This window comes from Harpia harpyja, chromosome 4 (genome assembly GCF_026419915.1).
Source record: "Harpia harpyja isolate bHarHar1 chromosome 4, bHarHar1 primary haplotype, whole genome shotgun sequence".
Lineage (NCBI taxonomy): Eukaryota > Metazoa > Chordata > Aves > Accipitriformes > Accipitridae > Harpia > Harpia harpyja.
The window spans coordinates 33,464,647-33,536,735 of NC_068943.1; the positions used below are offsets into that span (position 1 = coordinate 33,464,647).

At 41.4% G+C, this 72,089-nt stretch overlaps 1 protein-coding gene across 2 annotated transcripts; it reads left to right on the forward strand.

Annotated features, from left to right (window-relative positions):
• The first annotated feature begins 5,776 nt into the window (after positions 1-5,776).
• On the forward strand, positions 5,777-44,992 carry RNASEH2B (ribonuclease H2 subunit B). Of its 2 annotated transcripts, none has more exons than XM_052786170.1 (11): positions 5,777-5,912; positions 18,611-18,682; positions 21,598-21,705; positions 23,980-24,056; positions 26,650-26,770; positions 32,017-32,081; positions 33,316-33,421; positions 36,442-36,520; positions 37,471-37,513; positions 42,212-42,292; positions 44,242-44,992. In XM_052786170.1, the coding sequence occupies exons 1-11, from the start codon at positions 5,849-5,851 to the stop codon at positions 44,347-44,349; spliced, it is 924 nt and encodes a 307-aa protein (XP_052642130.1). In that variant the 5' UTR covers positions 5,777-5,848; the 3' UTR covers positions 44,350-44,992. The 2 variants fall into 2 exon arrangements, with proteins under 2 accessions (XP_052642130.1, XP_052642131.1); XM_052786171.1 differs by having other exon boundaries at positions 26,653-26,770.
• Positions 44,993-72,089: the final 27,097 nt, after the last annotated feature.

The window sequence follows — 72,089 nt, forward strand, 5'->3', positions numbered from 1 at the left end:
ATAGACATATTTTATATGGAAAATATCTATATACTTTTTAAATGATTGCATCTGTGTACACAGATATATATGTATATGTATCCATGTATATGAACTGTGGTAGAAAGGTATGGTTTCTGGTTTTTTTACCTTACAGATACTACATTTCTAATTATTGATACTGTGGAAGGAAAGTGCAGCATGAAGACTGCCAAAGTACTGTTGGCTTATAATAATAATACCATCCCATGGCACTTACGAGGTTCACTGTAACAATCAAACTCAAGTATTGTCTTCTTTCTTACCAACCTGGACATTTTGTTTGCGTACAGTTTTTTTCATGCTCTGCTTTTCAAGTGGACACTTGTTTTCTGAGACTGTCCTGATGGGGCTGAGAAATTCATTGAAATCCACAGTACAGGAAGGCAGGGTTAATATGGCCACTGTAACACTTTTGATGCAACAACTTTTAATCTGAAAATGTTCAGAAAAGTCTCTGTATGTTTGGTGTTTTTTTAAAAAATATGTTAGTGTCTTCTTTTTTTTTTCCAGTGTCTGAGTCATAATCCAGAGGATATTTTGCAGTAACTTACTGCTGTGGATGAATGCATCATGCACATTAAACAAGTGGTGCTACTGTTCACTTTAAGCCAGCTCACAATCTGTATACTCATTCAACTTTTTTCTCCAAACAGTATACATCATTCTGAGCAGCTTCTATAAACAGACCAAGTTCTGCTTGCTATAGCAACACACCTCCAATAAGTGAATTTTCTCGTTGATTAGACAGAGGAAAAGTAATATTTCTTAAGTGCTCTGAAAGAAAATTGGGAGATCCAGCATACTTGGGTCAATAAATATCTGCTTGTAGTAACCCCACAGTAAGGTCCTCATCCATCCTTAGGGTGTGATGGATGCACAAAAGATGGGGGAAAAAAGTAAGAGATAATGATAACAACTGTATGTAAACTGGGGCCTGTCCCAGTACAGAAAAAAGGTGATGGAGAATGGTTCTTCCCTGCTCATCTCAGGTATCTGCGATTTGGATGTCTACCTCTAGATAGATGGGCTAACTCTGAGATGAACTTACAAAGCAGGTCAGATGAATGCTACTCTGTTTCTCTATACCTATATTACCTATAAAAAGACACTCAATAATCAGCTTGAAGCTAGATATTTCCAGTATAAAATTAGGCAATATGAATCCCCTGGTTTCTGTGGGTGTGCCTATATTTCCCCATCTAATTCTGATTTCTTTCCTTTTCTCTCTCTTACTCCTATTTGACCTGACATACAGGCAAACTTTGGAAACCAGTAGGTTATTTCTGTTAAGGCAAAAATTAATAATTGTTACCTATATGTGTGACACAACCTTGTTTAGTGCAAAGGACAAAGTGATTTCTGCTCAGAGCTGGTTAGAATCTTTTTCATCATTGCTTGAATGCTTTTAAATTAATACTATTTTCCTTAAAATGGACTATTTTCAATAAGATAAGTACTTGCTTAGATGAACACTGTCATGAAGAACTATTAAAAATAATCTTTTTTCAGCTTGAAAAATTGACGTGGAATTTGAGTTAGAAATTCAAACATTGTTTTGAGAGTTGTTTTACAGATTTGTAATGCCTGTATATGTTCTTTCTGGTCAATGCCATCTCTATGTTAGGCCTCCATATGTCCTGAGTCACAGCAGAACCTTCTAGGGTCACTGGGATTTAAATAGAAGGATTAACCAGCTCTTAAGTATTTTTGGATTTAAAAAACTGAGATTGGGAAACCATTTTGCAAGGCAAGCAAACCTATTCCGGAGGACTAGACGACTGCACACCTGGACCTGTTCCCTCCTAGGAGCCAGCATGTGTGTGTTTCGTGTGACCAACACGGCAATTGTTCCTGCCGCAGAACGAGACTGTGCCAAGGCACGTGTGACGAGAAGATCCCATTACTGGAACTGTGGGAGGTGAATGTCGCGTTTCAGTTGGATCAGGGAGGGGTTTGGTCACACAATGAGGAAGCACTATGATTTGCTTTGGTGGGTCAGAGCACGGATACTTCATCGCCGGTTTATGTTCTGTTAAAGTATGCTAAGAATATACCATTTGTCATTTAAATGAGCCTATTTTAATGTATAATGAAGCATGATTCATATTTCCTTATACAGTTTATTAGGCTTTTCAGTGTTCGTATTTATCTGTTATTTTTCTTCTTTCGTGCATATCCACCATTAGTCGTGAGGATAAAGGGGTGTGATTCTTGTCTAATAGGAAGAAAAATCAGGAAAAAAAAGACTGAATAAAATATTTTCAGTTTGTTCCAATGCCACACATACTTTGTTTTGAATAAAACCAAACAAAACAATAATCTGACCTGGAATGAACAGAGAACAGTATTTCAAACTAGGTGACTTAAAATGAATTCTAATTATCCTGGTACATCAGCTAAAGTTACATGTATCAATAGGCCTTTTACTGGGATGAAATGTAACGCTTGCATACATACAGCTGACCCTTAATGTGCAGATCAATGGATTTAAAGTTATGTATGTAAACGTTTGAATCACTGAAGCATAAAATAGGTAAACTTGGCCCATAAATAGAATTTGTTTGTTGAAACAGTGTAAAATGAAACACAATCATAAGTGGAAACATTTTTGTCTTTTAAGTGACAACCTTGAGTTAAGAATGAATCACACTTTTTTCTAAACATTGTTTTGTTTCTTGCTCCAAGCAAGATTTGAAAGTTGCTTCACTTAGAGCTTGGGGGCCGAGGAGGAAGGGTTAAATTCTGCAGCTGAAGGTGGACAAAGGTAGCGTTTCTTTGGCAGCAGAAAGTAAGTCATTTTTGTTTGGCAAAAAGGGATGCTTGCATTTGCACAGACATTTGGATTATGAGAAGCAGCCCTAGCAGAAATGAATGAGTGGACAGCGTGCAGGTGAAGTCTGAATGCAGATCAAATGGCTCGGAAATGTGGAAAACGATTGTCCTCAGATAGGATGCAGTCCCATATTGCATGCATTTAGCTTTCTGGATGTGATGAGTCATACGGACCCCAATGAGAACACCCATGTGTGTAAAATTAAGATTTGAAGTATTTACAATGATATCACCACAGCAGGTCAGATCAGTCTAGTGTTTTAAACCTCAGCATTTTCTTTCTGGGAGATATCACTAAGGTTTAAAAGTGTTGGCAAGCCTGGATGGAAAGTGTTTAATTCTTAAGCAAATAAGATTTTAGTATCATCAGCTCCTGACAGGAATCCCTAATTAGTATATCTGTTGTTTATAATGATATAGTATATCCTTTGTTTATAAAGACAGACAGTATATCTCAAATGTGTGTAACAACAGAAAGTTTTAAATATTTAATATGTATAAATTACTGCACTATTTTTCTTCCAAAACTGATGTCATTCTAGAGCCTTATTCAGGCCCATTTGAGAATTTCCGTTTGGGGCATTTTGAAGTATCTGAGAAAAACATTTCTATCTGTAAGTTCCTGGAAAAGGACATTATAGATCCCGAGGCCAATATGCATCTAGACATAGTGGGAGATGTTCATAAATCAAAAGAAGTGAACAGCTGGAACATCCATTCAGTTCAATTGATGTTAGGAGTACTCAGCACCTCTGAAAATTAGCTTGCTTACCAGCTGCCTAAATAAGGATGGATCGGTGCTTTGAAAAATGTGAGCTTAATAAGTCAGTTTTGTAAATGCGCAGCAACATTTGCTATAACATTTCCATCACACGCCACAGTCAGAGAGGAAATAGGATGTCTGGAACAACTGCAGGTTATGCCTCTAGACCTGACCCTGACACACACTGCATCTGGAGGCTGGCAGGGTGGGATTCCCAGCTCTTCCAGAGCTCTGTTAAGCTCAGCGGTGTACAACAGCCTGCGAGGCGTCATTTTCAGGACTGGAGGCCAAATTGATGTTGTTATTTATGGAGAACCTTTTCTCCATATGGAAGGCTTTCCTTCTAGGAAGGTTTCAACCACAGCAACCAGCTCTGTTCTGCTTTTCCAGCGCTCTTGTACGGAATACAGCGGAACAGTTGGGAGCCTCTTTCTTTGCTAACACAAGTACTGAGGAGGGTTTTACAAGACCCATCAGGGAAGGTTGCAATCCAGGCGTGTGCTACAGCAAATTGCAGTCACCTTGAAAGCAAGTGATTTCAGTGGGGACTGCTTCAAAACACATGATGCGCTGTGGTCTTTGGCGCTTAGATCTTGTCCTACTTCAAGCAGGGAAAAAAAAATCAGGAAAATTAAAATAAAACAAATTTAGATTAATGTAATCTCAGAGTTATGAATATATATGCTCAAACTTCAGGAATTTTTTTTTTTTCAGCCTTACATCAACTCAGCTGTTTTGCATATGTTAGCCTTGGTTAGTTCTGCTCTGTTTTGGGGCACAGACATTAATATACTTTTAATATTTGTTTCATATCTCTGAGATTTACAACTGATATGTATACTTTAATACTTTTGATAACATGTAATATTTGGCCCCCAGAACTCTGGGATGGTGGCCGTCAACCCATTCTTGTGTTGGTAAAGCTAAGTTTATGTACATATGCATGAAAATATGCATAAGTGTGGATCTTATTTTGTGACTATGGCTCCTTGGTGTGATCTGTAGGTACAGGACCTATTTAACAGGATCATATTATGCACTGGGGAGGATGGTTGTTACAAGGGGACTCTGGCTCTGCCCATGCCCAGCCTCGGAGGACCGAAGTTCCACAGAATGGCGGAGGCTGGCAGGTGCCTCTGGAGAGGACCTAGTCCAGCTCCCTGCTCAGGGCTGGGGCCGCTACAGCAGGTGCTCAGGGCAGTGTCTAGTTGGGATTTTAACATCTCCAAGGATGAAGACTCCACGGTCCTTGAGGACAACCTTCTCCACTGTTCCACCACCCGCACACTAAAGGCATTTTTTCTTACACTTAAATGGAATTTCCTCCGTTTCAGTTTGTGCCTTCGCCTTGAGCCCTGTCAGTTGGCACCACTGAGAAGAGCTTGGCTCCATCGTCTTTACTCCCCCCATGAGGTATTTATTACACGGATTAAGATCCCCCCATCCCGAGCCTTCCCATCTCCAGGCTGAACAGCCCCAGCTTTCGGCCTTTCCTCACGTCAGATGCTCGAATCCGTTAACCACCTCCCTGGCCCTACAGTTCCACCCTTAGATCCAAACTCATCGCGCCTAATCGAAGCTGCGCCCCTCTCAAGACAAAGCCTTGGGCAGAGGTGCTGCCTCCTGCCAGGGGTTGGCGGCGACGGGGCAGTGGCAGGCACTGCTCAGCTACGGCCTCCCCACCGTCTGCCACAGACCCCTCCGTTTGGTCACCTCCCAGCCTGCGATGGGACAGGGTTGAAAGGAAGCCTTTGCCTGCCAGCCCTCAGGGCGTGAGATGGGGGGGGATAGACGTGTGTGGGAAAGCAGCCCTATTGCCTGTCCGCTCCCCAGAGGGGAAAGGGGCTCCGCAGCACTGACCGCCTCCCTCAGGCCCAACCGCCTCCAGCGCGCGGGCGGGCCGAGGTGAAGGGAGAGGAGAGGAGAGACTTCGCCGCTCCCTGTCCCGCCCTCGATGGCCTGTACCATTCCCTCCCCGTGGGAGGGGGGGAGAAGAGGGGCAGCGGCAGCGCCGCTCTAGCTATCTCAGGGCCCTAGCTGCCACCCGCCCCCCCCCTCCCGCCCGCGGGGTGGCGCCGTCCTGCCGCCAGGCGCGGGGCTTGCGGGGGCGCGCGGCGCCTTTTCCCGCCTCTCTTCCCCCCCCCCCACCCTGCGGCGGCTCCGCCCCGGCCGCCATGTTGTGGCGGCGGCGGGAGCGGGAGCGGCGGCGGCGGTGGTCGGGGCCTACGGAGCATGCAGGGAGCGAAGCAGCATCCCGCGGACGGACACCCAGGCCAGTGGGTGCTCATTGCACCAGGTAACCCAGCGGGGCTCCGAGGTGGGACAGGCTCTGCCGCAGCGCCGATCTCTCGTTCTCCACCGCGCCCCGCTGACTGGCCCTGGCCCTGGCGGTGCTCGCCCGCATCGCGGTGGGGCTGGGCCGTCGCTCGGGCAGGAGACACGGGTGCCTTTCTCTGAGGGCTGGGGCAGGTCACTGGGCTGCTGTGTGCGGCTCGCCCCAGCCCTGGTGTGGTAAGGACGTTTTGAGACACAGGTTTACACAAGGCCCTACAGAGTACCCCCCTTTCTCCTCTCCAGGGACCCTGTTTCCCTCACTGCATTTTGTTTTTGTGTGTCATTAGGGTTTTCCAAAGGTCAGCTTCCCCCCTGGTTTGCAGACAGCGTTGTGAGCCCTGGGGAGAGGAGCTGTAGAAGAGAGGTCTTGTCAGCGAGGTCCCTGATGGAGCCTCACCATCGTTTCCCTGCTGCTGGCAGCCCACCTTGCCTCCATCCCCTTAGTCCATTCCTGCATTTTTTGAAGGAAACGGTTTAGTGCCCTAAGCCTCAGCTTTAAAACAAACTCCTTGGAAAGCGTAAGTCCTAAGCCAGAGTGAGATCTCCTCGGCTCTTCCTCCTTAACAGGCTAAAGAAGTAGACCTCCACATGGCAGCTCTGCAGATGCGATATATATACACAAGGCCTTAAACACTGTGTAGGCTTAGTTTCTCTCACTTAGCACTGAATAAATGGGAAGATGCCTTTCCCCCTTTACATTTATTTCTGCCTAGTGTCAGGTTTTAGAATTTTAAATTCATAGATGACAAAAGGTTTTTGTGTTAAAAGAGGATGAGTGAAACAGGATGTGCTCAAACTCCAAGACACTAAGAGGAAGGAGGCATTTTGTAACTGCTTTTTTTTTTTTTTTTTAGTTTGATTTCCTAAGGAAATGCAACTTCCACAATTCTCTGTGGGTCAACTTTGTACTGTGCCTATTTCTTACCCCACCCAAAACTTTTGAGTGTTAATTTCAACCAAACCTGATAAAAAGGAGGAGCTCTTTGGAGTAATTTTATGAGCTTTGTGAAAATGTAGGCAATGATGTGAGAAATGCTATAAATGGCACCACTGAAGGAAAGGTATAGCAAGAGCTTAGTTCAGCAGAGAGTGAAAACAAGGCAGGAGTTCAGTCTTAAGACATGCATCTGTGAGAAACCAGGCTTCTCTAGTTACATGAGAAACAGAACCAATTGTTTTGATCTCACTGATTCCTCTCTTCCTCTGGTTTTGACTTTTCAATCCCACCCTTTGGTATCTGACATGCCTGATGCCTAAGAAAGGAATTTATAAGTGAGGAATTCCTTTTTTTAATATTGACTCTCTGCAGACTAGGATTTAAAGCTGAATCTTGTGTATCGGATGACTGGCTATGCCAACAGATGTCCGTACTGTGCAAATATTTACAAATATGCTTAACTTATGCATGAGTAGTCAGTTCTGTGCAGTAAGTTAAATTTTTCAGTAAGTGTTTGCAGGATTGGAGCCAGAGCTTGTAACTTTCATGAAGCCAGACAGTTTGCATTACCAATTATGCCAGCACAGCTCTGACAAAATTTATATAGTACCCCAGACCTGTAAGAAAGTTTATTAAGCCTTAGTAGAACCTCAAAGCACATAGTGATTTTAAAAAAAGTCTGTGGCTGATAGTGTTGGAACTCCATGGCTAATGAGACTTTCCAATCCTATGAATAGGACTGCTGAAATGAAATAGATTTAATGATTTTAGTTTGGTTTTAACTTTTTTTTTTTTCAGAAAAGAGATTTTTAAAGTTAATGTCTGTCACTTTTCAAAGTTTTGTATTTCTTAACTGTTTTGTTGAATGGATCTCAGAAGTTCTTCATTGGCCATTTAGCAGAATTTGTAGTAGGAAGACCTGATTACTTCTAGGAATGAAGATATATGCAGTTGGATTTATAATAAAAAATGCTTTTTCTTTGAGTATCTTAAATTTTATTCATATGGCAATCCATATCTTCATAATACCCACATGGCATTATGCTGCATACATGCATAAACATGACTCATGTAAATAATTGCAGGATCTAGTTCTGGATATGAATTTAATACCATTTGTTAATAAGTCTACCAACACCTAGGTGTAAATAGCTTATTTATCTTCTTGTATCTGTGGCCATTATCCTGTGCATAGTGGGAGGAAGGAGCAAGGTGTGTTTTAATGCTACCCAAGAAGCTCCAAAACTTTTCTTGTAATAAAGGCACTTTCTAAGGTCCCATTTTCAAGTGCTTAAGTTAGTTTTAACTACTCACCGGGGTAGTCTGACTCCTAGAGTAGCCTGTAAGATTAATAATGTATACCATCCTACGCAACCTTATAACATCTCCACTTGGATATATGCCATTCATCTTGCTTTGATTGTGACATCTTAAAAGTTCCTGTGTGGATGGAGATGGTGACTAGTTCTGCAGAGAGGCAAGATATCTTAGTCTAAAAAAGAATGAAGTCTGTCAGAAGTATAGAAGTAAACCAATGAGAACTGAAACTTTCTTTCTTACCTATCAATAGTTTTCAATCATTCAGACTGTTAGAGGTTCAACAGTAGCTTCCTAGAACAAGGTAAAGATATGGCTGGAGTTCTGAATGATGATTCATGTGTTGCTCTGATTCTTTAGTTACTATGTCATTCTGAGAATCTGTCTGATTTTGCACAAGTCTCTTGACTGGGGTTTTGCTGCTTATGTGACATGTAGAAACACTTAACTGCGTAAAAAGCGCATGTAAGAGAGAGGCGAGATTCTTTCTTATTTGGAGTTCCGCACTGACAGCACCGGGTTGATATCTGGAACACAGCAGCTAAAAAGTAGGCAGATTTCATTTTCTAATTGCTGTAGAAAGTGAGCAGAGTATGCTTGTCTGCTTTAGTATTGAAGGTTATAAAATTATTACTAATTTCCTTGTTTCGGTACACGTTTATACACTATGTTATATTGCATAGACAGTAAATTGCTGCTCTGCTGTTCAAAGCATGTTTGATGACTGAGGAGATAAATTTCAATTTTGCTTCTGATTTCTTAATTTTTATATTGATTTCAGTGTTCTGGAAACAGCTCAGAAACAAGGAATCTCCTCTGTCAGGTAGAACTGCCCATGTTCTTTGTTGAAGTCATGGTTATGGCTAGAGGAGTAATGCAGTTGGAGTGGTGGTTTCACCAATGATGTGTGTTATCCCAGCCCTCTCGAACTGCTCTAGAGGGCCAGACTCTGTCACTTTCTGTTGCAAGTGGTTAACTCTACCATTTTATTTCCAGTACTGTAAAACTTTGATCATTAGTGTCCATCTCGTGCCTACACATCATAGGACAGAGCTACAAACCACACAGCTCAGCAGGTATTTGACGTGGATTGTAGAGGTGGGTGAAGGTAGGAAGGGGGAGCAGAGTTGCCTGAGCTGAGGGGCAGAGCTGATGTTCAGTCAGCAGGCCAGTCACCCTGTGCTTCATTTCAATCAGTCTTTGCTTACCCTCATTCTTTCCTATGGCATTCTTTCCTCATTCACTGATCTTAGCAGCAGCCTGATGACAGTCTTTGCTCTCACCAGCCCTTTGCCACACCAAGACACTGAGGTGGTTTGGCATGGGAGAGTCACACAAGGGAAGTCTGAGTAGGAAGGGGAAAGGAGAGCCCCAGGCAGTCATACCTGGGCTGGCTGGTAAGCAACTTCTAGGTGAGGTAGCACATTTTACCTTTAGAAATGGTAGCCTGCCCTTGTCCTGGTGAGAGCTCTTGTGGTGGTGTTTCTGCTGATACTTATTTTTTCCATGGAGGCAGGATGATTTGATATGCCAATACAATCATCTTTTAGTTTTGTTTCTATAAGCATAATTGTTCCTGTGTTAGGGGTTGAAACACCAAGGGCAGGACAAAGGGGAAGCCAGAAGTCAGGGGGAGACGAGTTAGGAAGTGTTGGTCTGGTGGAGAAGGTAGGATGAGGAGAAGGTGGTAACCATATTAATCACTCCTGAAAGGCTGGAAGCCGCTGGTGTACATTGTGCAGCCTTGTCATGGACATTTAGAGGAAGGTTGAGAAATGGATGTGAATAGTCAAGAGAGAAAATGATGAACAAACAGGAAGAGGGTAGATGGAGGGATTGGTCGTATGGAGGGAGGTGATGAGGACAGAAAACTTGGGCATGTGGATAGGGGTAGAGCTGTGCATGCTGGGCTCGAAAATAGAGTCAGTTCTTTGGGTGGTTTCTCCAGTTGCAGATTAACTATGCTGTGGATATACAGGCACCAGATTTGGCCTAGAGCAGACTCAGCTCAGCACTAACAGTTTATTAGTTCAAGTGCTGTGCCATGTTAACACATCTCTGCTGTTTCCAGGACCAGCTTTGCAGTGCCGCTGCTTTCAGACAGTGTCTGAACTATATAAGTCCTGATGGACCCAAGCTGGCTCTGTGCAGACCCACTTGGGTGTTTCTGTGCTGTGCTCCACGTTCCAGGGGGTTTTATTAGCTTGGCTGGAAATCCGGATCTGAACTTGCTTTGTGCAGGGTAGTTGATGTCGATGGTTAAGAAGACCTCCCGAATTTGGAGTTCTGGAGGAATCATGGTACGGAGACACCAAAGTGCTAATAAGTCCTGAAGGACCCACATGGACTTCATTGGTGGGTGGCCGAGTTTCCAGATTGTGCTTTTCTGCGTTTCTCATAGTAGTTGGATAATCAGGGATGTTATATCACCCATGTATCTAAACCCCGCTTTACCCTTGAGAATGTAGAGCTTCCTATACAGGCTTCTTGTTGTATTGGTCTAGCTAGGTACAAAGGAAAAGAAGTAGCTCCTGAGGATTAAAACCTAGCCATCTCACAGCTAGAAAGTTGCTAATGATGTGCTTTAGTAGAGGAGAGTCTGTCTGTGTTTACTGCATAGTCATGTACATTTTTGTAAAATCCTATTAACTGAACCGATGAGATTTATGTTTTTTTATGTGCATACAGGAAATTTCTAATTTGCTTTGTGAGCTGGGCCCATGGAACTACCATTTTTAATGTTTTCTCTGAAAATTGTAAGAACTAGAAATTATTTTCTAGACAGAGAAATAATACTAAGACCCCACCTAATTGTAGGGTTCTAAGGGCAGGGCCCTGGAAAACCCTCAAATACTGCGGTAAAGTCACTGTGCGTGACATAGATCTGATCTGGGCTTTAATAATAAGAATAAACATTCTTACGTAATGGCTTCAAACTGGTCTTACCAATAGCAACCAAAATCACACTAGCTGCTTAACAGGATGGGTGTGAAGGGCAGTCTCTTTTCAGTACACTTTCTCAGAGATAGGTGTTAAGTCAGAACTGGAACTATTTATATCCTTCACCGGTTTTAGCAAAGAGGTTAGGAATTGAAGGCAGTTTTCTAAGTCTGGTGTTCCACTCTACACCTAAAGTTAAGACTGCTATATTTAATTTGTTCTGTGTTTGTATTAGGAGAAAAAGTAGGGCTTAGCTGCAAGCTGAAAATTATTTTCAACCTTTAGTTTTCTGAACTAGACAAGTTTAGCTGACTACATTTTTTCAGTCTGCTGTTTTCTTAAACAGTAAATTGATTAGCTTTTTTATTGTTTTATGGGAACTGCCATATGAATAGCACTGGAAGGATTGCAAGGGGGGAGGGAAATTTAACAATCCTATTATTTTTAGGAATTACTTATTTAAAAATAAAAGGAGCAGTTTCACATTAGACTTGGCAAGCTGTTTGAACAAATCTCATATATGCCAAAAGTCAGATGGAGGCAGAAATAAATGGACTGTGCCAAACCGTAGGGCATCAGCACACATTAAATTAATCCTTCATTCTTTCAAATGAGACTAAGGAACTTTTGTCTCTGTGCAACAACAGAGGAAGCATTTGACTTGAAAATTTTGGGCCATATTGAGAGAAGATGTCATAGCAAAAGAAGCTGTGGAATACTTAATGCATAAAAGTAGTTTGCTTTAAAATCTGAAGTAGGCAGGTTTTATTTTTATTTTTTTTCCATTCTCACACCTTGCACTTAACGCTTTGATACATGCTTTTATTCAGCATTTAAAAACCAGGTCGATTTATCTGCTGCAAAATAGACCACACTGCTGAGCTGTTAGGGAGCTTGATTCAGAAGTTGAATGTCAAATGAATGTCAAAATTGAGCAGGATACTTGAACATTAATACTTCCAGAATAATTGTGATAAACAACTTGGAAATAGTGTTTACAATAAACAAATATGTATGTATTTTAACAGCTGACTTAAAACAGTAGAAAGATTATATAAAATATATGCACATATTTATACACGTTTTTAGTAAGGTGAATGTGAATCTGCTTATTTTAGAAGTTAGCACTCTGTGGGTGTATTTTACTTAACCTCCCCCTAAATAGGCATTTGCATCTCCTGAACAAAGCCTTCTGCCTGCAGGTAATTTGCACCATTTCTTATATGTCATCTCTTAAAAGGCATACTGAGCTCAGCTGTGTATAAAGCAGATATAACTGGCAAGCTAAGGAGCCAGAAGGAAGCATAGCAAATAAAGTAACTGAAAAGAGATGTTTTAATGTGTAACACCATCTCCTACTTCTGCTTTCTGCCATCTGGCTTGGAAGAGACCAACTTATGCCAACTTAGGCCTCTCTGCGCATGGAAATAGGGCTGATTCAGCCAGTAATACAGCTGCACCAGTGCTGACCCTATAAATATTGCAAAGGGAAGTATGAAGTTTTTATCCTTTCAAGTGATAACCTGTTCTTGAACTTCTCAAGATTGACCTCTCCTTCATTCAGCTCAAACCCCTGCATGATCTGCTAGCATCTAGATTTCAATAACGGATGAATCGGTACTGTCCATTGCTGCCAGTAAGTCCACGAACATGTTTTTTTGGCCTAAGAAGTGAACTGTGCCAGCATAACAGGAAGCCAAAAGATGCTCTCAGGCAGAAGTCTTAATATTTAGCTGTATTACATAGCTCTGTACTGGAGCAAAAGACCACTCAAACCATCTAGTAGCATTTGCATGTGAAGTTTTGCTCAAGATAGAAGACAGTGCCATTTTTAGGTGTCATTGTGTTTTATCATAGGATTTTCAGGTAAAGTGGGAGCCAGAAAGACTTGAAGGGGTGTAAATTATGTCACATTAAACGTTATTTCCTTAGGGCACCAAATAATAAATGCTGTGATTTCCAGTCTGATAACCATTCTATCTTTTACAACAGGCATGGCAAAAGTCCCTTCACTGAAGCTAGTACTACTGTGTATGGTCAAGGAGAGGGTAAGGTGGTGAGGTAACATCAATTTAACGTAACTGTGTAACAACTAAGAAGATATTTCCAAAAATCGAGTGCAAGTGCAAAGCCATACCTTATATCTAAGCACCTGCAAAAGAGGCTGTTTGCAGAGGCAAATCGAGCTGTGTGCCATTTAGTACTCCCCTGAGAGTATTGTGAGCCACAGAAACAACAGCGTAGTCTTGTGGCTCATCTCTTGCTTTCCCACCTCTGTAAAGTCACATACGATCTAGTTTTCTAATTAGCTTACAGTGGTCAAAGACCTCCAGTGTCACATATAGAGTAAGTTATATTCTGTGCCATCTCCTGCTATGGGTTCTGTCCTCTCGTTCCAGTGATCGTGTAACTATTTGGTGAGTGAGAATAGCTTACTGATCTGGGTGAAAATTAATACTTCTTTTTTCTGACTGGTTATTTCTCAGCTGGATCAGTGAACTGAGCCGCCATGCTGTGTGGCCACGAGGTTGCTAGCTTGAATGGAAAGAAAGCAGAGATGTGCAACAGGGAGGGAGCAGAGGTGGGGATCTCGGGACTGCGCTTTTCAATAGCCTGTGATCTTTGGTCATTTCAAGCCATTCATGAAACTGTATCCTTAGTCTGTGCATACCTGAATTCATTCATTATGCTAATAGTTAATTACCTTGTAACTTAGAAAATTGTCAAAAGTTTGGGTGATACAAAGTACTGGATTTATTAACTAATTTTCACTGGGCTTTTTTCAGGGCACGCTGCAGGACAGAGGACACAGGCACTGAATTAAAACCATTTACTTCAGGGTTGACTGATTCTAAAAAGAACATAAATAAAATGATTATTAGATCTAACGTATCTGTGTGCCCTTAGGCTACATAGTTTAAAGTCTTCCATAAAATGTCCATTTAACGGGCTCCATCATAATGTCTCCATCTGACACACCTTTCGTGCATGGTTAGAAGTTAAGAAGGGAACGGAAAAGACTTGTGTAGGTGACGTATGGTTTAATATCTGTTTTTAAATGAAATCTTAACTTTATATTTCCAGACTTTTAAATAATCCTGTTTTTTTGCAGGGTGATGGTGGTAGGGAAATTTGTGCTCTCAGAGGGTTTTTTCCTCTTACGCAATTGACAGATATTTACAGCCTTCTTGCTTGCTTGGCTGGCAGCTTTTTGCATGGGAATTCCATATAACTTGATATTAGTCTGTTATATATAGTATTCTATAAGCAATTTTTAAAAAAAAAAAAAGGTGAAGAGACCTTGCATCATCCATAACATTTTCATAGATCTTAGTGGGAGTTTTTATGTTCTTTTCCAATTTATTCATGTTGCTGTACCAGCTAACACTGTTTTTTTTTTTAATGGCCACATTCATTAGTGCCTCATATCTATCCATTGTGGAAGAAGTTATTGCCAGAAGTCCTTTGACAGCTGGTTCATTTTCACTTTGTTCTGTTTATATTTTTTATAGAATTTGCCTGGTTGTGTGTCTGACCTCCACGAAATACGATAGGCTTTTCTCCTTTTCTGTAATGGAAAGCTTTGTTTAAGCTTTTATAGTCTCTTTCGCTCAGCTTTAGGACTCTGAGGTTCCGTCTGTAGACTCCAGTACAACTGATGGATATATCACCCACATTTTTAGATGGATTTCATGTGATTTGGTTAATAGTGAATGAACAGTAGACTATAACTTAAGCAAAGTAGACATACTTATCAGCCCAGTGTTGGCTTTTAATTGTCCTGCATTGTGCTTGCCTCAGAACTCCCTCCTCTGGTATAGCTATAGCGGTACTGTATCTGGATTCATTCCGTGTTGCTGGAGGTGTCTGTAAGCTCGATGGAGACAGAGGCGTATGCTTGCAGGGGATGATACAGGTGGGTTTAGGCTTTAGGTAGGTTCAGCTGCCTCCTGGAAGTGCCTGTCATCTGTCTTCCCGGGCAATTTAGAGAGTGGCTTGCTAATTGAGATGCCTCCTTGGGACAGGATTAATTGAGCCCGTATGTACCCTTGTATCAGTTTGTATCCTTGGAATGAATGTTGTCCTAGGAGAATAGCATGCTGTACTGGCACATCTGTTAGTAAGTTGACCTGTACTGACTGTGTGTTACCTACAGCTTACAGCCGCAAGACAGTTTGTAGAGAGTATAATAGTCAGAAAGGTCTTACCTCTCTCACTTGTTGTTCTTGTAGATGAACACATTTCTCAGGGGTGAGCTACGGAAACTGTTGTAGTAAGCATAGTGGCAATCGTCTGATGTTTTCCTTTAGGATTTAACAAAAAAGCTCTTCCTGTAATGTCCCTTTTGTCTGCTTATTTTCTGTAAAATTATTTCTTATCTGGATGCGAACCTTAAAACTAAAAAAAAAAAAGACCTAGTTTAACTCTTAGTTTTGCTAGAAAATTGCTATAGTACTGCTTTTTAAGAAGTCTTTATTTAGCTGTAAGAGATCCTTGCCCAAATACAAGGACTGATAAATGTAATGACATTAAAGAAATCCAGTTACCTTTCCTGGCTAAAGGCCAGAACACACACAAGTTAGGTTTGGACACCTAACTTCAAAAATCCCTTGCTCAGCATTTTCCTAGTCATGAAGTGTTTAAATTCAGATAAATAGGGCCTTCTTCGCCCTTAAGGCCACGTTAATATTGCATCCAGTTTTCCAAGCAGGCATTCTCCCAATTGCCTCTTTTTATCTGCCAACTTGACATCTAGTAGAGCCAATCTGTAACAAAAATATACTTCAAGTGCCCCTGGAAATGGAGTGAAGTATTGCCTACATTTTGAGGAAACTGAAGGTAGAAGAAATTCAGAGAAACCACTTTTGCCTTTGCCCACTCCTTCCCTTCTTCTTGTGTGTGTGCACGTGCGTGTGCGTGTCCCTTCTGGTAAACCATCCATCTTCTGTGGCAGCTGTGCGGAGGATGTGACGTATACTCTGATCCCATCAGCATGAGATACTGGGACTGAAGGCTGCAACTCGGACTATTGCACGACCACTGCTGTCCTCTGTGCAGTGGTGAACCCCACAGAGCTTGGGGAGGACCAAAGAACTAAATGGGCAGAGCTGTGCTTCTCTTCACATGGGGAAGAGCTACTGGCTGAGCCAAGGCAGCTGCGGGGCCGGGCTGCATATACAAAGGGGCGCAGCAGAGGGTGCTGAGCCTGAGATAGCATGGGGCAGGCCTTAGTGATGGAGAGCGGTTATCTGGGTGAGGAAGGCAGAGGATTGATGAGGAAGAGATGGGACACTGTACTCTTGGGTTTGTTACACTGCAGGTGTCTCCCAGGCTTAGCGGGGATGGATAAATTCAGTGTTTTACTAGAAGGTTAGGAAAAGAACATACCCACTAAATAAAGATGTGAACTTCATTAAAAACAGCTACGTTAGGAATGATTGTCTACTTAATTGTTCACGTTATACAAGATGCAACTTAGGGCTCAGCTGGACTCATTCCCAGTGTTCATAAATCTGTACATGAAGAAAGCGGAGCAAGTGAGCGCTAAAAGTTCCTTTGGGGTTTTTTTGTTTTGCTTTTTGTTTTAAATTTTGAAACTCATATTTAGTGTGTATATTTTAACATGTTCATGTGAAACACATCAAAGTAAACACATGCAGTGTGTTTCTTTCACTGTCATTAATCACTGTAGTCTTTTTAAAAGTAACAAAAAATACACTAATGTTAAACTGTGGTCAAGAATTGAAATATACACAGCTCTAGAAATTTGAAGTTTGCCTTTGCCAGGGCAAATGTAGCTTGACAACCGTGTGTGTTTATGTATCAGCATATGAAGCAAGTCTGGTTAGCAAATACGGACTTTTTCCATTAAAACTCCTCAACTTATATTGAAACTTTTAAAAGCACTTTTTCAAGCCACCTGAAGACTCGGCTAAAAATTCAGGGGAAGAAAATGACTAAATTCTCCGACCCACTCTGAGAACTGTTATCCTCCAACACGTTATCACAAAACACACTTGCTTTTTAAGCCCTGCTTATGTCTTTATCTGAGCAATTTCTGTTTGTGACACAACTGAATAACCAGGAGTGGATGTGAAAGATGAGGGTTGTTTGGGGTGCTTTTTGCCACTGAGGTGCCTATGAAGAGCCTGTGAGTCCACCTGTCCTTTCTAGATGTGTTGGGGATAGGCTTTCAGCCAGAGTGGAAGACAGCTATTTTTGGTTGTACTTGAGGTTCCTACTTGCCTGTTTTCCATAGAAAAGAACTGTGCTATCTCCCTCTCTGCAAACCTCCTGGGTGCAACTGAAAAGGGAAGGATGATGTGGCACTTCTGTTCTCTCCAACAGCCTCCCTTGTGAATAGCTGTGCAGCCCGCCTCTGCTGCTCCTCTCTACTTTCCTCAGCAGCACCATAATGCAAACGTCAGCCTGATCCCTGTCAGTCCATTCTCTGGGGTCTGGATACTGGTTATGTATGTGAAACGCTTTAGTAATTTTCCTTGCTCTGATGAATGCCTATATGAAAGGAATTGGGACAGAACTGGCAGTGTGCAAGCTAAGAAAGATGATGCTGTCATGTTGCTCTTCACTCAGATGTGGGAAGTTGTTTTCATAAATATAAGTTAGACTTTCCCTACAAAGAGAACTTGGATAGAATATAATTAACTGGGGATCCTTATGGATCGTTTTTCAGACTTGAATCAGCATCCTTGTGGGAGCTGTTTCCTTTCTAATTTTTTTTTAATTTCACAGAGAAATTGTACTTTTGTGGCTCTGCTTTTTGTCTTTTTTTGCTTAAAGACACAGAAAAGAGAACAACTGTCAGAGGCTTAAGCCAGAGGTGCTGTATTCTCTCAGCTTCTTTTTTCTGTGGGGGGAATTAAATGCACTCTTTATTTTTCAAGATTATACATAACAGATAAACAAGTGTGCATATTTTTCACAGAAGTAACAACTGTTCAGACAATTCCTGCCCCATATTCCTGCATAATCTGACTTCCTGAAAGCTTTAGAGGACCACTGTTTCTTCCCACAAATGTTTTACCTTTTGCACTTTTAACTTTTTAATGTCCACTCTCTGCTTGGCCTAACTTACCAAAGCATTCTCATTGTCTTTGTGACAATCAGGGCAACATATCAGTTCATTTCACTTAACTGAGATGTCAAACTTAGGAGCTCTCTTGCCTGGGGCTCTCTAGGGGGAAGTGGTTTTCAAAATCTAAATCATCTCCAGGTGCATATCTTTCCTGTGACAGATACAGAGTGCCAGGATGTCTGGAATCATAATTTAGGTGTCTTGATCAGGTAGGATGAATTTGGGCTGAGGCATATAACTTTTAGGCAGAAAATACGTGAGTTTTCAAAAAGTGTCAATCCAATTAATTCTGAATGTCTTGGAGAAGCATTGCAGAATGTGAAATACTTCTCAATTTACAAGTTCATAACTTTTTCCTCTCCCCCTACAGAGTCTGCTACTGAACCCCCTAAGACACCTGACAGTGAACCTTTGTTTACAAAACTGCGCAATCCAAGCACAGGCAAGTTTTGGAATTGTGACATGAGCCTGTTAATGTTCTGGTTGATTCCCTTCACCACCAAAAGATTCATATTTTGCAAGCTGAAATAATGATGATAGTGTAAGTCTTATGTGCCAAAGATACTGCTGGTGATGCCAGATAGTTAATGCTGTGCAAACATTTAGGATTTCTTTTATAATTTTAATTGGTTGAACTGTTTATTCATCAGGAATATTGGCAGCACAAAAAAGAGTTGTAATTTAAGTTCTGTTTTTAAGTGCATTAGTTTTGGGGAGCTTACAGTGTTGGGTGTTGAGCCTGGGGTTTTTTTTAATCCAAATTTAGGCTTCATAGCATTCATCTTATGCTATAAAAAAGAATAGTCAGAGTTAGAAGAAGTGATTCAGTTATACTTACCAAGCTTTTTGAGCCTTTTCATTTTTAAATCTAATTTTCTTCTTTCACTGGTCCAAGGGGTGGTGTCTCTTTCTCATTAATAGATAATGAGGCACTTTGAATTCAAAATACATTGGAAAGACCAGCAAATGCAGATGATACAATGACACCACCATCCCACGGTTACTTTCTTCTAGTCAGATTTTTCTTTTTGTCAAGGATTATTATTATATGAGTAATGTAATAATCGGAGTATGACATACTGCAACAGAAACTTGCAGTAAGCCTTTGTTAGGGTTAACATTTTGTTTGAAAAACACGTTTCATGTTGTGTTTTTTTCTTTTCATTAGCTTGTTTGTTTTCTGTAGATTTAAGTTGTATGTTTTTGTTTTGAAATTCACTGCTCATTTATATATGTTTGTAACTAAAGTCTCCAGGTACATTTTAATGTCATGGCATAGTAACTGCTACTTGTTCTTGAACGAGAACAATAATTAAAAACAATAGATCTGGAATGTGAAATCACTTACTCATCATGATAACTGTTTTTCGATTGCTCAGATTTACAGTGGGAATATATAGCCATGGATATTTTCCACCTGCTGTATTATATTGGCTTTCTAATTTGCTATGTTTTTGAAAGCACAGATACTAATTTGCTTTTCTCTGTGGAAGAAGAGATCTGTTTACCTTGTAGAATCAGAGATCTTGGGAAAGGTTTCTGGGGAAAACCTGAAGTACAATGATTGCCTGGGTGTGTTCCTTCAGAATTTACAGGAGCTTATTTATAGGCCTGCATAAACTTTCAGTTATGTAGCCTATTATAAGTATAGGGTCTGAAAATGGAAGGACTGAGAACACCCTATTAATGTGTTTTCCTTACGTTTTGGTCTAAGAGATGAATTGCTGGTGCCAGATATTGTATAAATATGCGCTGAAGGACTCAGCACACTATAGAATTCGTGCTAACCACTTTATTAAATAAAAGGGTACATGGTCCTTTTTATAGACAGGTAAAAAGGACAGAACTTATATCCCTTACAAAGACTATAAACTAGGGTTCAGCCTGCAATTTAGAAGTACCACAAGAAGCATTTTTCAAAGTGCTGAACTAAAAGAAGGGAGATAACCATACCACAAGTCTTAAGCAACTAATTGAAGTGGTAAAGTTGTGAGCAAAGCTGCCTAGGTTCTCTCTCCATCCCCTGGAGTTTCTGTCTAATGACACTGTTGGGAACCTGTGGTGACTGTCCTTTCAACATAAGCAAATAAATTAAGGAGCTGGAGTTAGGCAATAGGAATTATCCCTTTCCCAGGATTTCGTAGCTCACCACTGCATTTGGCTAGTGCGCTCACTGGTAGGAGTCTTAGGTTGTTCAGTGAGCACTTCTGTGAGTAGTTTGACGTCTGGTGCTGATCAAACTATGGTGTATAGACCCTTGTTCAGAAGCACATGGTAATGATTGAAACCGCTACTCCCCCTTGTATCTACTCTTCACTCTTCTCCTCCAGTTAAACATCTGGTCAGCCTTTTGTATAAGGGGGGAAAAAATGCATTATCAGTCATTTTTGGGAAGAGATGTGTCTGCCATTTTAGCTGGCCTCCCTCCGCACCTAGGGATCTCTGTAGACAGAGAACAGCAGTGATGACATCAGCTTGCAGGGGCTTACGTTGCGACTTCTTTGAGCCAGCCCATGATCTGTGAGCCAGTGCAGCTTTGCAATTTACCTGTTTTGAACAGGACTGCCGTGTTATAGTTGCTCTTGTCTCTTGAAGATGGATTGATAACCAAGACAGGACCAGTCCAGCCAACAGACTCAGCTGACCAAATTTCAGTGGCCCCTTCTGCAGTTTTGGCAACTTCTTGTTTTAGATATGGAAAATGCCAATCCTCTTTGCAACATAGTCATCACCCTTTCATCATAACGCAGAACTGTTGTGAAATGGCAGAGCTGTGCTGTGGGGTGGCCTAAAATAAAGCTTTCCTTTTCCTTCCAAACTATCAAGATTCTGATGGGCACTTCAAAGCAACTTTTTAGCTTTCTTGTTCACCTTATTTGTCTACCCGTACTTAGTCATTGGCAATCCATTTTGATGCACAAAAAAAAAAAAAGATTTCAAATTGTCACTTGAAGGTTTGAGACTTTTGTTCCCGTAACTCAGAGTCTGATATCTTGGAGACAAACGTGATGGAAGTAGAAGGGATTTTCTTGTTTTCCACCTTCCTCCTTCAGTACAGACAAAAGCTGATTTCTTGAGTGATTTTGATTTGGGTTCGGATCAAAGGCTTTGTGTTGTAAGATGAACTATTCACACATCTTATTTATTGATTCAAATTCAGTTTGGTTTATAGAGCTGGTGAATGAACATCTGTATATAATAGTTTTCTTTGTCTGAGCTTTCTTTGTAGTGAGTTTATGTAGAATGTGTGTATGTTTGTGTGTCTGTATGTATATAAGGCACATTCTTCAGACGTATTGGGTATTCTTTTGATTTTTGTGAAAGCTTACAAACACAAACCAGATTTCTTTTCAACAGGGGAAGCAACCCTTTACTTATTCAATAGTGGTGCACAGCAGCTGTTTGAAGTAAAAGCTTTTCATGAGGAATATCGTTCCTGGTTTATAGGTCAGACTGTTCAACAAGGTGAGTAATATAACATATTCTTCCCCCAACTGTAACTAATATTCATACACAGACCTTCCCTCTCTCTTCTAGTAAATTTTCTAGTAAATTTACAGGTGTTTTTCCTAGTTGTTTGAGGCATGCTGCATCACATCCCCACCTTCTGACACACTCATTTGCCATCTGGATTTAACCAGGGCTGGGGGCTTTGTGGTCTCTCTTTAAAAGGCTGCCTTTGGCAGCCTCAATTAGACAGATGTTCATTTGTCTTTGAGGAAGCGGGGGAGGGGTGGAAGTCATTCAATTGTATTTAAACTGAAGTGCCTAGCTTGCCTTGTCAATCAGACCAGCAAGTCCTCAGTGTAAGTAAAGTGTGTTACCCTACAGGAGGGAAAAAGGGCTGGAAGGCCTTAGCTAGCTAAGCAGAGCGGTGTGTTAAGAGCTCCAAGCGTTGGAATGTATGGTCTTGGTTTCTTTTAATTACCTCCGTAGTCCCCTGTGTGAGGATAGGCCTGTTGTCTGAAGGTCCCATTTCAGTGTTTGGTCTGAAGTGAGCTCATCTATACCATCCCAGTCATTCTCTGATCCTAGCTCGCCTTTCTGAAAATGAGGAAACTTATGCAACCGCTTGTGACAGCTTTAACAATCCTTTATCAGTAAGGAGGTCATTGGAGTAGTGTTTCTCTGCCAGCATGTCCATAGACCAAGCAATAAGTATTAATTCAGGACATGAAGGTATATTTATTTTGTCCTTTGTAACTAGAAAAAAAGACCATTTATAGTAATAAATAAAAGCAACCCCACCAGACATAGGCCTTCTTTAATGGTAATATCCCAAAGTGTGTGTTAACTTTTAAACATCCTCTGCAGGTGCATATAGCAATGCAAGCGGTATGTCTGTGAGCTTTTCCTTGCTCTGACTGGGGGTGAGCCAAAAGACTGAGTCTGCTCCCTGCTCCCAATTATGTCCACATTGTATTCTCCCCCTCCTTTTCTAACCTCTGTTTTGGCCCTTGGGAAACAGTTGCCTTAAGGAATCGCCTCAGCTTTCTTTAAAAGATACAGGGGGAAAAATTGTTGCTTAATGTTAGGGCTGCTGCATCTCTGAAATGGTCAGGGGAAGAACAACGCAAAAAAGCTGTGTGTTTGCAGTTAAAGCAAATTATCTTATCTGCAGAGAAGAGCAGAGGTCTTTATACACCTATACTGAGTCTGAACTCTTTAGAACTAATGAAAATAACTCTTCCTGGAGGTACAGTGGAAAGCATTTAAATGGAAGCTTTGAGAAAGTGGCTAGTGGGTTTTTTTTCCTCCAGTTTTGTTATCAAAGCTTTCATGTTTGTAAGTAGTCCTGCTGCTTGCTTTCCCTCACGCAATGCATCACATTAGTAATACAGATGTGAGATTGGGTATCAGCTTAGTCCAAACCATGTTCTTCCCACACCATCTTTTGTTAGTTTTAGGGCCATCGCAATAGGATTTTCTTTTCTTTAATTATCTTAATCATGTGATTTAAAACAAAAAAAAGTACATTTATTTGCTTTTGGTTTGCTAATTAATGTCAAATTGTCATCAATTATTGGGTTTCATTTGTGAATTTCCTTGATGTTACATTGTTTCCGATTATCTACAATTATTCAAAAAGCCTGACTAAGCCTTTGTCCTGCAATGAGCTCCAGATGGGCAGAGGTGTCTGTTTCAATGGGAGACCAAGTTCTTCCTTTGTGTGTAACTTTGAGTACAACATACTGAGCCATATTTTCTGATCTATTTATTTTGTTCTGTTAGGAGACTGCATGCAGATTCTCCCCTTACAGATGAGAGGCAGCTCTAACTTAACTGGCTCTTGAAATTCTTCCTTGCCCTGCTTACCTCTTCTGCCAGCACAGTGTTGCCTTGCCCAGTGTTTGAGGTGGAGTATACTGGATTTATCTGGTATCCTAAAAGAAGTTTCTGTTACACCCAAATCTGCCAATAGAGGGCAGCTTCAATTTTGCTGTTTTTAATACAGTCCTGTAAAAGGAAAAAAACCTAAGAGTGCTTGAAGCCAGCAGACCTGCAGTGGAGCTTGTGGTTTGGTTTGGCAGGGTTGAGAATTGAGTTCTCACTGTATTTTTAATATAAAATCACAAATATTCTTTTCCTGCCCATTTATTAAAATATTGGGATACTTACTGAAAAAAAAATTAATTCTCCTCTTCTCCCCCACGCTCCTGAAAAACATCCAAAAAAAAAAAATGGTTGATATATTGTGCCTCTTGGTACTAAGCTTACTTTTACATATCTGTCACTTAGATGGGCGCCTGCTGTTTGTTACACCGATGGACCCCTTATTTCTGATACTTTACTACCTCATAAAGGCAAACAAGGAGGTAAGCCTGCTTTATTTTTTCACTGGAATTCTCAGGAGAAAACGTTATTTCTGACTTAATTTTCTGCAGAAATTATGTTAATTTTACAAAGAGGTGCTTCCATAATAATGGCAATTTAATTTGCATTTAAAGCAGAGATATCTTCCCTAGAAGTATTTTTGTTCCATCAAGTTTTTTGGTCAGTAAAGTGTATTCCAGGAGTCAGCTTGCAATCTCAACAAACTCTAATCACCTCCTTTTTGAGAGAAGCAGAGAATCTCTTTTGTCCTTTTGTGACAGCCTATCTCAGAACTATTGAATTTTAAATGATGAGGTGTCATCAGAGTAAAACAAACTAGTGCCCTTTCTGAGGCATCAGTAGATGAGTCATTTTGGGAAAGAAGGGAAAAAGGAAGAATTTGGATGCTATGGGGGAGGAAAAAAGAACATTTCTGTGGCAGTTTGAACTTGAAAGGTAACACTGCCTTTTTAGAAGCAGTATTTGCAGAGATGCTGTATCATAGAACAGCAACGGGACGATCAAGTATCCAAAAGTTGGATAATTAATAAATGGCTTCACTGATTTATCATGTGTGTGGCAAAACCTCACTTAAATTTCTGAAGTATATCAAAAGGCATAGGCAAAGTTATTGATTTATTGTTTATAATCTGCCTGTGGAAAAAAGGCCATAAAATCAAATGTAAATGTTGATCCTTGGTTTTTTGTTTCATGGAGGCAATACTTTCACTTCATGCATCCTAAGAATTTTTGCTCGTAAGAGCATTTCCTGTAAGGTTGCTTGCTATTTTCGGCTTTAGATTGCAAGTGGAGAATGCAGGAGAACAATTTTTGTGTGGTGAATAAATAAAGTCCTACTACACATTTGTAATGGTAACCTATTGTTCTGTAATTCTTTTAAAATTATTTATGGTATAGGGTGTGCAAACGTATTCTGTATTTCTGTGGGTGGCCCATAAGAAGAAGTCATTTCCGAAGGAATAGTTTAGCTCATTCTCTAGGTGCTGTGCTCCGTTTGAATTCAGCATCCCTTTGAAAGCTTTATACCAAACTTAAATTAGGGAAACAGTAAATCTCCTCTGTCTATGTGGTAGAGTGTTGAGGCAGCCTGGGTAAAGGACAGCTACTGCTGCTGTTTCTGTGCATGGGGAGAGTCCTGTACTGCCCTTTACTTTGTTGGTACATTGTTTTCTAGGTTTTCTGGTTTTCTAGGCCAGGCATGATGCCAGGTAAATGCATATTGCTGTTCTGGGTCCTAAATCAGGGCAAATGCATTCCTGCAGTGCCCTGCCTAATTTAGCATATTCCGTAAAGGGAAATGTTGAGGATTGTGTTGCAGATACCTCATGCAAGGCCAGCTTAAATGTACCACCATCACTTCTGGCTTGAGCTGATGAGTATCAAGGTACCCACTGGGTATCTTAGGATCATCCTTTGCACCATCCTTTGGTTTTGATAGTGGGATGCAGGGTTGCTTAATGTGTTTTCTAAGCAGAGCCATCTCCTATCCAGTAGGCTTTCTTGGCTTAGGCTCTGTGCCCCTGCACAATGTAAATGTAGCTGTCTGGTTTTGGGACACAAGCAGGTTTGTGCAGGTAAGTTATCTATAGGAAAGAGTTTACTGCAGCTTTATTTCTGCATCTCATAACCTTCTTTTTGCCATTGTTATTGTGCCTTTTCTTTTTCAGGAGAAAAAAAACTTTAATCCTTTCTGGGTTTTTGTTGTTGTTGTTCTTGGTTTTTTGCTTGTTTTTATTGTGATTTAACAATGAATGGTTACTTTTATTAAGCCTCTGATTGTCTAGCAAGAGGATTAATTACTGATGAAAGCAGGATACCCAAGTGGTTTTTTTTCATGCTGACCGATATAATGACTTCAGCTTTGGCTCCTGAGACCATGCACTCTCTAAGGATGGAGAGCTCAGAGTCTTTGTACTGATGCGCTAAAGGATCTTTCCAAAGGGAAGGCTGCCAGTTGTGCCAAACTGTGCTGAATGATTATGCATTGTTTGGCAACGGCAAAATTTGTTTGATGGTTCTGTCATGTGTGGGGCTATTTAAGTTGTGCCAAAATCACTTTATATACATACTCTGGCCAAACTGGAATTGACTTTGCAGAGGTGAAAGGTTAATACTGTGTTCCAGCAGCTGCCCTGCTCCTTTGAGATTTATCTTTATGGAAGGAAAAGTAAAATTTGAATGGAAGTTATGACACTGAGTTTAATCCAACAGGTTTTGGTCTAAAACACTATTGGCACACACTGACTACTGTGTCTTATGTCATCTTCCAAAAAATCCCTCTGTACTTCACATTAGTTTCTCCCCATGTTGTTTTAAATTTGGTCTTTTAAGTGCAGTAATTGAAGAGTTCAGCATTTTGCAGGTATTTACTGGTTTGAAATAAATATTTATAGCTTGCTTTGTAATCAGTTTCTCAATGTGTCAGGTGTTACCATTCAAAATATGATCTTCTTTAAATCCTTTATTTTAAGGCTATGGCCATTGCATGCATATATATTTCTATATATGTGTAGTGCGTACATGTGTCTTAACATTATAATAATGCTTTTTTTAATCCCTTTGATGTATTTTCAGCAGCAAGGAAAGTTCCAGCCACTCGATCAAGTTGTGCTAGACTCAGAGTACCCTAACTGCCCATTGCTGCTGAAGTGTGCAGATGTTAAACAGTACATACATCATGTAGCAGAAGAAAAAGGTGAAAAAAAGGGACTGGGAGGGGCAAAAAAAGACTAGATTTATTAGTGTCACTTCATTACAAGATAGATTTAAATATTGTTTTTTGCTTTACCAAACATCCAAGGTGCTGGACGAAGCTATACTTCTAAAAACAGAAGCTTAGGCTTAGAAGTCGTCATTGCGGTATTGTGAATAGCAACGTGTGGATCTCAGATTATCTGCTGTAACTCTAAAATACTTGCACAGTCTTGTTGCTAGGTGTCATAACAATGATAAACTGATCAGAGCTGGCTTCTTGACATTATTGTATGTGTTCCGAACTTTCTTTGCATTTGATGAAAGTTTTACATCTCTCTAAATTCCTTATTTAGTGTAGGATGGTCTGGTGTGGAAGAAGTTAACCATTGTCCATTTGGCTTTTTTTCTCCCTTTGTTGCAAAGCATTCAAACCATAAGTAGGAAAAAGCTGGAGAAGAGAGAATATGCTGCTGAGAAAGGAAAGCACAAGTTTTCTAGTTTTACATAATTTAGTGTTGTGGGTTTAAGTTCAAAGACTTAATTTTTTTTAAATAGAAAACTTGATTGGGATGCATAAGTGCGTGAGAGAGAAAACCTAAATGGAAAAAATTAGCAAAGTATCAACTCTGTACATAGTTTCTTCAACCTTCTCCCAGAATTCCCTTTGGTATGGGGGCTTGTATTTTATTTGAAGACAATATATGCTTTCTAGGGAAGAGGAAGGAGCATTACATAATTTTCGCAGCTTGGCAGACCTGCAAAAGATGCAAGACCTCAGTTTTTATATTCAGTCCTTTAAAAAGCATTCTCCTTATGCTTGCTGACTTCCTGATAGTGAATGCAGATTTACCTACACGCAGTGGAGATCTACAGGAGGAGGTACAGGAGTCTGAGAATATGGAATCTACTACCAAGTGCAAAACAACTAAGCTGTCTGACCCTTATGCATGTATGTAGGGCTCCCCCAAGGAGCTGAGATACACAGATTAAAAGCCAGAAATATTAGGAATTTGCTTTCAGAAAGCACTCTGCCCTTGTCATTGATATATGTAAGAAGAAATATTTAGGTGATCTACAGATAATTGGAAAGTGGCTAAGGAAAGGTGGTGGAAGAATGAAAACCCTGCTAAGATGTAAAACACCAGACCTCTTTATTGCTGTATAGAATATTGGGGGGGGGGGGCTGTGATTTTTTTTCCTGAAAGAATTAGATGCACAAGTTTGAGTATTTCCTGTGTGGTATGGTGCATATGCAGTAACGTAGGGCAGTTGCTTCCTGCAGAAAATCAATTTAAACTTTAGGGCAGGACATGTTTCCATTGAAAATGATCACTTTAACAAGAGAGCAGGAAATCTGGGCAGCAAGACTGTTGTTACATTCTTGCTGGGACTAGGGGAGTTGGAATTATGTGCTGTTGTGATACTCCTGGATTTCTGAAATTATTCAGTATCATTGGAAGCAGGCAACCTTTTTCTTTGGATGAGTTCTGACTTTTGAGAAGGCTTCTTTAAGACAGGTGCATCTGAACTGAAAAACTGCTTTTGCGTTCCCGTGATAAATACTTCCAATAAAAACTATTATTAAGCTTTTAGGCAATTGCTGTGCCCTACAACTTCTCTAACACTGGCTAAGGAGCTAGGGCTGAAAGAAGGGGTACTAAACTGTGTACCGATCTGAGAAGGTGAGAAATCATGTCAGATCCTCTTGGCTGTCAGACTAAGAAGTCTATAGGAATGTAGGACAAGGTCTGGATTATTTTTCTGAAGGGGCACTTCCTCCAAACAATAGTGCTGCTTTTTGGCAGTATTTATGTTCCCTTTTTAACAGCAAAATAAAAATTTAAAAAAAAAAAAAGTATTTGTCATAGACAAGGTCTTGTATCTTGGTCTAACCTCTGTATCCGTTCTGAAATTGTGTTTGCAGTTGTTATCCATCAGAGCATCCTCTGGTAAACTGTATTCTGTTAGACAGTAGTGAAGATGCTTTACTGCTTGGTTTTTTGCACTGATGTTTTTCATAATGTATTATGTACACCTATAAGTTCGTGTCATTTTGCCAGAAAATGATAGTAACTGTTAAAGAAGTTACATTGACTTCCTGGTTTTTCTTTTGAAGTGTAAGGTAAAAATTGCTTTTGATGTTAAAGCTGTGCACACATGCACATGCCAGCTGTATGAGATGTTCTTGGATGTCCCTAGGCATATACCTGCTCCTTCTTTTCTTGTTCAGGTTTGGACTGGGTAGACAGTAACAGTGGGGCTTGTTCTTAGGATTTCTTTCTTTTTTTAGAACACCAAGCATATTGTTATGCAACAAACACATTAGTGCTTGCCTGCCTGTCATGCACAGATCACCTTTCTGTTCAAGCCACTTCTATGTGTTTCATATTCTCATGTCTTTTTATTGCCTGTAAAAATCACCAATATTATGACTAAGGTACTCTTTTCCAGCTCTAAGACCTGTTGTCCACCTTGTAGCCTTCCTCGTTTAAGGAGTAGGACTTTAGGGCAAGAAGTATCTGTTGCGTTGAGTCTTCTGTGGCTCTGATCAGTTTGGCAGAACCTAACCACATAATTATTTCACTCTTAATTTAATATTAAGGCATTTAACATATGTCTGAAACAAATTCTTACCCTAGAGCACTCACAGTTTACACTTACTGAATTAGCAGAAAGTCCACCTTCCCTGGCCTCAGTGTTCAAGGGCACTGAAAATTCATTTTGCTGGATTAAATTCCCAGTAACCTGCTTTAGTAGTTGGGGAAAAAGGGTGTGTTACAGCTTGCTAAATCTGGGTGAGGCAGGTTGTTTGTTAATAAATTCAAACATCAGATAGAAAGTACAATAGAGAAAGTTTAAGAAAGGGTTATGAATTCCAGTTCTAGAGTGTTACTCTTTGTTTCATTTTGCAAGGCAAAAACTGCGCTGTGATCTTGTCTGATGTGATTAACGTGAAGAGCCAAGAAAACTTACCTGATTAGAATAACTAAGTAATATTGCCAAGCTTGTATTCCCAGAAGGTAGGAAAAAAGGGGCCATGAGAGTTTCAGAGTTATGGAAAACACTGAGAAAATTGATGTTAAAATGTGCTTTAGGCAGTTTGCTCAACAATACATCAGGGAAACTTCCAAGTCTACATAGCGATTACCCGATCGCTGAACATATTATTTAATTGTAGAACCACTTATATTCCATCTGTATTTCTCAAACCCAATCTTTCCAGATGTCTCAGACCAGTTTTATAGGCACCAGACACATTAGGGAACAAAAGGCTTTCCAATATATACTCATATTATCAAACATAGTCGCTAACTCTCACCAATATCAAATGTGCATCACATGTTAAATCCACGTTCCAATATTGAATCCTTTTGTCAGCAGTTTGTGACTTTCATAACTCACTTTAATTCTTCAGAGGTCTCAAATATTGTCAGTTTCTAGAGTTTAATAGTCAAAACTGTCAAGCACACAAAATATTTTCAAACAAAGTGATCTCTGAAGGGTTCAGTGTAATTATTTTTCACATGTTTTAATGAAAATGGCTTCACAGTTCTATGTTTCCTTTCCCTAACTGAGTCACTTTGAATCATGCTGGTGTGGGTGAGTCTGCCTGGGAATCGGGACTAGAATTACTTTTCAGCATGGGCTGAGGAATGGTGGCTGGAGGATGTCCCTTCCTCAAACATTCTTAGATAAGAGAGGAATCCACAAATCATACTCACTCTACTTGGACTCAACCATGCTGGCTCTTTGAGAAGCAGGTTCAAGTATCCAGAGCGTCTCCCCCATTTTCTGCTTCTTTTCTTTCAGAGCCATTTAGAAGCTTCTGAGTCCTAAAGGTTGCAGCCAGCAATGTCACAGCTACTTGACCTGCAACTAATCAACTTCATGAAGCAAAGTGTATATTAGTGTTTTTTCCCTTTTTGCTCTGAAGAATTTTTGCATTTTACTCTTCTACAACTGTTGAGATAGATTTAAACTTTATCTTGTAAACAGCTTTCCTCGACCTCTCCATACCCCCTACCACACATACACAAACAGCACAGAATAGTTAGCTATTTGTATGCAATTTGAAAGAGCCAATATAAACCCCAAAGAAGGAAATGCTGAAGGAATCATAAATAATGTGTTGTTGTTTGCAAGGGGAGAAGGAAACTCCATGAACTGAGTGTTGGAATATGATACTGGATCAGTAAATGACATGAAACAGATGTAGGTATTTATGGGAATGGTATACAGGAGATTAAAACTTATTGAAATACCTGTTAAAGACAAAGACTGAAACACAGTGGTCTCTAAAATCTCCTGTGAAATCTTTAATTAGGCATTTCATTCCATTTCCAAAATGTAGCTTTCTGTGAATTAATACTGAATTTTTATACTGAAATTTCTATGAGCCTTTGTAATTTCTCTCTCATTTGCCTCAGCATCGTGAACTTGCATATCTCCAGATAACTGATCACATGTGAATAGCAAGTGTTTGTGGTACCCTAGTTATCACAGGGGAAACACTTTCTGAAATTCTTATATCATTGAGTTAATTTATGTTGCTCAGTAAATCATAAATGAATCATGTACTTCCTCCCACGAGGAGTGTGTTTCACTATTTTGGATTCTGTATTTTCTTTTGACAATATATTAAACTACATAAAAGGGGGATAGAAGTAAAATTTTTGCTTTAGTCACCCTGTGAAGTGAGAGGGGAGAACTGATAGGAAAAGGGTTTCTTGAAAGGGTGGATGGTTTGTCTTCACTAACCAACTATGTGTCCTGGCCCCCTAGTAGGTGCTGGAATTCAATAAGTAAAGATTTAAGATACTATGTTTTAAAGAAAAAAAAAAAAAAAAGACACTTGTGGAACCAACATTTTGTGTTGTGAACTACATAGTTAAAATGACCAGTCTGGTGACACAGGTCAGTGAAGGTTCGGCAAACTACAAGAGCTTGAGAAGAGTCTTAGTGAATTCAGGCAGCCCAAGATTACAAATAAATAAATAAAATATGTGCTTTGCTGGATTTGGGCCTAATTAAAGAATTGTCAAGTTGTTCAGGCTTGTGCGTATCAGCTCAGTCTGTTTATTTTTCCACATTTCCGATATTTTTGAAACTTATTGCCCTGATATCAAACACGTGCAAGCCGCAAATTAACTTTCATGCTGTATCTGCAACTTCAGAGATTTTAAATATATTGAAAATGCAATACAAACCAGTTGTGACTTTCTTTCCCTTACTTTTTTTTTTTCTCAGAGATCGGCAGTCAGAAATTCCACAAATACAGCCAAGAGAAGACACTGAAGTGGTTAAAGAAAAAGGTACTGTGTTTCTTTTTTGCTTTCAAAATTGCTTTCTGTTTAGAATAAAAATGCTTATTAGCTTGTCCATATCTGCATTTGAGCCATGTGGTGTGCCTCTGTTCAAGGTACGTCTTCTGTCCAAGAAGGACAGACATCACAGTAAAGTTGTTGCACTTGGGAACGTGATGAGGTATTAGAGAATTGACAAGTTTGTTACGTTTCTCTTTGACGGGGCTGGCATGAAGAGTATTCATGGAGTGCGGGGAGTCAGAAGAAGCTGAAGTTCAGCTTATTGCTGTGTTTTGTAGGCTTTGCATAAGGTGAGGGGCTTGTCTTTTGCTTCATCCACTTCACAGATGGGCTAGAGAAGAGCTTTGACTGTTGCAACTTTTAAATTCTGCCATGCTTTAAAGCTGGACAAAAATGCCTTGGTTTTGTGCTACAAATGGGTTTCCTTGTGAAGTTTTGGCAGTCTCTCAGAACTGTCCCGGTATGGTTGCTGCTATCCTGATCCAATCACGCTGTTCAAGAGGTCTGTACAGTATGCAGAAAATAAATTGGTGCTAAAGCTAAGCTTGATGTGGTCTGTGTTTTGGTATAAAGAAGGTGAATCTCGTTTTACACATGCACATGTGCCCCTATTATCATGCCACTTTGTAGAACAAGATTGTATGCATCACATGATACAAGGAAGCCTTGTCATTTAAATTAGTCCACACAAGCACAAAATCTGATCTACTTTCTGCAGTGATAAGGCATGGCGATACCTATTTTGCAATGAATACCTGAATATTTACATTTGAACAGGTACCTGTTTGTGTTGTTGAAAATATCTTTTTCTGCCAGTTATCTCTCTATTAGATCCAGTATAGCAGTGCCTTGTAAAGTCCTTAATCTTTGATTTCCATCAGGACTGCCTTTGCAGTCCATCTAAGCTCAGACATTCTCTGTTCTCTGAGCAGGTGTATTTCTCACCTGTATAATCAGGGCTGTTGCATCAGAGTAGCTCAGCTTATCTTAGGGTGCTGCAGAACTGGTGCTATGTTGCCAAGGCAACATGGTGAAAGACATGCTAGTTTCTTTGGGTTTTTTAAGATCATATGCTAGTCATTACAAATGTATATTAAATTTCACCACAGTCCATAACTTGAGTGTTTTATATGCTTGAAACAAAATTACAAGACCTTTGTCACTGTATTAACATGTGCATAACAACACTGATACAGACATCTCATTCTGTGGTTTCCTATAGGTCAATCAAACAGTGAAAGCACTTAAAAGCAACAATATATCTGTAGGTGAAAGGGTACATGCAGCTACATATATCAGCGGTAAACAGATCACAGATACTAAAGAAGGTAAGAAAACTAAGCATTGTAATGAAATCTGTTTTTGTGAAATCGCATATGTGGAGATAAAACACATGATTAGAATCTAAAATGTATTGAAATTGGCCTTTACAGTAAATTTATTCCTTGTACAGATAATTCCATGTATGTTGTGACTATGCCTTGACTTTTCTGAGTTCTTTGGTATCTTCATAGGATGACATTGTAATTAACAGTAGGTCTCAGCTGGGGTTCTTTTAGCTTCTCCTTAGTTTAAGGAGAAGATGTTTTGCTCAGTGAAATATATGCTGAAGTGCTTTGCTGAACTGAGACTGTCTTGGACAATAGGACGCATGCTTATTATATGAGTATCCACCCAATAAGTGTCTCTGTATTAGAACTTTTTTATTATTATTTTTATTAGCATGCAAATGCTCTTAGAATTCTCCAAAAAGGGAAGGGAGCTTAGGAAGCCATAGTCACAGAGTAAAAGCTCCTGGTCCTAATTTTACTTCAGGTGACAAATGTGTAGAATACACAAGTGTGTGCTTATTAAGGGCAAAAACTTTAATAATATGTATATTAAATTGCCCTGAAATTGACAGTCCTGGTACCAAAAAGTTTGGAGTGATCCTGTTTGCTTCTAGTCACCTTTTCCCTGGGGAGGGCAATGTCCTGAATGTTACTGGGATATGAAGTTGTGTAGAGAAACCTGAAAATTGACTCAGAATAAATTCTTTGAATGTTAATGAAAATGAAGAAAACTTTAGAACAAGATGAACAAAAGCAAATTGTTTCTTATTACAAAGACATTCAGAAGTCTGCACGCTGTTGAAAAATAAGGAGAAACAAAGCAGCTTGCTGACAAAGTGGAAAATGAGTTACCAAGTAATGATATCAAAGGAAACAACATAAATGAGATTTAAGAGGCAACTAGACAGTTTTATAGAACAGAGATTGTAATATATGGTTTTTAAAAAGAGGCAAAGCTGCAAAACTTGTGATTTTAACTTTACAGTAGCTTTTCATCCTTTTCCCCACCCCCATTTTTTTTAGATAAAGGGAAAATTGTCCTGAGAGCAACCATCTTGACTGTGCTTAAATACTTTATCTCTGAAATTTGTAATTAAATAGCTCATCTGCAGTGGTTTTTCCACCTTCCTCCTTACTTATAGTAACATGGATATAATAGTCTTTTTAAAAGCCTTTTTAGATTTAAAAGAGCAGCACTGAAATAGGGAATACTGGGGGTTAAAAGTAGGTAAGTTCTGGAGGCAGTCCTACCATATGCAGCAAGGTGAATGACAGGAAGTCAAATGGACCTTACTCAACACTTATTTTTAATAAGACTAATTTTCTTGTCTGATCCTTTCACTGCCATGACAGTGCAATTTATTTCTTTATTTATGTAGAGAATTGCTTTCATAGGGGTATTATGAAATTTCAGTACCTTATAAATAGATGGGTATATGTAGTTAGCATCTACAGATGTTGTAGGGCAAAAATCTGGGAGGATTTAATGAGTGCAAATGGGGAAGGAGGGGAGGTTTAACTTGTGAGACCTGAATATTTAATTCAGAAGACAAGGGAGGTAAGCAAGTATTCCTGATGTTTGATAGGAGGTTAATAACAAAGCAAGGCTAGGGTGAGAACACAGACTCCCTAGAAGGCAAAGAGTGGTATTTTAAAATTGGTAAAGGTAGTCCGTGAGGATTGCTTCAAGGCTGAAATGCAAAGAGAATGGATTTTGTATTTAGTACAAAATATAGCAGTTGACTTGGACTCAACCATTCAGTGACATAATGCAAAGAGTGAAATGATGGGAATATTTTTCTTAAGCGATAAATTGGACATACTAAGTGCTGAGGTGAAATTGTCTTGGATTGGAATTATTTCTTGTTCTCTCCTGACCCTAAAGTGGGCTTAGGGAGTGACAAATCCTTGATGAATCTAGGCAGTAGAGGAAGGAGAAGTGCAGATAGGAGATACTAAGAATTTGATGTCAGTATAGTTGAAATGCATATGCTGCTGTCAGTTTGTTAATGTTCCTGCTTCCGTGCCAGTTTGCGTTGGGCTTTTTAGATTGAAAAAAAGAGGAAACTATCTCTGGCACAGGAGAAATAGTTCCTTACCACCCTGAGGCTAGTTTACCACGTGCTTCTGAACTCTCTTAAGTGTGTAGGCATATGAACAGATAGAGCTGGCCTGTTGTAGATGGAATTCAGAGGCAAGATTTTAGCTTAATGTCTGTCTGGCAAATACTTCCTGTGCATGGGTGCAGTTGCTCCCTAGCAGCCTCAACAACAGCAAGTTTAAAAGATCCAGCCTGTGATCAGTAAGTGCTTGTGTAAAACGTGACCGGAAGAGATGTGGTTTAGGACTTCATGTTATTAAAAGGTCACTGGTTTTTTTTCCCCAGTCTCTCAGAAAAACATTTATAGCAGGAGTGCCCTGTACTGAAAACAGCTTCTAGAAGTTCTTATTTCCACAGATAATTATCCCATCTTGCCAGTGATGTTTAGATAAGCCTTGGCATTTTCCATAAAGTACTGAAATTAAGTACAAGACTTTGAAATAGACTCATTGTCTCATCTAATTGTTTTCAGTTGAAGCCAGAAAATGTACTTTAGTACTGAAGCCCTTGCCAAATAATTGTAAGATCCAGATGCTTTAAAATTAATGATTGCATGTTCTGTTGAGTCAGCTTTTTACTTTTGCAGGTTTTTAAAATTTAATTTCTTCGGAAAAATACATGATATCTAGTATTCTCAGAAAGTGAGCAGCTTTTGTAAAGGACATACAGCAGATATTAATAACATGTGCTGACAAAGTGAGTGTAGTAAGTCTTTACTTATTTAAATAAACCTACAAGTGTCATATAACATAAACTACTCAACACAGAACCATCACAATGTATCCATTAGAAGTCTCTTACTATTAATTCAACCTTATGATTTATGGTAGAGCATGCAACATGGCTAAGGCAACGTGACTATATAATGTGAATGTTCTTTTTCTTCTCCTTCCCACTCCCTGCCCTGTTCCTGAAGACTATGTGCGGTATGCGCATGGGTTAATATCAGAATATATTCCTGAAGATCTGAGTAAGGAGTTGTTAAAATACATAGGGTAAGTATTGTTCCAGCTAGCTACTAGTTTTATATGGCATGCATTAATGTCCTTTCGGTCATTTCTATTGAACACTGAGATTTGTTCATCAAGGTTGCAGTGAATGACACAATAAGATTATATTTGCCACACTTTAAATGTGATTTTTTTCAAATGTAGATTATGCCTTTCTGTTGTTCCTGTGATGCTAAGGACCATGGACTGGAGGAGAGATGTAATATATAAGTCTGATATGTCTGTTATCGCAGTTGCACCATGAAACCCTGAGCAATATATCCATTTTAAAGCAAGGCAGGGAAGGAAATCCAGAGAGTTAAAGCAATTTGTCCAGAATTGTCAAGCATGAGCAGCAGAGCCAGGAGTAGAATCCTTATCCCCAGTTGTCTTTCCTTTTCCCTACTCATTCGGTGCTTCTGGGATTTACCTTCACACATCTAACCTGTGCTAGTTTATATTTAAATCTGGAAGGTGAGCCAGCATCCTCATCCTGGTGTTCCCTGCCAGCAGCAGACTTTGCTTGGAGCATCACTGGGACCCTGCACCTGCCCCTCAGTTCAGTTCTGTTCAAAGGGTTCTGTTATGGTGGCCTATGGAAAAATGTGCAATTTGCAGCTTGAAGTCCCATAGCTTAACAGTTTCACTGAAGAGATGTTATGTGCTTTATAATATCATCTTACTAATAGCCAAGGTTTTCAAAAGTAAGGTGGAGTTTTCCTGTTTTCGTTGCCAGATCTAAGACCTTTTAAAAAAGTCCATGTTTCTGTATGGTGCCTGGCTCTGTTTTAATCTTAAGTCAGAAATACAGAGTCCATGAGCTGCTTTTTTTTGCGAACGCATGCCATGTGTGAGCAGCTGATAACCAAAGCAGCCTTTGTGGGGAAGGAATTGTAAGCTTTAGGTTGTGCAATCCAGCTCTCTTAATTTATAACTTAAAATCTTTTGTTCTATAGGCTCCCAGAACTTAGAAGCCCTGCACCAGAGCCACCGTTGAAGGTAGGAGAGCATTAAGATATTGATAGATACATTGTGTTGTAAGCTAAGTTCTCTGAATTATTATTACAACTAGACTAGGCTAAGCGCTGTATGCAGTACAGTAGGTAAGCTGGCCTTGTGAAAAGCCAGTCTGAAATAACGCAAGTAATTTACCAGGTACTTCATATTTTTTAATAAGGAATGTTTTGGTTGGTTTTCCTGTTTAAAAAAGGGGAGGGAAAGAGAGAGACTTATTTTATGGTTCTGGTCAGCAGTCTTTTCATGCGTTTTGCATATTTAGTTTTATTGAGGTTGATGGGACAATATGACCTCATAGGTATTCTTTCATATGTAATTTATGAGGACCCTGAAAGGGACCTCCTGGGTCATGGATTCCCAGACAACCATGTTGGATAATCTCTCATACACTGACCATTCTTCACTGTGAGTCTCATTAGGATTTTTTATTTCCATTACTTCTTTTGGAAGACTGTTCTATAACCTCATTCCTCTGATGCTCAGAAACCTTCCTGTAAATTCCACCTTGAATTTATTCATGGCCAATTTATTCCCCTGCGCTTTTGTGCTAACTTTGTCGTTGTTTTTTTTAATTGAAATGGCTCTTTTCCCTCCCTAACATTAGTTCTCTCAATGTGTAAAGGGAAAACATATATCCTTTCTGTTTTCATTTTGTGAAGCCAAACTTGGTTGTGTAAGATGGGTTCTCCATTCCCTCATCATTACAGGAATATTCCAAGATGAATTCAAATGTTTCAAAACAGGTGACCAGAATCATATATAATTATTTATGATAAAACCTTTATTGGTGCAATATGATGGCATTCTTCCCTTCTTGTCTTAACTGGAAGTACTTTATCTCATTACATCTTAAAATCCCATTTGCCTCTATTACTGTGTGATGTACCAGATAGCTCACAGTCATGCTGTGAACAGTTAAGACACACAGTTGTTTTTTTTCTCCACTGCAATTTTTAGTTGATCAGCATTCAGATTTATGAGACATTCATGCCGTTAGCTGCTGTGTACATGACCTTGTACTTCTGCACATTTCATCCGTTTTTAATGTTTCCGGTCTTGAATGTTCTCTGGCTTTTCCTTCAGTGTTAAAAGCTCTTTAGGTATTCATAATGCTACTCAGTGGTGTACATTCAGCAAATGTTAGCATGCTGTTATCTTTAATTAATCATTAATGAACATTTTGAATAGATACTGTTCATGGCACTCCACCTAGTAATCTCCATCTGATCCAATGACATCCCTTTCTGCCTTATTTGCCTTTGCTTCCCTTTTACCCAGTTTCTTACCTACCTTAAAATTCTTGTGTGATCTTTGTTTTCTATAATTTCAGTTGCTTAAGTGGCACCATGTCAAGTCCTCTGGCAATCCTTCACATTTTCTGTCACCAGAAAATGTGTTATCCTTGAGAAAAAAAGATAAGTCAGTAGGCATTACCTATGTTTAGTTTTCATTTACTCTAAATCTTTAATTATTATCCCTTCTTTCACTTTCTCCCCGCTCCACTCTGATGAGGCCTACTATCACTTTTTCCTCCTCCTTACATATAGATGGGTGTTTGGCTATTCTGCAGCAATATGGTCCCTACCTGTTAGAACAGTTGCCAGGTTTTGCCTTTGGACTTGTGATTTTTGAGGCAGTCTCCCAACAGTGTCAGCCTATTGAGTTTTACGTCTATGTTGAATAGAGTGATTTCTATTCTCTTTTCTGCCCCTGTGTTTAACCTCTTCATCTTTATTGAAAACAATTTACTGAGGTAAAGGATTTATTCTGTTTTGAGTCTACGCATAGATTAGCTTTAATGTCTATGCAATCCTTACTGTATAGCAGCTTCACTTTTTCTTTTTTGGTTACTTTTTTGCCTCTGTGGCTAAAGAACCTTCTACTATTTGTTTTAATTTCCTTTCCAAGGTCTAACTCAGCTTGACTTTTTGGCAGTTCTCACTTTATCCCAGTATTACCTGACCCCTAAAACAAATCTTTTTTTTTTTTTTTTTTTGGCAGTCTTTTTTTCCCCGTTCATTGTAGAATTCTGCTTGCTCCTAGTATATATATTTGGGGGGGGGGGGGGGGATATGAATGACACATGACTCTGTGTGCATCTGTGTGAGCAAGGGGGAACATTCATATAGTTTAGTCTGAGAAGTTCTTTTCCTCAAGATTTTTCACCTTGTTTGAAGTAAAAGATCCAAAATCACTTCTTCCATCTTTTTCTTTTACATCCCAAGTGTCCTCCTCACACATCAAGTCCCTTTGCTTTGGCTTAGAGAAGTAAGGCATATGGTTTGCAAAGTTTGCCCCTCTAGAATCAAGAACCCCACTTTTGATTATCCTTTCCATTTAATTTAAACTGAGGCACCCTATGTCTATTGAAACTAGGTTACTTACTACTCCAACCTTTGCTGCAATGTCCTTGCTACTTACTGAAACAAAGTCTAAAATAACCTCATTTCTGGCTGGTTCAGTGACTGTTCTGTTAAGCAGTATGTCAGCTAGCACATGCAGGAGTAATTGGGCCCTACTGTTATTAATAGCATTTGTTCTCCAATGTATATCCATGGATATAAGTTATTTCCATGTGGTTGGACAATTGTTCTGGCTGCACAGTTACTTGGCCCTTTGATTCAGTTAAGAATTATCTTTATGCATTGTAAGAAATATTAAACACACATCAGGAGCCAACTGATAGTCATTAGCCATATAAGCATGTTACAACAACTATATTAAACTACATGTGATGTACATTACATATTATGTATGAATAGCTTTTATACCATTGGGATAGTTCTGAGAATCTATTTTTAAAAATAGTTTTATTTCAGCAGTTTGGTTACAGAGGAAATGAGGCTTAGAACTGTTCGGTTGTTGGGCAGTGAAATCTTGCTGAGGATCTGATTAATTTCCAGAGCACTGACCAGGGTGTGTGTGATGCTTCTGTGTTTAAGTCTTTGAAACTTCAGAGATTAAAACACTCCTTTATTTCACAGTCTCAGAGGAGCAAGGCAGGCTTGTACACTGGAACCTATAGTCTCCTTCAGACCATTTTTATTCACTTGCATTGACATTTCTCTTCATGAGGGCAAGGTGTATTGACAGACATAGTACAGGATTATTGCAAATAAAGATGGGTCTAACATGTATTCCCTATTATGGTAAAGTAATTGCATGTTTAGAAGTGATTTTAAAATGAATTCTGAAAGGAGGAGAGATTTAGAAACTTCAGTGGTTAACAGAAAAGCTATGACCGATTCTCTCTCGTATAATACAAGAGTAAACTGGGTACAGTCTGGACTCTGTGATTTAATGATTAAATAAAAATTACATGGTTTTTGTATTAATTGTAAGCCATTGATCTTGTGTTGTAATCGTCATACTGTCCAGTTTGTCAGCATAGGCAGTCTGGCCATTGGCAGATGATGAGAGACATCTACAAAGAATATGTAGGCTCTGCTACAACTAAAGAACAAATGCTTTGCTGAAATGCAAACATTTTGTTGTAAGTTTTAAAAACTTGTTTATCAGATTCCAAAAAGAGGAGAATAGTAATTATTCATTAGATTGTCATTTCAAAATGTACTCAGTACAACACAGTAAACAGCCTCCTAGAGAGGCTGATCCAGATGCCATTGAAATCAAAAGAAAAGGCTGCTGTTGGATCTGGTTCTAAGAGCTGAGAAATCTAAGCTGCAGACCTGGCTTCTGTGCCAAAGAAGGGGGGGAAAGAGAGAGAGATCACAAGCACCATAAACAAAATGAATAAAACAGGATTTTAAAATGTATGGTACCATCCAAGTTGCTTGCAAAATCACTCTCTTTGGCACAAAAACTAGGAAGGCCACAGTTTAGATTTCACAGGATATTAAGGACAGGGTAGTAATATCAGATATATAATAATAATAAAAATAGTGTTGTAAAATACTATATACTTTTTTTTCCCCTTTGGAAACGTACCAGGAAGTTTTCACCTTTAAACTAAACACATGCTCACAGTTTATGGAAAGAAATATTCATTCTTACAGCCTGATCATGTGAAGTTCCGAGAACCGTTCACTTCCATTATGTCTGAAGTTAGAAGGCACACAGCACATGCAGAGTCAAGCTTCTTAATATACTGTTGGATTCAAGTGATGAAGCAGTCAGCAGAACTATGTCAGTGTTTCACTGTTGCCAAACTGTAGAAGCTAATTACTTCTAAAGGTTGTGCACAAACAGATAATAGACTATCTTGTCTTGTGTTGGCAGATAGCAATAATACCGGAGTTGCTGCACAGTTCCATGAGACCATGGGGACCAGAGCCTAGGTTCCCTGGCTGTTAGACACTAACTTCCAACAGCTGCTCCATAAAGGTTCTCTGAATAGACTCTGACACCAAAGTCACAGTCATGGAAGTTAAAAAAGGGATTCAGGTGATTTCTAGAAGTCATTCTTCAGAAAGCTAGGAAGAAGAAAATGCTTCCCATGACATTGAATGATCTCTTCTGAATACTGTAGAGATGGTATATATCCATGTGTAAAGAAGACAATTACAAAGAGAAATCTTCCACTGTTACTGCAGATTCTTCAGTTGATTGCCAGTCCTTTTTTGGTGCTATCGTTACATTATAAAGCCAAAGCTTTAAACTTCCATGTGTGTACATCATAAAAGTGGTTGACACAGCAACTTCCTCACTCTAACATTTCAGAAAAGGAAATTATCAGATGTCCCTGTGGAAGCAGAAGACGACTATACTAAGTTTAACAGCAGCAATCTGAAAACCAAAAAGGTAAGCAAGCCTTGCATTCATGCATGTTTTGCTAAAGCATAGATTAATATCCGGCATTAGCACAGAGTCCCTATTTTCCTCCTCCAAAACACATCAGAAAAACAAATACAAAATGGCAGATGTCTGTAGTTATATCTCCTTGAACTTTTCATTCAAATTTAATTTGACTTTGATAGTTTTAATGTCCCATTCGGAACTCTTCTATACTGTTACTGTTTGACTGTATTTTATCAGCGAACATTCCAGTGAACCTCACAGGCTTTGACACGTGTTAAGGTACTCAGCTAGTGTTTGCAAAGCTCTGAGATCTTTAGATGAGAAATCCTACGGCTTAGTGATAGCAACTGTTACATTTGAGTTATTTGAAAAAGTAACAAAGGTGGCAGCATTCACTTGAATTCCAAGGGATGCTAAGACAGGCTTTATTTTTACCTAGAAATATTGCTTGTGCATTTACTTATGTCAACTTAATGAAGTTAAATCAACACAGAGCTTGCTGATTGCCAGTTCCAACACAAGTTTGGACGCCAATTCAAATCTGAGTCCAGTGGTGCCTGCCACTGTACTATTCCTAGGAGAGCAACAGGGATGTGAAAAGAAATAGATTCTGACTGTGTGCGCCAAGGTTGTGAGGCTTGCACTGGCTTATTCCTCTGAACATTGAAAGAAAATGAATCCTTCTCCAGTCTATTGGGAACCAAAAAGGCACTCTGTGCTGGTCTTGTGACCTTCAGACTAATGCTGACTACTCTTTAGCCCTTTGCAAAGAGAAGCAGCTGGTGACAGATGCATTCCGTCCTCCCCCCAAAGCCCCCAGAATTTTTTGTACTCAGGGCACATGCTAGTTTTGAAGTAGGAAGAGGATTGCCCCCTAAGTGAAGGTGATAAATAGTTTAAAGTATGCATGTTTACACCCTTCCTCCATTATGTACCTATAGCTTTTGAACTGAGCATAAAGATAGAAATAAACTGAGGAGAGATAATTCATTTTAACATTAAATATGATTTACTTCTGAAATAATGAAGCACATTGATGAGAGAATCTGGGAAAGGAAAGATAGCTCTTGGACTCTGTACAGTATACTACTCTTTTTTAAATACTTTGGCAGTGGTTTTGTTTGTATAGTAACACAGACAATCATACTGTTGTTGCATATCTCCATCCTATCCATAACCTTCTAGCTGATCCCAAGTATTGTAATTGTGAAGTCCTGCAGACTGAGGAGTATCATAAAGAAAGGTCAATGCAAAGTTTTCTTAATAGGGAAAACAGCTAGAGATTTAAAACATAACATTTTAAAATGTAAGAAAGAAAAGAGGTCAGCTTTATAAAATGTGGCTCATAAAATGTGTTTTAGGTGTAAAAGTCTGGGAAGTTGTCCCAGTGGCCTCGAAGTGCTTTTCAGATTTTAGTTACCTTCTTCGTTCTTAGTTCTTCCATCTCTGTTCCCTTTATTTCACTGTGCATAGAGTCTTTGATAATAAATCTGTGTGAATTATTCATCATCTGTAATGCAAGGCTGTAATTCAGCCTGCTGACAGCATAATCATGAGATTGAGTCGGAGGGTACAGTATGCATCTGTTAGATTGCGTGCATTATTCCTCTTAATGTACACTCAGGGATTATCCCAAAGTAAACGTTTGAGTTAGGATACCTCATTCTGCAGAAAGGAAAGATGTTTTACCTCCTTGTCCTTGTAATTGATTCTCTGTCTTTGTCTGAGGCTAAGTAATTCGTGACAAGTATTTTTCTGTTTGAATAATCTCAAATTTGTTTTGTAAGGTGTCTCTCCTACAATTTAAAGCCTGCATAATATTATCTTTACTGCTGTATACTAAAAAAGCAATTCAACTTCTTGCTTGACTTCTGTATTTAGGAGTTTGTAGCTTATACTCCCCTCCTATGGAGATGCTGCTTAACTTTTTCTGTTTATCATTTCACTAACAGGCAAACAGCAAGATGTCTGCAGCACAGAAGGCTCTCGCCAAAGTTGATAAGAGTGGAATGAAATCCATTTCCACTTTCTTCAGCTCCAAACCTAAAGCATCAAAATAAAGACTTGTTCTTGAAAGAGTTTTATACAGTGGTTATTTTTATGTTAAGCTAAAGATGTCTCCTGGGCTTTTCTGTTGGTATAGTATATGCAGGGCATGTCTATGTACATGGTGGAGTGTGTTGAAGAGATCTGTGAGTTAGTGTTGACAGAGCTGTTACGCCTCAGCGGGGCAAAGCAGTACCGTGCAGATATTCCAGCCTGGGTCAGGGAGAGAGCCTAGCTGCATTAGCATGGTCCTGTGAGCTGAGAAGCAAGATTTAGCATGCTATCGTACTGAACTGCTGCTTGTTCTAGAATAAGCTCAGTCAAGGCCACCACAGAGTTTTCTCCATTGCACTCCATTCTGGGCTGGAGACATGCCCTCCTTTGAGTTTTTAAGGAGAGTTTTTTCATTGATAAGGAGCATTATTTTTTGAGACTTTCTGGAGATTTTTACGCAGTGTAACACCAGAGTAGGATGGTGTCGTTAGATTTTTATGTTGACTCAAGTCTAAGTGCTGACGTAAGCATTGCCAATCGTGGCAATTTATTGAGGCAAAGATAGTGTCTATATTGGGATTTGGGTTGTTATGAATATGCTAGAAACAAATTGCAATAAATGTCGATGTGCATGTAATGCAATAAAGTGCTTTGTGTAACAAATTTGTGCGTGTTGTTTTTGCTGTATGCTTAAAGAATTAGGTTAGGCTTCAGGACATCGCTGTATTTGCTGTATGCTTCAAGAGTTAGATTAGTCTTCAGGACATTTCTTAAGGGGTTTTGGTATTTTCCTGTGTATAAATTTTAATCCTTAAAGAATTACAGCATCACTTTGGGCTTCCATGATAAATCTCTTAACACATAGCAATATAGGGGTATTTTTATGTTGAGTTCCAAGGTCAATAGGTCCTTACAAAAATAATTAGGGAAAGATTTATTTAAAGGCAAAACTGGGGTTTTAAAAGAAGCCTATTTCGAGCTGGATTCAAAAGCTTGTGTGAGTGTCTTAGATAAGGTTTAGTTTTATGAAGCTTTGCACAAGGTAGGACTGTTACTTAAAAAGCACTACTCACTCTTAGGTGTGTTCTTTCCTCATTACAGAGTATTCCTATATATTCAGAGGAAGCTGTCTGAATGTTGCAACTTCCCTGATTCACAGAATTGAAAAAGAGATGGCGTCACTGGGATCATTTGTATAGGTCTAGCCAGTTCTGCACAACACTCGTCGTTTCATCCACCAGTAGTTGCACTGAGTCATTTCATTACTGTGGATCAACTACAATGTGTGTTTTAGAAAGACACTCAAGATAACGTCATTCTTTGCTACTTCGGCTCAGTAGAGAACCTGCCTGTATCCCTTGATAATTGGGAGTTTCAGAGAAACCAGGGGTTTCTTCATTTTTGCCATTTTTCCACTTCAGACTTGCTTGCTGCCATTTACAACCCTTGGATTACAGTGGTCTCTGTTAGGTTAAAGAGCTCTGTGGCATTCTCTTCCAACCAGAAAGCAATGAGAAGCCTTGCTATGTTGTGTGCAGTTTTGCAATTGTTGTTGGGGTTTGTATGCCTTTCAGACCAGTGTTTTTTTCAAAGTTTCAGGCATAGTTTGTAAATGGAGAAGTCAGTATGGTTGGAATTCCAGATAGAGGAGAATAATTTGGAAATCTATGGAATTACTATCTCTGATTACAGAGAGATTTATTTAACAAATGTGGATAGTGTCCCAATAGTGTACAGTGTTCCCAGTTTTAAAAATGTTTGTCTGAAGTGGATTATCTAGACCCAAAATGAAGCTCCTTAGAAAAAAATCCTTTTCAGGCATTCTGAGGAATCACTACTCTAAGTCTTCCTTATCTCTGAAAATCAACCCATAGTATTAGTGCTTGAATGTAGGCTGAGAAGTGTGTGATTCAGATGCAGAGACTTCATTGATTTTTCATTTAGAATCATTCTCCCCAGTCATTTGGTGCTTTAATAAAATTCCAGGCATGAATGTCAACTTTTTGAAACAATATAGGGGGGTGGAGAGCAGTAGGGGACACAAAAAAAACAGGAATTGCTACGTGGAGCCATAGAGAAATTCCTGTATACCATACTGCCTTGTTGCTCAGCTGTCTTTAGCAGAATTTCACCAGCCCTATTGCTAAAGTTTCCTTTTCTGACATTAACTATCAGACAAGTTTAAAATTTAATAGTAGGTGTCATTGTCTGTGACAATTTCTATGTGCACCACTTTTAGATTTGCCATCTTGCTTTTTTCTCACCTTACTTGCCTCAGCTGTAACTGAAGATCAGCCCTGTAGCAGCACATATTGGTTTATCCGATGGGTCTTTGCTATGATTGGGAAGAACTATTGTTCAGTGAGCCCAGAATGACCAATCGCAGTCATGAACTGTCAGGGTTCAATTTTGAAAAACATTCAGCCTAGCCCAGCAGTTTATCTGACAGTCAAAGAAGCCCCCCGACTTCAGATCAGTAGGAGAAGGGGTGCACCAGCGATGACAACTTTCGAAAACCACCACTCGCAAGTGCAGGATAACATTAGGAAAAAAAAAAAGAACAGGCACGTGCTGTCATGTTAATGGCGTTTCATGCAGTAAGCAACATCCTGGGGAGTATTTTGGTAAATGAGAGGAAAGGAGTTGTGTTTCTATTAATGGAAAGCCAATTCCAAGCACTAGAAGATGTTGAGACAGCAGACAAGCATGGGATGGATGTTTGAGTGGAAAACCAAGAATGGGAGAGAGTTACATCAGAAATGGGAACTGTGAGGTAGGACAGTTAGATGGTAGAAGCTCTTCTAGATATTTAAGTCTGCTAGGTTTAGGGGTTTGGTTCCTAGTAGTTCAAAAGTTTTGTGAAACAAAGTTTGGAAATGCGTCTTTTCATTGACTGAACAGTTCAAGAACCTTTCTTCTAAGAAAAAAGTCCCAGTTTCTCTGGTCAGAATTCAAGATAGAAGGAGGACAGTTCTGATAGAAATGGGAGGCCTTTGTGCTGACTTCAGATCTGGGGTACCGATTTGTATTTTTTCTTTCTCTGTACATGACTTTCACATCTGCCCCTGCACTCAAGGACCAAGTCTAGAGTTCTTCCTCTGTGCATAGATGCGTTGTGCTTTAGTGTGTCACATCTCAACTTCAGCTGTCAGCTATGCCGTAACTTACAACAATAGTAATTTTATTAGTGACTGTGCTTTTGGTTGAGCAGGAATTTGTGCATGACAAAAAAAATAAGCCATTTCCAAAAGCCATTAGAGCTTTCACATGAAAACAAAAACTCTTTTCCCTTTAGGAAAGAATGAAATACATTTAGTAACTTTGAAACTTCCTCAACATGTAGCTGTAAGAAGTTATGAAGAGCATATAGTGCCAAATACATAAAACAATATTTCCTACCACAACGAGGATTTAAATATAGTTACTCTGCCTGGCCAGCAGTAGCAGTAGGTCATTATGAAGTGCTGCTTTGCTATTTCTTCCTTGGTTAGTTTAGTCTGAAACAACATGCCAGCACCACTACAGAGATGTGGTCTGTCTTTATTTCTTTTTCTGGATTAACGTGCCATCTCTCCATGTTCATGTAAATATCTGATGAGTTGTGATGCTTTTATAGTTATTGTTTTGGGAATAAGCAACTCTTACCTTTCTACTTTTTTAAATTTCACATTGCAAGTGGATTGACATCAGTGGGCATGGAAAAATTAATATGGAAATACCAGCACTGACTTAGGGACATGTAAGGGTTGAACTTGCACATCATTTTCAGTCTTAAGTAATAAACTTAGTTCTATTTGTAGAAGTGACAACTGGTGATTTGAATATTTTCAGTGGAAAAGGCAGCATAGTTGGCAGAATTTGCCTTCAGATCTGAAATTTAGAAGAGTTCAGTGATGCTTGTTTTCAGGTGTTCAGTTGCATCTGACGATGTTTTTTAGAGGGAAACTAAATGCATAGATGCTTATTTGAATAGATTAATGTTTATGACTAGGGTTTTCTCTTTCCTTTTTAGATGCCTGCGCAAAGACATGCAAAGAAGAAATGAAAGGAGCATAAGGAGACTCACTAATATTATTTTAACTTGCCATAATCTCAAAGCAGCTTTTAAAGGCTTTTTTTACACACTTTCTGAAAATAAATGCTTGAAGTTAGACATGCCCTGTTCCAAGAAAAAGTAAATCTCAGCAGATTAACATTGTTAAATATGCGGTGTGTTAAACATACACTGCTTCAAATTTTATAGCTTATACACTATTGGTCTATCGGGCCCTTCCAGGAAAGCACTTACGAGCATGCCTAATGTTAAGCACATGAGCAGTGATCTTAAATTCAGCAGCGTTGTTCATGTGGGTAAGTAAGTGCTTTGCTGGATCAGCGCCTAAAGTCCTGTTAGGTGCTGAGCATCCTGATCTATATCCAGCAAAGCACTTACATCCATGCTTATCTTGAAGTGGAAGAGCCAGTCTAGCTAACATTTGTGCATTAGCATTCACCATAAAATCTCTCTTGGCACAATGACTCACGTGCTTAAAATTAAGCACCTGCCTGAGTATTTTGCAAGGTCAGACCAACATCATCCTTGAGCAAGTCTTAAATAATTACTTGATTTTGTATGAATTTTCTTTTTTTGTACTCATTTTTTAACAGAGTATGTGATTTTAGTGGCCATAATTACAAGTTTTAGAAGCTGCGAAGCAAAATATGTTGGATGCAATTTTCTTCTTTCTTTTTCAACATCTAGCCAAATTCAGCAAGATGGCCTTTTTGGACTAGAAGTGCAATGTTCAGACATAGAATCATCCAAAATGAAAAAAGTTAACTCTATTTTTTAGGACATTTACATTTTTTGAAATCATTTCACTGAGTTTGATTTACATGGTTTTGTCCAACCCTGACCTATCATCCAGAAGACGTCACCTAGTTCAGGTTGTGTGGACAGTCTGACTCTTCAAGTGCGAAAGCTTGAGGTAGGATGTGTATTCAGAAGGGCAGATGGAGAAGCTGTATTTTTATTTTACTTCTTTTGTTCTAAGGGATTGAAACCTTAAAAACATGTATAAAATAACATGTACATTTTGTGTTGAGACCTAAACCAAAACCTTTGTAATCCCCCAGGTTAAAAAAAAAGACCTAATCATTTATTTTTTTTACTCATGTAAGAAGTGCTTTCTGTGGAGTGAACTTCAACCAAAATGTCAACCTGAGTCTACATAAAACATACATAAAATGGATGCTAATGAGATCATTAAGTGATCTGTCGGATGCAGTCTGATGTTTTTAACTTAAATACCTGTTTATCAAACTACCATTAATATCTAACTCTTTGCTACGAAACTTTTTAAAAGTAATAATTGACAGGATTTTGAACATAATGAATGTATACCTCTGTAAATTTTAACTATGACCCCAGTTCACAGACACCGACAGCAAATGCCTAAACGTTCTGTAAAGCTTGAATATATTTGAAGCATTCTAGATAAGAAGTATAAAAAGATTTTGCTTCCACTCTGGCAAATTCTGCCTAACTTCAAGTCAAATGAGAGCTGCAAGAAGAGTTTATTAGGACATTGCTGAAAAATAAATTCCAAGACAAAGAGGCAATAGCTTATTCAACTTTCTTTTCAACTGATTCTGATCAACTCTGTTTCAGAATAGGAAAAACCTGAACTGTTAACCATTTAGAAATCATGTATGAAAGGAAATGTAATCTGAATGCTTATTTTTGAAATTTGCACTGAATTCTTTTTGTTACTTTTATACTTGTCTGGTTAAGCAATGTGCACTGTCCCTTTTCAAGGAGAAAATATTTATTTTAACATAGTTTTCTAGACAGTACTGCAAGAATATTATATGGGTCCAAGATGAAATTTCGGTTTTTCTAGCTTACATTTTAGAAAAGCTTGATGTATGAATAAGATTATATATTTCAAAGTGTTGTTCCATTTTTTGTAAGATTTTATCTTTAATTCGTGTACAAGAAAGAAATAAATATCTTTGGAATAATTTGTTGATTATTACTTCATTAATTTCACAGAGAAATGCAAAGAAAAATGCAGTTGGACTGCTAATTCTGTTAGCCTCCACAAGGTAGTCAGTAATTCTTAGACTAGGTTGAAGGAAATAATGAATCCTGAGATAGATACGACTCTAAAAGTTCATTAAGACAGACTCAGTGAAGCAGTGAGGCTAATCCTTGAGGACCTTACTGTACAGATGTTCTAGTGAAAACCCATTTCTGTGTACATATAGTTGTTGGCATAAGTATTCTGGGTATTTTGATTTTCATGAACATGGTGGTGAATCTCTGAGCGATAGTAGGAGGAGAGTGGAGGTGAAGATAATGATGTGATATTCATGTCTTCTCTTACATATTTTGTGTTCTTTACCATCACATATGCAGGATATAGGTACTCCATCACAGACTTACACAGAACTGATAGACAATTCTTTTCCATGTTTTTTTGTAGCAGACAGTTAATCAAACACAAGGGAAAAGCTGTCCCTCTGCCAAAACATTATCCTTGTATCACCAGGATGCCATGCTAAATGCTGACATGAGGCTTCAAGGCTGTTAGGAGCTTTATTACCATTTCATTTGTAAAATCCAGAGAACAAGGGGCAAAGCAAAGGTGGCGTTTCTTTTATTTGGCAGTCAAGTTGGTTTATTGGTATTAATGACAACCGTTTCATAAACCCATCACTCACCAGCGCTTATCTGTAGGAACAGAATTACCAGTGCTAAGGACAAAGCACTAAGGCAGCTTCTACTGAAATATGAAATAGCATTTACACTGCTTAGCTCAATAAAGTCAATTCGCAAAGTAACACAAAGACTAAAGAAAATGGCACATTGCTTACGTCTTTGAAGAACTGCCATAGCTCAAGTGTCTAAGCTTAGCTCTCTGGTACCCTCTGTGTGCACAGCTGTTAGGTCTCTTAGGGTCTGTCACATTGCAAATTGCCCTAATTTTTCCAAAGCTCCCTTTTAAAATGCGTTTGGGACCCTGAGATAGTTGCAAAGCAAGCAATGTTACCACAGGTAAAACAACGCCCCAGTGAGGCTCATCAATTTTTAAAAGGGGAAGCTAATAGAAAAGTGAAAAGCTGTGCTTTAAACTCTGGCTTCTAATTTGGGCTAATGTTCGTTGTTGCATTCACCCTTTGTCTTTTCATTCTGAGGGCCTGATTCTTTTTCAAAAGATGTTTTTCAAAAGATGCTGACTTGGTACCGCCCTACCTCCCCTTGACTTCAGGCCAGCTAAGGAAACTGTTTCAGAACAGGCACCCGCATTCATGAAGACAGCCAAAATCAAAGCTTTCTGCAACCCTACAGATGAGTGAAGCCAGCCCTGGTTGTGAATGGAACCACCAGCCGCTTCCTCTTGAATTCGCTGTGCAGCTGGCATTGCTAGAGGTTCTTCATAAACAGTTCAAACTCGATTTAGTAGGAGTGAAAGTAAAAAAGTAGCAGATATACTTTCTGATCTCGTAGCCAGTCCTACAGCAGAGGAACTGAGCAGAATGGTTACAGAGGTTGGTAGCCAGGGATAACGGAAGCTTCCATGAAGGAAGTCATTAAAGAGTCATCCCACCTCATTTTAACCACCTGAGAGTTAGGTCCCTACGCACCTCTACACAGCTTCTCTGTTATTAACGGAGAGCATCCTGAAAAGGTGACTTTTGTATTCCGGGAAGAATTGTCTGCTGGAGCTGTGGCTTTTTCTCGCGCACAGTGAGATGAGCCTAGACACTCTGTGTGTGTGTGTGTGCGCCTGCACACACCATTTGTAGACGGCTGTCTTCAGCATGACTGCAGCGCTTTCAAGAATTGGAGGCAGTCCTGTGTTTGAGGAATTGAATTTAGCCTCCAGGCTAGACAGAATAGGTCAGGCTCTCAAGACCTCTTTAGCTTTCCAATAAGTATTGTTTCTCTTTTCTCTCTCCTCATTTTATAAATACATAATAAACTTAATTTTTAACCTGTTCTGCTGGGAGGGGAAACCTCCCCTCTCCACCCTACAGATTATATTCTGCAGTGTTGCCATATCATTTTCCTTTACAGCCCACTAAAACAATCATTGAAATTTTGCCCTGTTACTTCCCCCCCCGCCCCATCCCATAAATCACTGTTCTATGTTTGAGAGGGCAAAATTTGTTTGCAATAATTTTGCAGTCCGCTCTCTGGTGCCTAAAACATTCCCGTCAGCCCACAAGGAAGCACTGAGGAGTTGGACTGGACCATCTGCTTTATCTGCAAGCAATGAAGGTAGGTAAGTTGATCTGGGCCTCTCCCCCGCCTTTCCAGATGTACTCTTGTGACTGATTTTAAGGAGTTTTAGCCCCTTAATTTCCAGTTATTGTTTCTCAGCTGTTAACTGCCCCCTGCCCCTTTGGCTGCGATGCTGTGACTTATTGCACGAGGCACATTCAGCCTTTCAGTGTGAATTAGAACAGCAACCAACAGCCAGAGGGTCATAACTGTTTAAGCTGTTAAGGCTCAGCTGAAAGGGTGTATCCAAGTGTACTTCAGCTCTCTGTCCCTCAATCTATAAACTGTGAATTATGTCTCCCTACCTCATCACAGTAAGTTGTGACAGTTACTAGCTCACAGGATTACACTTTAAGTAAAAATACATTTAAAACTGAATCCGGTGAACTCAACCTGAACTTCTCTGAATTCCCGTATGCTTACCACAAGCAGGAATACCTCTTTGGAGACCAGAGCTACACAGAGACTCTGATCTGCTCCGAAGTCAGGAAAAGCAATGTGAGACGACCGCTTGGTTCGTAACACCGTGTGAGGCAGACAACCTGCTGCAGAGTAACCGGGCACTGACCCAGGCTCCCAAAGCTTGGTGGAGGGAAGATTTTCTCTAGATCCAGGTCATCAGTTGTTGGTTTAGGCTGGGCTCTGCGGAAGAGAAGCTTTGTAGAAGACGTAATGCTGCCGTTTGTTCCCACAGAAAAAAGCCCCTACAGTCTTCGTGCTGCTTTGGTATGATTTTGCCCTTAGTAAGCACAAATTGTAACTTCTGGCTTTCTGGAGTCTGGTTATACCATAAGCCTAGCAAAAAAACCCCATGTTCATGAGGTTTTAGCAGGATAGTTGCTCCCAGGATAACTTATTGAATGACAGGGTATTTGGGCAACTTGCAAGATCTGTGACGACAAGGAGAGGTTCCCCATGCGCACTCCTCCCAGGCAGGACAGGATTTTAACCTTTGCAAGTGCTCCACAGCCAGCACAGCCATAAGCACATGCTCTGCTCCAGCTCTAAGCAGATGGAACGGCGGCAGAACTGGAGTGAGATTGAAATGAGGAAATAAGTTTGAATGTAGTGGGGAAATCTAGCAGAGATAGGGACATGATCATCCCGCTCTGCTCAGCATTTGTCAGGCTGCACCTGGAGAACTGTGTCCAGTTCTGGTCCCCACAATTCAAGAAAGATGTGGACAAACTGGAGAGGGTCCAGAGGAGGGCCACGAAGATGGTCGAAGGGCTGGAGAACCTGCCCCATGAGGAAAGACCAAAAGAGTTAGGTCTTTTCTCCCTGGAGAAGAGAAGGCTCAGGCAGGAGCTCATCACAGTATTCCAGTAGTTAAAGGGCAGCTACAAAGAGAAATGAGGCTCCCTTAAGTCACATGGAGGAGACAAGGGGCAACAGGTATAAATCGCACTGGGAGAGGTTTTATCTTGACATAAGAAATAAATGTTTTACAGTAGGAACAACCATTCACTGGAACAGCCTCTCCAGGGATGTGGTAGAGTCCCCATCGCTGGAAGTTTCCAAGACGTGACTGGACAGGGTGCTAGATAATCTCATCTAGGCTCCCCTTCCCACAAAAGTGTGAACCAGATGATCTTCTGAGGTCCCTTCCAGCCTGGGCTGTTCTATAATTCTATGAAATCTGTAATGGATGTGCTGCCACAGAACTGCAGTGAGTGTGCTATGTCCCTTTCTCCCAGCCAGTCGGTTAGAGAGCGCAGCTTTGGCAGAGAGGAGACTTTCAGGGAGGATTGTCTGCTATGTTTTTTGTTTCCAAGGCAAATTGTCCCTGTGTGCATATGTCGGGCTCGAAGAGATCGACATTTTCCTTCCAGGGCTGCTGCTTGGTGACCAGCAGCATGGGCCAAGTGATCTCCTACAGGGATCAGAATATTTTCTTTGCAGGAAGTTACGGGGGGAAAAAAGGCTCAAGATAGGAAGGGCAGAGAGGAGAGAGAGAGCTTGGACAGCCCAGGGGAGCAAAGAGGACCACGGTTCAGCACTTTTCCATCCTCTCATTTTGTCTGGGAGTTGTGCAGTAAACGTTCTTTACTTGTGCCAGTAGTATGTGAAAACCACTAGGTAGCAGGCAACTACTAAAAAGCAGTAACTCATTAGAATGGACATGCTACTCCACGGCAAGAAGAAAATGTTACTGGACCTTTTTAAGAGAAAACCACCACAGAAATGAGTTTGCCAGTAGTACTTACGAGGATCAGAGGGATTCTGGGTCCAGAGTTTTCCAGGGCCTTTTTCAGCAGTTCTTTATAGAAGACTGTTTATTTTTACAGCGTACAAAAAAAGTCCTGCTTGGCTTTGAAGACCACTGAGAGATGAGGTATCTGTCCCAGAGGACTTGCAGAATAACTACAAACAGTGACATTCTCAGATGTCCTCATACTTGCATCCACATGTTCTGCTCTATGTGCGCATGAGTATTTTTAACTCTGCCAAAGCGTAACCACACAAGTCCTATTGAGCAGAATGGAAGTTGTGTAGCTAAATTCTGTCCTGCAGTTCAAAAGCATTGAGTTTAAATGAGCAGTGCCTATTAACATACCTAAATTTATAGGTTGGCAGAGCCTAAGCCATTATACTCACAACACCTGGTCTCCATGAGTGAAGGGAAGGGCTTGGGGAGGAACAGATAGCGCCAGTGGGCCAACACCTAGTTGCACACCTGGTGTCAATCGGGCATTTACGACCCTGGGACCCACTCTGAGGATTGAGGCCTGCTAGGGAGAGATGGGATCCACCTGACAAAGCAGAGGAAAAGCACCTTTTGACCAACCTGGTAAGGAGAGCTGAACTAGGAAGGACGAGGGAGGGAGGTGACCCTCTTAAGTGAGGTAGCAGTGTACAAGGTCAAAACCAGGCTGCAGCGTGTTGCATAAGACTTCATAAATATAAAGCAGGACAAAGGGATGCTTGCCTGAAGTATAATGACACAAATGCAGTCAGTCTGGGAAACAAGCAGGAGGAACTAGAGCTCTGCGTGCAGCCACACCACCATTGGTGTAACAGACGTAGCGGGACAGTTTGCCCAAGTGGAGAGTTGTGACGGACTGACACAAGCTCAGGGAAGATGAAGAGAGGGACTATTGTCTATGTGAAGGAGCACTCTGGATGTATGGAGCTCCTCTACAGGACCAACAACAGCCTGCTTGAGAGCTTGTGGGATGGGACCAGAAGAGAAGACAGTGAGTGTGACATCGTGGTGGGAGTGTGTCACAGACCAAGGTGAGGAAGCATATGAACTCTTTAAACAGAGACCCTGGTTCTCCCAGGGGACTTTAACCTACCTAACATCTGCTGGAAGGGCAACTCAGCTGGACACAGGCAGTCAAGAAGATTTCTGGATGGTGTCAGATAGTTCCTTTGCTCAGGTAACTGGACGCACCAACCAGGAGTGATGCATAGCTGGATCTGCCACTCTCTAACAAGGAAGAACTGGCTGGGGATGTGATAATGGCAGCCTTAGCTATAATGCCCATGAAATAGTGGAATTTAAGATCCTGATGCGAGTAAGCAAGGAGAACAGCAGAATGCAGACCCTGGACTTCAGGTGAGCAGAGTGCAGCTTGGTCAGGGAACTGGTAGGTGAGATCCCATGGGGGCTGCCCTGGAGGGAAAAGGACCTCATGAAAGCTGACATATGTCTGTAAGGGCAGCATCCTCCAAGCACAGGAAGAGGTCACCCCAAAATTCATGAAAACAAGTAGTCCAGGAGACCAGCCTGGTAAAGCAGAGGACTCGTGGTAGAGCTCCAGTGCAAAAAGGCAGTATACAGGAGGTGGAAGTGTGGCCAGATGACAGACAAGGAATTTAAGAGGAATTTCCCATGCATGAAGGGATGGTGTCAGGAAACCTGAAGCACAGCTGGAATTGAGGTTTGCAAGGGACATGAAGGACAACAGGAAGGGCTTCTACATTAGTAGTAATAGGCTGAACAAGAAATATGTGGGCCTGTTACTGAATGGGGCAGGTGATATATTGACACTGGACACCTACAGGGCTGAAGTGCTCAATGCCTTCATTTGCTTCAGTCTTCACCAAAAAAAGGTGTCCCAGATCTCTGTGTGCGCTCAGAGGGTTCAAGGAGAACCAGCAGTGCAGGACTGAGTCAGAGACTACTTGAGTGAATCCAACCTGTACAAGTCCATGGGATGAACAGGCTGCATCCAAGGTTGATGAGAGTCCAGCCATTGCTGGGTTGCTCTCTATCATTTTTGAAAGGTTGTGGAGACTGAGGGAGGTCTCTGATGACTGGAGAAAGGTGACTGTTGCACCCACCTGCAAAAAAAAGCCAAAAGAGTAATCTAGGGAACTAAAGGGCAGTTGGCCTCACTGCAGTCCCTGAGAAAAGCATGGAACAAGCCCTTTTGGAGCATGTTTCCAGGCACAAGAAGGAGAAAAACAGCACAGGTTTATGAGAAGGTCTTTACCTCTAGGCATGGCATGGCAGTGCTGCCATGCATATGGATTGCTTGTGGCCCACTATCCTGACAGTGTCACTAACTTGGTTTTCTCCTTTAGCACCCTATCAGCTGCAAATATTCCTAGGAAAGATTTTGTGTGTTTTGCCAAGTTCTTGTAAAATATCTATTTGCAGAGGGCCAAAAAAGGTCATCTCCCTCCACCTCAGCCTTGCTCGACAGAAGCCCAGCTGATGCTGACCCTGATACCCCTTCTGCACTTACAGGGAGCTCTATCATTTGGGCTTGCTTCTTTGTTCATTTTACCCACCTAATCTGTGGGGCATTGATTTTTTGTCTCTTGTTGAAGAAGCCATGTAGTGCTAATCTACTGGTGTCAGAGCAGCACTTGTTTGTCCAGCAGTCTTTAATCTCCTCAAGGAGGGCTTTCAGGTTTCACGTAGTTTATCTTCTGCCAGGGGCCGAGGATTAAATAAATGGACAGGAGGAAGGATCAGGACGGGGTGTCTTCATGAACAGTGATGCCTTCCCTGGGAGACCAGGGAAAGAATTAAACCAGAGCCTGCGAGCAGGGTCAGTGAGTAGGTAGGAAGAGCAAGGAAGGAGCTGCAGAAGACGGGGACAGAAGAGTTCATGTCCTGAAGCCAATGACATCAACACTGGTTCCCAGCCGGAGAGCTATGGGTCCCAGTAGGCACAGTTTCCCAGCGAGGCTCCGTGGGCTGCAGGGTTGGGGTAGGGTCTCCTCATGTTCTGCAGATGTGTCCGGGTGGCAACAAGGGCTTCTGCTCTGCATCTCTAGGAGCAGCAGACCCTGGACACCTGCGCCCAGCTGGACCCAGACCAACAGCTGTGGGTTTTATTCTTCTCTCACACAGGCAAAGGTGACCTGACTGACCAGAGGAGGAGCTTAAAAGCCGAGACGGGCATCTGAGTGGTCTGGGTTCAGTTCTTGGCTTGCTCCAAAATTCCACTGAGACCTGGGGTGAGACATATGCCTTTTTTTGCCTCATGGAGGGAAGGAAGGAAGGATAGAATTCTCTGCTTTTCCCCCACCAGTGGTTTTGTGATGCCTTGTATTTTTAATGTGAGCCCCTTGAGGCGAGGCCCATTTCCTCAGCCATGTTCACACAGCTTTGGGCTTACAGGAGTCCTGGTCTTCAGTTGTCCCTCTGTAATCTCAATCATAAGAATTTTGCCTTAGTGAAGACTACAGGATTCGCTCACCTAAAATATCCATTAAACAAATAAATTCTCCCTGAATGGTGCTAAGTGCTTTTTGATCTTCCCTAGAAATCCATTTAACTGGATGCTTAGTTTTCGACGTACACCACTGTACTTCTTTACAGCCCCTGCTGTAAAATATGTGAGTTTACTGGTGAATATTTGATTGAAACATTTTTAAAAGACTTCATTTTTTGAAATATTCTCTTCCTTGGGCCCCAGATTCCTGCTGATTTCAATTGGGCATGAGTACAGCCCTTTGCCTGCGCTCGCTGGCTGCCGGCTTTGGACTGCTGTTGGTCTATTACACCCGGGGGAGTAGTATGAAGCTAATGACCAAGGGCAGAGGAGAGTTACACAAAAGACTGCTGAATAAAGCCCGTAACAAACCAAAAATAACTGGGGGGGAGGCGAGGAGGAGGGAAGCTCTAGACCGGTGCTGTGTGCTGCATTACAACGACGGAGCCATGGGGGCTGAGAAGGTCCCCGTCCCCATTACACGCACGGCACCAACCTGTGGCACGCAGTTCTCGCCAGGCGAAGGATCCCCCAGCTCTCTGCTCCAAGGACATCGCCTGGCCAGCTCAGCTAGAGGGCTGATGTTCAATAAACTGGGAACCAGCATGGCCCTTCGCTCCTACAGCACTTGTCCTGGTGGCTACTTAAACCAATGCCTAAATAAACAGTGCAAATAGCAAACACGCAGTAGCATCCTGGTTTAACCAGGCTGGAGGTGCAGATAGGGTCAAAAGCCTTTATTTGTGTTTTAAAAGGCTGCTGGAAACCTCCTTTTCAAGGATAAGTAGCCTCATTGTCATGTCGTTATTGCATTTTGAAGTTAAACAGCTCCATGATCTATGAACTCGAATCACACAGTTAATTACCCTGCGTTCCCCCTCCTTGCTCCCCTCCCCCTCCCGCTTTGCTCTTGAAATACATTATATTTCTTTGACAGTCCGCCGAGAACAATGTCTGCTTTTGTGACAGCGACATTGCCAGTGGTGTAAAAATCTATGCGTCTGTCAGGTTTCCCCATGTGAAACATAATTGCTTAATTTCCATTTGAAAGTACATCCCTGACATTAGAACAACGTAGACACACCAAGGATAACAATGATTTCCTGACACCTACAATGGGGCATAATGCGGTAATAAATATGTGTGCAAAATGAATGCTCTGCACACAGAGGGAGCAGGTCTGAATTTACAGCTGCAGATGAAGTGTTCCTCAGGAAAAAAAAATAATAATAAAAAGAAAGAAACCAACAGATTAGCATCAGTGTGAGTCTATGTCAACCAGATGGCTTGCTATGGAAAAAGAGCTTCCCTGCTTTATTCCAGTAACCGTGGCTAGCAGGCTGAATGTCTGAGATGAGAAGAGAAAAATGATCTCATTCAGTTGGTTGGGGTTTTTTTTCCTTCTTGCATACATACAGCTTGAGCTGCAGCAGAGTAAAAGCTCTGAAAAGAACACAGAATTTGTCCCCAAGCAGTGGCGTGGGATGGACCAGGAGAGCTCACGGACGCGGGTTCAAGCGTGCGGAGAGCGCTGCCAGCTGGGAGGAGGGGAGCCCTCGGGGCACAGCTGCTGGTCCTAGCCAGGCATCTATGCTGCACCTTGAAATGGCGATGTGCTTTTTCCTCTGACTTCTCCCTCCTTCGGGTGGCCCCTAAAACGTCTGGAGCGGAGGTGACCTCCCCGGGCCCTCATTCGTAGCATCCTTCGATGCTAACGTGATGCCAGTCATGGCCAGGCATGTCGGTCCTCACCTGCCAACGGACTTGGCAATGGAGCACACCGGCAGTTCACGTGGAGGCAGCTACACGGAGCTACTGCCTGGTCCCGGTCACCTCACCTCAGTTTAGGGATTGAACTGAACACTTGGCTAGGAGCAGTTTCCTCCCGAGTCACTGGAGACAGAAACGTGCCTTCGTTTGCGTGCTTCGTTTGCAAAGGGTCTGGTGGTGCCTCTCTCTACAGATTGGGGGAAAAAATCTTAGTCTAATAAGACTCTTAATTTGGCCTGAAGTTAAACAGGATGAGTCCAGGCTCAGATGCCTACCTTCAGGGCGATGACTGCTCTCCTTCGCCGGAGCAGGTCAGGACGTCCTCACCAGCGGACTATCTGAATCACACATCGCTTCTCCCTGGAGACGCTGCAGTTTGACAGCGAAGTGAGGGACCTGTAACTGACAGTTTGAAGAAGGCCAAGTGTACTTATCTTTACAGATTTTTGAGACCTAATACTGGATTTAGAGCAATGGTTTGCTGCTAAAGGATCATTTCAAAAGAACTCTTGCACAATGGTTCCTAGGTCAGGCATCTCCTTTGGACAACGTGCTTCACGCAGCAGGCAATTTGGCTTGGAGTTTCTGGATTCCAGTGAGAACTAAGTGCATTTTAGTGACACTGTGATGAGAGTCATCCTACAGAGACATTGTAAAAGTAATTGGGGTGATGCGACCTCTCTTATCTGCAAGAAATGATGAGATGTGACTGTGCACCAAGAAACAGGAGATGAGAGTCCCCCTTCTCATAGGTGTGACACTGTTTGTCAAGACCTGCTTCGAGGCTAGGGCACGACTCATAGGGCAAGAGCTGAATAGCTATTTTTCGTTTTTCTTTGTTTAAATTCTGTGCCCAATGGAAATTTCTCACAGTAAGAAGGGAGGAGGATGTTTAACTTTGATTGGGTCTATGGTAGATTTAATGTGCATGGAATATCCAGTCCTTGATTCTGTACTTGTCTTTGGCAGTGAATGAATGTCTGTCATTGCGAATGTCTACAAAATTACTATTTTAATGACCTGTTTGCTTCAATTAAGGCCTGGCTATTATCTTTCCAAGAGGCAGAGGGTTGGGGAGGGAGGGATGGAGCGGGAGAAAAAAGCTGATCACTAGGACGTGTGAGCAGAACATTTAAGGGGCCAGCTGAAACCGAGAGTGGATTTGGAAAGGCTGTGTGATGAATCTGTGACATTGCAATATTTCAATCATCACATTTCAGATTCTGGTTCATGCATCATTTGCTATGAAAGTTTTGAGATTTTAATCAGTGTTTCAAGAGTAAATTGATACAGCCTAATCATTCAGAATCTCTGGCAGAAGACCAAAGTGTATTATGTTAAGTGTATGTTATGTATTATAAAAGCTGCTTGCTGAAAATTAATTGAGTATTCCCGTGCTAGATAATGTTTCTCCATTCCCCAGAGCCCATCCCTTTGCGTGCAAGTGTTTTCCCAAGTGCAATGCAGATGCCAGAGAAAAGGTGAATATATAACATATGTGAAAGACTGGCTCAGTTAGACACAGCACACTATCAAGCCTGCTAACCTCCCTGGCTAGATTGTGGGGCTGTTTATTTGTCTGCATGATGTGTAGGAGGAAAACTGCCGGGTACAAAATGAAAAAAAAAAAAAAGTATTTTCCATAGAAGCAAAATATAAGAAAGCCTATGCCGTGACTCTAATTCATGTAAAAAATTGGAAATGTGTTTGCATTTCTCCTGATGACTTATGCTGACTTGGCAGGGCAAGCAACCCAAGTAAATGACACGGTTAGCAGCCAGTGAGTCTAGGTAACGAATGTGCCATCATACTGTGTATTCAAAGGCTCGGTAAATGCCCATGTTAAGCTTGTCCTTCATTTTGTACCTGTGGCAATGCTGATAAAAGGAATGCGTTCAGAGACGAGGGGTTGGGCACACCTTCAATTTGCCAAAAGCCAACAGTGGGTGGCCACCGGCATTATTTATGCTCCGTGCCGACATTTCTGATACAAACCATTTCCATCTGGAGGGGTTGGTTTCTCAGGGGGTCTTGGGCCCCTCTTGCAAAGAGGGGTTGTTTCTGGAGCCTCCCCTAACTACCTCGTACACAGGCAATAGGTTCAAACACTTTTGACCTGAGTTCAAACACCCCTGCTGCCCGATTCATGGCTCTGCACGGGGGGTCCCCAGCTGAATCCCCCCACCATCAGGATGTTCTCCCCAGCACCCTGGTTGAAGCTGTCCTGACTCCTTTGTGGTTTTCAGTCATCCTCGATGTCAGGCACAAGGAGGTGGGTGTTCGCTGCCCACAGCTGGATCTCGCTTCCTCCAGCTCCAGCCTCAAGTCCTCCTCCCCATCACACATTCCCTTCCTCTTGCCCACACAGTTATGTTTTTAGAAAGTGGAACAACATCAACATCCAGAGCATGTGTCCATCCTCTCACCTTCTCATAAGATGTCAGTGAGAGTCCTTTAGTCTGAACTCAGCAGACCAAAGGTTTGAAGCCCATTTGTACCCATCCCGGGCCACTCGCTATTGCTCTAAGATCTCCAGCCACGAAGTGAGGAGAAAGGCAGCATTTCTTTCAATGGCTTTGGCTAGGACAACTAGCCTCCCCCTCCAACTGTCTGTCTTTGCCTCTCTGCCTTTTTTAAAGCCCCAAGGCAATGGAAGGAAAGCATTTGTTTGAGGTCACTTCAAATGCTTGTCAGCCAGAATTAATTGTTTCATTCTGCTGAATATTGGGAATTCTTTTCTTTCTGATTCAGTTCAATACATAGGCTCATCCCCAATTGGACAATCAATAATTCTCAGTGGCCTCAATCAAAGCACGCTCATTACCAGGCCTTTTAAGATCAGACGTGGTCCATAAGATGGAGGAGGGAGATAGCTGGAAGGAGGTCATCCTTCTCTCCTGAGGAGAGAACATCTCAAGGCACTCAAGCAACTCCTTTCTGCTCAGAAGCTTTGTAGTCCCTTGCCTCCATACAGGGCCTGCTTTGATTAAGACCATCACCGCAGGGTCAAGAGTACATTTGCTGGGTGCCCACATACTGTATCTCATTTACTGAGCAGGGAAATCCCACATCTGGCTTCCCCCTCAGGACCTTGTTGTTCTGCAGTCACACATCTGTAGTTGCACCCTCTAGTACTCTCTGACCTCTCTTTCCAAGGACAGCTAGCTGGCCTCATCTGTCAGCAGCTTAATCATCACCTGATGGCCACAAAAAAAACCTGAGGGGCTCCTGTTAGTGGGTCCCCTGCTCCCGAACGAGTCCTCCTGCAGTCTAAGGCCACGGCCATTGCCCCATCCCCTGACCATCTGGTGTGCTGTCTTTAATCACTGGAGACCGTACATGGGTGTCCTACAGGACAGGTTTCATGCTCATGCTCACAGGTGATTTAACATTGCAAGGAAATGCAGCTTAGCTGCCCACTCTTGTAATTAGCAGAAATAATCCAAGCATTTAATCATTAATTCTCTGTTCATAGTGGCACCTTCTGGTAGGACAGTGAGCAGGAAGTAGAAATGGGGTATCTAAGAAAGTAAAACACCCCTAAGGTTCAAAACCGATATCCTCCTTCAACCCTGGGCTTGAAAGTTCTTCCCTTTAGGAAGAAGTGAATGATACGCGACTATGAAATCCTCATCTTCTCCCCTGGTGTCATTTGGACACAGACAACATTCCTCCAAGGATAGGAGGCCAAGCTCTTTTTTCATAGATCATGGAAGAGCTTGAAGAACTTCCCTGGCATATCCTTTAAAGGTACTGTAGTCTTAAAACCAGATGCCAGAAGACACAAATGGTTCTGCTTCATTTAACACCTATGTGAAATGGCACAACCAGGCATAAAACCTAAGAAAGAGCTTGAAGTTCTGGGCTGCTAGAGCTGAACATCTCCTTCCTAAAGCTCAGAGTCCGTTTCTTCTTTGCTGTCACTGGCTGCTTATTCACCATACAGCTGTGGCCATCCAACCACACCTGGTCCCATTTGCTGGTCCTTTCCAGAGTGAGCCTGTGAGGTGTGTTATCACTGAGGAGCCATGAAGAATTCAAACAAATGAGCAAACTGTCTGCACTGGGGCATCTCAGAAAGCCTCCTTCCAGACTCCTTCCTCCCCTGTCCCATTGAGCTGGTCCGTAACATGGGAATTGCTGTGATCCACTATAATGCTATTGACAGGTCTCTTGTTTCTCCAGAGCCCATAACCCACACGCAATTGCCCTATTCCTCTCTTAGCTCATCTCTGCATCTCCCAGAAGCACAAAGAGATGAGATGGCATCGGGACTTTCCCTCTGTCCCCTCCATACCCTTCACCTGGGCCAGGTAAATGCCCTGCCTAGTGCAGGCCATGACACCCATGAGGGTACATCTACCCGTTGTGGGCTGGAGTACCTGGCTTGGCACACAATTCTGGAATTTGTGTGACTCTGGTTAACACAGCCAGCTAAAACAGGCCACAGTAATAACCACAGCTCAGCCCTGCCTTCACTCGGTTTCCAGTCAGGGAGGGTAGAAGTGCACTCATGGAGATCGGACAGCGTGAGTTAATGCTTGCCAGCTCTGCAGGAGCCATGAGCGCTTCTGTGCTCTTCTGTCTCCCAGGGATAGGCCTGGGAATGCTTGTGGAACCTTTTCTATGGATGACCTAAGAGAAAGGAAGGGATTGTGGAGGATGAGAGCCCCAGATTTCTCTTGTTCACATCCTGACCTTTGCCAAGTCATTTGGTCTTTCTGTGTCTGCTTCCTCTTGAGCAAAATCAAATGGTTCTTATGCAGCTCAGCGAGGCATCTGGTGGTCCTACAATGAAGGGGCTAAATCGTGTCAAGGAGTAACCAAGCTACTGTGAGCTGTTTACGGGGTCTGACCTTGCGAATGCCTGCAGCAGAAAAGGAAGAAATCACAGGCAAAATATTCAGGCGGGCCTGTGCAGACATCAAGGAGTGACAGAGCCCATCACCGTGAGAATCAAGCAGGTGTCAGGGCCAGAAATCACAGCTCTACCCAATTCTGTAAATTCAGGGCTTCCAACTTTTTTGTTCCCTGTTTGCTGTTCCCTGAAGTTTTTCTAAGGGAAGGACACATTGCTATTTAGTGAATTTAAGTCCGCTAACAAGAGGCATTCCTGGTCTCCATGGGTCACAGAGACCCCAGGTTGAAAATATGTGCTGTAGCTGTAAGTAATAACTCTTAGGTACTTGCTGTTCCAGACCTTAGAGGACGACACAATCTCAGTTTCTTAGCCAAAGTATTACGTGGGCCGCCTACTACCGGATCTCTGGCTCCCCGTGCTTAACTTTGTGCTGCGCTTCACTTGTGAATGAAATCAAGCATAGGAAGCCAAAGACCTTGGTCAACGTTACCTCTGAATCTTCTGTATAGCGCAAAGGGCTTGAATTATGACTCCAGATCCAGCTTGTAGATACCTGCCCTCATCCTGTATGGTTTTTATTAAAATAATCTCTCAGCGAATGTCATATTAGCAAAGCAAAGTTTGGGGGCTCTTTCCTCTTTTAAAGGGCAGTCACTGTGTCATGACATTATAGCTCATCATTATCTTTATACTAGCAGCCAAAGAGAGAGACTCTAGCCTGTATTTGATTTTAAAAAAATAAGTAATAAAACTTCATCTTTTTTCATTTTGGGACTCGATAGCAAAAGCACTGAACACTTCTGTTTACCTTTTATATTACACGGTATTGGCATTCTTAAAGTCTGGACTGAAAACTCATCATCCTTTTTCATTAAAGTGCTCAATATCAGGCTTTCTGCAATTTATTGTTCCTTATTTTCCATGTATTATGACAAAACACTAAGCCTAGGATGTCCGTTGCCATTGCTAAAGCTCTGCGTCCTTGTCTGATTGGAAAGCCACTCCTCATTGTTCCCTTTTGTACACTCTCCATTAAGCCAACTGGCTTCAGCTGCTGGCAGGTAACAAGTGAGAACAAAAAGAGGTGTTAAAAAAAGTGCCAGGAAAATCTCCAGGCAGTCCTCAGTGTGAACAGATCTAGCTTGTTAGCCACCCCGGGAGAAAACTCCGGTGAAGCTGACAAGCCCCTCAGATGCCTGTGCTGTCCTGTAGGACTCGCTTTTTCTCCTGGGCAGGGCTGGTGCGTTGCATCCAGCTCTGTCCGACAGAGCTGCTACTTCGCTTCTGATTTCTTTTGTCATCTGCCATATCACAAGTTCTACAGGTCACGTAGCAAAAGCAGCAAAACCAAAAACCTCAGAGCAAAAGTGGGCTGGAAACTTGCTTATGGGAGACAGGGGAAGACAGGTGCAGGGAGGTGGCTTGAAGGAACATATCAGACCAAAGGAGTGAAGTGCGAAGACCTGGGAACGATCCCCTTCTCCTTTGCAACTGTTACCCGGCAGACCAGAGGTGAGGATGATGGGCTGAGGGGAAGACATTGTAGAAGCACAAGGGGTCTGCATTCTTACATCCATTTTTTTTTTCCCCTTGGACCTGTACTGACTCATCTACCTGCATTTCCCCATGAAGCCAATAGCAATTTTACGATGTCCCTAGGAGACTCCAAAGTCTCCAAAAACACTCTTGAAAACTCAGCAATGAAGGTGACTTGTGATTTTTGAAGTGAGGCTGCTGCAGGGCAAATGGCTACTGGAGAGGCAGGTGATTTGGCACCAGCAGGTGATGGCCTGTTCTACACAAACTAACTGACACTCGAGTAAGTCATCATCGACCCATAAATGTGTGAACTCTGCTGTGACCAGACCAGATTAGTACTGTATTTAACTGCAGCAGTGTTCAGCATGAATAAGGCCAAATCAGGTTATAAAACTGCTTCAACTTGTGTTAAAGGGTCCCACATAGTGCAAAATTCGAAATCTGGCTTTTAGCGTGGCTTGCTGTGGTGAGAACCTAGTAGTGATGCCCTTTAGCTACGGTTGGCTTTAGCACTAACATAAATCCCCACTGCCAAGTCCCGTTGCTGCTGTGCAGGTTCACCAGGCTGGAGCACAGTTTTCCACCGGCACTGGCGATCAGGAGCCTTTGCCCCGGGAACAGCCAGGGACCAGGAGCAAACCCAGGTCAGCAAACAAAGCCACCGCTTCTGCCAGCAGCAAGCAGAAGTAAAGTGTTAGGGGTGTGGGGACTCCAGTAGCAAAGCCGAAGGGCCAGATTTCAAAGGGACTTTGTTCCCTCGCTCCCAGGGCAATCAGGAAGAGCGGAGCACATAAATGCTGTGGGGAAAAAAAATAAATCTGGCCCTCAGGGCGCTATTTACTGTAGCAACCAGATGAGGTATGACCTGGCTTTACTAGGCTCATCTGGATCATCCTCAGCCCACCTCCCCTTGTGTGAAATAAAGAATCAGGACCATTTTAATAAAACGAGCCTTCAACGTACTCAGTGCCGGCAGTGCCGCCTGTAGTGAGCAGCTGCTCGTCATCAGTGTACTCCAAAACAGGGACCACCTTGCTGCCCAGGCTTCCTACCAGCATCCGCCTCCAGAAGGAGTTAGAGGAAGAAAGCAGAGGTGACAATACCTAGTGCCCTGAGGAGACTGGAAAAACAAGGACTCAAAAGAGGTGTGGGAGGGAAGGAAGGCTCTGAAGTAACAGGCTTTCTTACATTTTATTTTCCTTTAACGAGCGCAGGCTTGCTTGGATCCTCACATCCACACAGCGGGGTGTGTGTAGTTGCCAAGCTGTGTTTGTGTGTGCAGCTATCACAGAGCTAAGGAGTAATGGGTCCAAAAAGGGATTAGACAAATTTAGAGAGGGTAAATCCATGGTGGCTGTTAAACTTGGTGGTCTGGACACAACCCCAGACCTAGAGAGCCTTTAAATTGCTGGTTGCTGGAAGCCAGGAGAAGATGCCAAGCAGAGCCTCAGTCTCTGCAGTTCCCATTCTTAAGGATCTTCCCTAAGGATTTTCTACTGGACCCTGCTAGGATGCTGAGCTAGACAGATCTTTGACCTGACCATGTTCTTCCACCTTCATGTTGTTATTCTCATATGCAATTTGGGCACAAAAGTGGGAAATGAGCTTAGCTGTCCTCCTCGATCCCAGCACCATCCCCAGCGCATGTAGGATCTGCACTCCTCATGTGTGCTGGCTAAAGGCTGGCAGCTACATGCATCGAGGAGGAATTCATAAATCTGTTACTGTTTTCACACTCCTGAGATTCAAAACATTGCCTTTGCCAGAAACAATAGCCTTTTCATCTCACTAGATGGGAAGTGGGATCCTGCTGACTCGCTTTCTGCCACGGATGCTCCTGCTCTGTCAGTATTTCACTCTTTCTCTATGGTGAGGTCCCATCCCAGCGTGGAGGGATATATGAGCCAACGAACGGGCAGAGCGTTTGCACCTGGACCAAGGTTCACGGGCCACTTCACGCTATTTTGCTGTCATTTGTTTTCTTTGTTTACTGCAGGGTAGGAGCAAACACCCCATCCATGGGCATTTCAAAGACAAGCAGCTTCACGTGTTGCAGTGAAACCCCCTCCGCTCGGGGACAGAAGTGCATTAGTCACAGATTTTGTCTGGCTCCCGCTGGCAGGAGGTAGGGTGGTACACAGCCCAAGAAGTCACATCTTTCTGTGCAAGCACAGGCTGCCGCATGTGAAGGTGGGGGACAGCCCATATTCCATGCCCTGGAGCAATTTTATTTGGAAACGGCGCTCAGAAACAGCCATTCGATTCAAGTTTCTAAACCTAAATGATTCCTCAAACTTCCCTCTCCTACACCCAAAGAAAGTTTCTATCTGTGCTTCTGACCCATTGCAATGCTCTTCCCCTTTTCCCCCATCCTTCTGTGTGTCCGTCTCCTGGTCTGCCCAGACCATTTCAGGACGTGTTCCCCTAGTCCTGCCGCTGGGTGTCTCCCCCTTCCACTCTCCAAAAATACTAAAGTAACTGAGACAAAGAAAACTTGGGCTCTTATGTCATTTGATAGCCTATTCACGTAGGTTTTGCATTGTGTCCTCCAGTTACAAGTGCTTGGTCGCTATCTGTTTTGGGCCAGGACAGTGTTTCCCTGTTTTACATGTATGGTTTCCCAAGCATGGGAAGGCATAGATCTAATTCTATGCCTACTGCTTAAATTTTCTTCTCCACCTACTTTCAAAAGACATCCTCCTATCTCATTTTCATATCATCCAGTGTGCTCACCGACAGCCAACAGGGAAGGGGAAAAGAAGGTATAACTGAGCACTGTGATATAAATTGAATTTCTTGAAGGATTTTCTTTGGGCTTTAAATGAAGAATGGCTGAATTACTTGACACGTCAAAATAAATTGAGCTTGCTACCTTTTCCCAGAATTAGAGCAATATTATCTGCTTTATATTGGGCCAGCAGGGCCCCTGTACGTGCCTTTCTGCTCAGCCTGGCTGCCGTGAGGCTTTGATTTCATCCTCAGTTTCATGCAGATTCTTCCTCAAAAAACATGTGGCCCTTTTACCTTTCACTTCCTCTTCAGTTTCTCTTCTTTCATGTGTTTTGATTTGGCAGAGCTCTGCACAAGAGAAAATGTGCAAGTTAGGAGAAGGAAGCCTACGGCAACATAAGGACCAAGAATTATCAAAAGGAAATTAAAGCCTGATATGACAGTGCAGCCTTATTAGAGCTGGGGACATTTTGATGGCCAGAACAATGGTCCCCAAGGCAAGAGCTGATTGTTCTAGGTGAGTTTGTGCTGTAATTGGTTCTGGGTATAAACAGCTCCCTGTGTACTATGTCCTTTTATACAGCATGGCATAAAAGCACCTAATAGTGTCAGCCCCAATCCTGCAAGCAGTCAAAATGCCACAGATTGCTACTTCTGGTAAGGATCTACCTGCACTAGAAGAGATATCAAAAGCTCAGTTACTCTGAGAAAAGAGACCAAAAAGCTGGATGGAGGATGGGTTCCCTGGATATTAAACAGCTGAATTCAAACAGAAAACCCCTCAAAAAACTAGTTCATAATGTACAGCACATGGACAGACAGCTAAAGCACATGGAGCTCTCCTGCCTCCCGCCCCGTACAAGGGGTAGCACTCTGCCCAGGCACATCATATTGCAGGACTGGGGCTCAGCGAAGCCTTCTGTAATGGCATATTTTGTTTAAGCATCCAAATTTCACACATCAACAAAAACAAAACAAGAAAACAGAAAAAACAAGCCTGTTGAAAAAATAGTGTGAGGGTCCTTATTTGTGGCTTCTGGTCTGATTTGCTCTGTTTTTACCAGGAAATCTTTTTTGTGAATGCCAGCTCTGCAACCATTCGGCCTCTGCTCTTTTCTGGCTCATGCATCATCACCAGAAATAAAAAATCCTGCAACTGGAACTTACAATTCCACTGTGAGGCATGAATCAGAAAGGAATCCAGAGTTCTCTCCTACAGCTCCATTAGCTCTGCAGTGCTAATAAAAATTATTTGTTGCTAGCAATTTTTTTGAGCAGAACAGAGCTTTGCAAGACTTCCCAGAAAGGGATCTGCTCTAGGCATTTAAGACTTCATTTGCACACTTATTTTGCTGTTTGTTATTGCACTTTACGGTAGTTATTGATAGTGTGAAATATGTGAAGGTGTTACATGTAGAGCACAGCAAACAGCATTTCGTGACTCTATATTTAATGAGTATTTCTGTCTGTTCTCGTGGGAGCATGTGTCAGTAATGCACAATGCAAGTCAAAAAGACTATGGTGCTCAACTCTTAAAATGCATTACAAGAGCATTCTTCCTGCTTTATGTAACAACATGTAAATGACTTGATCTCACAAACTGGGCATTGTTTTTCCTGCAGATAAACCCAGAATCATTCTGGGTTGCACGATACGAAGTGATGCCCAAAGTGACTAGGGGGTAAGATAGCTATCCGAGAACCTCAGTTTTACACAGGGAGCAGAGCAGACTAGCTTCAATGCACTGTGTCACTACTATGACAACTGCAGATCAGATTTTAGACTACTGAGGCAAAAATCCCACTAACATCAACAGAAATTTTGCCTGAGTATGGAATGCAGCATAGGACTCTTTATTTGTTCACTAGGGGAGGAAGTAATGCCACAGTAAGAAAGCTGTTCTTGTAAGTTATTTATTACTGAGTTTGGGGTTGGTTAGGATTTGTGCCAGGTACTAAATCACTGCAGGTCATGGAAATTTTATTTTTAAGTATTGCTCTTTTGGATGCCCCAAAAATTGCTTTAGCTGTGAATTATTCTGAAAGACCATGACCAATAAAAATGTGCGAACCATAAATCAGAGCCAACACGTCCCTGCTGGAGAACCTGAGTAAAAATAGGAAACCAGAATCAGGACTACTAGGAAATAGGTTCCTTTTTCTTCTGCAGGTATGGGTGAGTGTAAATCCTAAGCCCAAGTTTTCACACAGGTTGCCTCAATTATTCCACAAAATCTATACGTACCTGCAAAAAACTCATGTTTATATGCCCAAGCCACTTCTCTGCATCCCTTATATATTTTGCTTTCTTCTCTCCCCTGTTCTGTGCTCTCACTTTATTGCATGTCCACAGAAAGCCTGGTTCCAGCTTATTTGTCCCACATTTAGCACTGCTGTAATGCACCAATCTTGCAGAGCTCCTTCCAAGCAGCACTAGGGAGGACAAGACTGAGATGCTCAAGGACTCTCTAGATCATCTGCAGCTCAACCTTCTCCAGGTAAAAGCCTGAAAAGCAAGAGAAGGAGAGCCTGCCAGCAGAAAAGTCCAAACATGGAAGGCAGTGGATGTTATACCCTTTCCAAGTTATTACTTCACTCAGTACACCCCATTGCTCTGAGAGCCCATGGAAACCTGTCCAGGCAGGGAAGCACGCTACTGCCGAGAGGTCTGGATCTGTCTGCCAACAATTGCCTCTTGTGCAAGTAAAGCATTTGCGAGGATTTTTACAAGGTGAGGGGTAGGAGAATCTTGCTCCTCCATTTAAGCACCTGGATTTTAGGTGGTGGATGGAAATATTAAGTAATGTGTAAATAATTCTGTTCACATGATGTGTGTCTGTGGGTGGCACTGTTCACACCTCCACTTACAGCTTCCCTTCGTGTCTCTCTTAGACATGCTGGATTGTCCCCGTGAAGC

Bases quoted from the DNA above. Each gene is read 5' to 3' on its own strand.
- RNASEH2B (XM_052786170.1), top strand. From the start codon at position 5,849: ATGCAGGGAGCGAAGCAGCATCCCGCGGACGGACACCCAGGCCAGTGG. The intron at 5,913-18,610 runs GTAACCCAGCGG...CTCCCCCTACAG, and splicing joins GTGGGTGCTCATTGCACCAG to AGTCTGCTACTGAACCCCCT. The intron at 37,514-42,211 runs GTAGGAGAGCAT...CTAACATTTCAG, and splicing joins CACCAGAGCCACCGTTGAAG to AAAAGGAAATTATCAGATGT.